Source organism: Fukomys damarensis, unplaced genomic scaffold, assembly GCF_012274545.1.
Source record: "Fukomys damarensis isolate Sample0158 unplaced genomic scaffold, DMR_v1.0_HiC HiC_scaffold_19, whole genome shotgun sequence".
Taxonomy (NCBI): Eukaryota; Metazoa; Chordata; class Mammalia; order Rodentia; family Bathyergidae; genus Fukomys; species Fukomys damarensis.
This window is the reverse complement of record NW_022900931.1, coordinates 37,138,383-37,210,471: the sequence shown is the minus strand read 5'-3', so window position 1 is coordinate 37,210,471 and position 72,089 is coordinate 37,138,383. Positions and strand designations below refer to the sequence as shown.

The 72,089-nt window shown below is 39.6% G+C and overlaps 2 long non-coding RNA genes across 2 annotated transcripts; one reads left to right on the top strand and one right to left on the bottom strand.

Annotated features, from left to right (window-relative positions):
* Positions 1-40,005: 40,005 nt before the first annotated feature.
* LOC104849223 lies at positions 40,006-44,178 on the bottom strand. Its single transcript, XR_776688.1, has 3 exons — positions 44,100-44,178; positions 41,128-41,196; positions 40,006-40,072 (listed from the first exon to the last, which is right to left on the bottom strand). It is a non-coding gene; the product is annotated as an uncharacterized LOC104849223 (long non-coding RNA).
* Positions 44,179-45,032: 854 nt separating this feature from the next.
* Positions 45,033-56,358, top strand: LOC104849224. The gene is made up of 3 exons (XR_776689.1): positions 45,033-45,104; positions 53,722-53,804; positions 54,358-56,358. It is a non-coding gene; the product is annotated as an uncharacterized LOC104849224 (long non-coding RNA).
* Positions 56,359-72,089: the final 15,731 nt, after the last annotated feature.

Here is a 72,089-nt window from a genome sequence, read left to right as displayed (position 1 = left end):
AGCAGCACAGTGCCTGCATGAGAAGTGCAAGGTCCTGAGTTCAATTCCTGGTACCAAAAAAAGAAAAAAAATCCCATTAATTTTAAATTACAATAAAGGAATATTAGAACTGTCTAGAGTGATACTACTATCCCATGACCTGATAGAATTTGAGTTCAGGTGCATACATGTGTCAAAATTTATTAAGTGAAACATTTAAGATCTTCACATTTCAATTTACATAATTTATCCTCAAAAGAAAAAATGATGTGTGAAAAATCACAGAATTCTTAATGACATCTATGTTAATGTATAAGGAGATAAAATGCTCATTTCTGAAAATTATTTATGTCAAAATGCATAAAAGATGTGTTGATTGATAGAAAATCAAACAGTATAGTTAAATTGTTATTGGTTGGACTTAGGAAGTAAATGAACATGTAAAATTATTTAAAATTTTCTACTTAACATTGTTTACAATTTGCATTTAAATTTTTGAATGGCAATTGAAAAAGAATTCCTTATCTATATAGACCTAAAATTTGCTTCACTTTTAGAGACTTGTATACGGTATGCAGTTGCACAGATCAAACTGTTTAGCCTTTTGAGATTATATTTTGTATGACTAAGTGTGATGGCTCATGTTTAGATGGGGGGCCAAAGCCTCATGCAGATGAGGTGGGACTTTTTCAGAAGTAGTTGAATCTGGAATGAGGGGTTAAGGGCGTGTGATTACTAAACCACCACACATGAGAGATTAGTTTGGCACCTCCCTAATCCCAGTAGTCTGAATAAGACAAAGGGGCAGAAAGATGCTGTTAAGAAAGATGGTGCTGCCTTTGCTACCTTGTGTGTGCCACGTAGTTTCTCCTCTATGATCTGTTTGCCGTCCCTTCCTTGGAGCCAGCCGAGACTATGGATTGAAACCTCTAACAACTGTAAGCCAAATAAACCCCTTCCCCTCTAACTTTGGGTGCTGGGTATTGTGTCTTAGCAACAAGAATAAAGTAATTACCAAGCTAGGTATTTTTAAAACATCATCTAAAAAAATCACAATAAACAAAATGAGGGTTTTTGTGTTCCAATCTATACATGCAACTTTCACTAGTTGGATTAAAACCAAGTTGGTTTCTTGTCCTTCCATTGACCTCAATTTTCAAAAGTTTAGAGATTGGCTGCAAATTTGGCTTTGGTGCTGAAACTTGGCACCAAGACTAAAACTCAAGACCAAGTCGTCATTTTCAGTTTATTTTTAAGTTTATTGGCTCGAAGTTACAACATTCATGTCTTTGCCTAAGACTGCAATACCAGAGGCCATCAGAACGCAGTATTCCACCAGTAATGCACCACAAATATCTGCAAACTTTGGCAGTAAAATGATGATGGACAAAAAAGTTGAAGCAGGAAGTCAGAAATAAATGAGAAAATGAGACAAAAGTTTAGTGCTTAGATATGAGCCATTCTTCAATCTTAAATTATCTGTGGATGTACAATAAAAGATTCAAAATGCCAATAATCTCACTACATTTCTTTTCAACATTTTTTAATAGAGTAGAGAGACCTTAATGTTAATGATTTGTCGATCAGGTATAGAAGGCAAGGACATTATTTCTTCCAATTTTTATTTTTGGGGTTTCTTTTCCCCATTTATCTTTCTGTGTACTTTGCTATTTTTTCCATTGATGCTAACACCATTACTTGTTTTAACAAAGTCTAGCTCTCACTTTAAGATAGCTTTTTCACTTTAAGAATTTTTTTGTTTCAAATTCACATCTAATCTCATTTTCACTGGTTTTCCATATTCATTTTATGAATACATTAAATTCATCCACAAATTTTAAATGAAATTTCAGTGAGTTACTCAAAGCTTTGAAAAATCGGGGGTGGGTGAATACAATATTCTCTTTGGTAACAGATATTTATGAAAGATTTGCACCAGTTCTGAATTGTACAGGAAACAAAATATAATCTAGAAGTAGCTCTTAGTACCTAAAACTTTACCAAATACAATAAACCAAAATAAAGACAAAAGCTAGAGAGAAAAATAATAGAAAAGGAGCTTAAAGGGCCCATTCACACAATAAACATCACATTAGCACTTCTGTTCGCCGAGCCCTGCCTGAAGGGCCTCACGTGGAAATACAGAAATAAAGAAGGTACTGTTTCTGCATTACAGGAACCAATAAACTTGCTTTGTAAATTGAATAAACAGGTGCCTGGACTCGGGAACCATTCTCAGAGTGTGCTACACACTTGAAAATGATCATCGAGCAGGCTAAATTTGCAAGTCTTTTTTTCTAATAGGAATTTATAGAATGGTGAGAAGCAAAAGCTGAGAATAAGTCAGAGCCACAAATGGAGCAAGGGGAACGTGAAGAGGAAGGCGGGAGAAGCAGCAGCAAAGAGCGGTGTGGTTAAAGAGTGGCGAGGGTGCATCTGGAGGGCTCGCAGCGCGTCTCCGGTGAAGAACTTTATGGACTTGGGAGGCACCATTTTGTCGGGTCAAATACAGCCTCTTGAGGTAGGCACTGCCGTGCTGTCCATCTTACAGGCAAAATGACAGAAACGCACCGAATTTAAGTAGTTTTCCAGACGTTACACATTGCATAGGGTGTATGGACTTAGAGATAAATATTCTAATGTCAGAACTCAAGCTGACCCGGCGGCCGGCAGCACAGGTGCTACGTGATGCCACTCCTAATGGCCAGAAAAGTGACTATTGAGCTTGACCAGAAGAAAACATACGCCCATGAGTTTCACGGTTTCCATAGCATGAAGGAAGAGCACACAAAGTACTGAAGGGCGAAAGTACAGGGCCAGAGCAAAAGAAAGAACTCCGACATCCTGGTAGTCATCATAAGCCACATACAGGCCTGCTTCTCAAAACAGAGTTGACAAGGACACCCCGTGTCATGAAAATATTCCCCCAAAACTGATGAAATTTTTACGACTCAAGAATATAACTTGTGCTGCTCAAAGTCTCTGAACTATGCTTTCTTCACTGAAATTGATTTACATTCTCTGAAAAATAAAATCACTGTCATCATGTAACACAACTGGTTAATCACGATAATTTAGCAGGTAATAGTGGTCACGTCTCTGTAGAAAGTGTGTGATTCTGTGTACACATTGTTTCATTTGCTTAGCCCAAACATCACCATTTGCTACTTTCCTATCTTTCATCAGACTTGTACGTCATTTGGTATAACTCCACCTGGCATTGTCCAGCATTTAAACCAGGTACGGCAATTCCTATACAGTATTTCCTTATTATTCACAAATGGAATATATTTCTAATTGACAGAAAGAATTATGAGAAATAAAAACACAAAATTATTATTAAAGTTTTTATATTTTCATTATTTTGATACTTAATAGTCAACACTAAGGCATTATTATGAAATAATAAGGCATCAGATGATATAGCTGAATAAGAAATATGGTAAAAGTAGTAGTTAGATCCATAGTATATGGATTTATTTTTTCTAAAATGATGACGTAGCCTCTGTCATATTTGAATTTGAGGCCTAGGCACTACCTCTTAATACTTTCTGAACAGAAAAAAAAATCTTACTTTTCCCATCATATCAACTCTAATCAGAAGTGGTACTAACAATTTTTGCTTTAAACAACTTCTTAATTTAAAACTCTAAAATATATCACAAGTTCATTGGAGTGCTTTCAGTTTGTAATAAAGATTGGAATGGGAGTTCAGGAAGGGTAATAGATGAGAAATGTATAATTCAGATTCTTTTTCATGAACCCACCTAAATTCCTTTAAAATGCCATTTATTCTCAGTTGGGCATACCCTGGACTCTTCCTAGTCTAGGTGGGTTTTGTTTGATTCTTTTCATTAGGTTTTTTTTTTTTAATTCTGAAAACCCAATAAGAAAAGAAAATACTGCAAAAGATCATAAATGTACCAAATTCTCACTTGATATTGAATCAGGGGCTCTTCTGCAGATATGCAAGGCATATTTCTGTTTTAAAAGTTAAGGAACCACAACACTTACAGCATCCAAAAGGATTTCGAGTGTGATGGAACAAAATCTCTGCTTTCTGGATATCTGCTTCCATCAAACTCAGACTGTTGGATAACTCCAAGATGAGGTCATTACAATAGATTTCTGGTTTTGATGTATGACCTGAGTGGCATCTGAAAAGCTATTTTTTAATTTTTTTAAAGAAATGTATACCTCGAGGAATAGAACATGTAGTACCTAATTTGAGTAAATGTTGTCACTTCACACTCACTTGGATTTTCTACAAATCCGTCTGAAGTAAATCTCAAAGAAAAGTCATCTGACATTTTTTCACCGGTGAAGTCTATAGAAGATCAAAGGAATTAATGAAACTTTGTTGTTCTGTTTTAAAGCTGCACATGTTTTGTTGCATTTTAATGAGAAGTAATATCTGCTTCTGTGTAGGGTGCAGTCCTTTACTGGAGTAAGATGAGGCACAAAAGTTTAGTGGCCAAGAAATTGTACAACTGTTGAGATGCGAGCACTGGAAAAAAATTTTTAGAACAGTTCAGTACCTTTCAAGCTATTTACGATAGAATCTTCTGTGTACCTTATACATGACAAAGCAATCCAGGTTTGGCCACTAGAAACTCTTTCAGTTGGCTCCTGTGACCCTGTATCACACAACCTTTGTGGTGGTGTTTTGTTTGTTCTCCTTTTCTCGTACTGTGATATCCTCCTGACTCGTCTTACATATCTTCTGCCCCAGTCCTGGCATCAGCCATTGTCTTATTCATTTGGGCTGCAAAAGCAAATATAAAAATAGACAAGAGAGCTTTCCGAACATTTATTTCTCATAGTTTTGAGGCTGAGAAGTCCAAGATCAAGGTGCTGGAAGATCTGGTGCCTAATGAAGGACTGCCTCCTGGTTTGCATCTTCCAGTGGTAAAGAACAGAGTGTGATAAGTTAATACTCGGTATATTCCCATTACTGAGGGCTCCAGCCTCATGACCTAAGCACAGCCCAAAGGTTCCACTTCCAAGGACCATCACACTGGATATTAGCTATCAATGCACCAATATTTTGGTGGGGTGGGGTGGGGGTCCAGGTATTCAGGGAATGCAGCTATTTTCTATATATTATTTTTATTGGAGAATGGTGATAGAAACAAGGATCAGCAAGACAGGCAATCAGAGGTACCTAGTGCTCCTCCCCCAACACACACACAGAGAAAGGGACAAAACAACAAAAACCACCTTTCAGCCTGAGTGTCTAAAGGAGAGAACTGGCGCACAAAAAGGGAGTTAGAAAACCCTGTGAAGCATAGACTCACAGACTGGCCACACAGAAAAGGGATAGAAGCACTCTGCTTTCACCCCATCTCCCCAGTTGATATCAGTTCAGAACCAGAAAGAGCATCTCCCTTGGGAAAAAAGTAAGCAGCAGGGTCCACACATCCCCTTCACCTCTGTAGATCTCTGCAGCTTTACTGCTAGAGAATTCTTTATTAATCTGGAGCCCAGTTTAGGGAGCTGCCTGGAGTGTACCAGGCTGAATTACCAGAGAGGAATCTACCTGGAGTGCCATCTTGACACTGGATCCACTGCTCCGGTGGCTACTGGCCTCTGTATCTCTCCTTCCCCAAGACTCTCACATCACTATACCACACTCACCCTGTTCTCTCAGGAAATAGCCACAGTGCCCTGCTTCCATTATCCCAGGCAGCCCTCGAGTGTAAAAAGTCAGAGCTGCTGAGATGCATCCCTCCCCCGGGAGTGCAGCCAACCTTGAGTTGTTCCTCATCCTCTGGAAGCCAAACTATAGCTGTGGCCCATCACTCCAGAGCCTTGCAATCAGAACACCTGGTCACAAAGAGCTTGAAGAACTGCTGTATCCCACCCACTCAGGGCTCAGGGTCACCATTACTATCCTCTCTGCTGGTGCCTGAGGTACCATAATCCTCTGAGGGACCCAGAGCTTGAGTTGTAGTAGTGCCGTAGTCATCAGCACCTGAGTCTCTGGAATACCTCTCATCTCCAGATCTATAGCAGTGCTATTCCCTGAGCCCCAGATCAGAATCAGAACGACATCCCCACCCCTGAGCTCCCAGATAGAGACTCACTGGCTTGATGGGAAACTTACATTCACCTGTGTCCAAAGGAGTGAACCTGCACCACAGGACACTGAGCCCAAACCCCAGGTCCACAGCCACTTCAAGCACCTGAACACAACATTTTTATGGCTGCCTGTGGTCCTCGTTAGACCAACCACCAAGAAGGATCCCCTCAGCTAAATCTCCCCACTGTGGAGAAAATAAGAACAGACATAGTCCTAAATCCCTTGCCTCAGAGAATCCCAACAGTCTACCTCATCGGCATCACAAACGCCTGCAGCCTAGGTTACCGAGGCACCCACAGGCATCATCAGCGTTCATCAGAGCTGAATCACCTTCTCAGAGACTACTCTACTGTACCCACCAGAGCCACAGACAATGCACACTGTCTAACCCACACACAAATAAGTCTTCCCCTATATAAGCCATGCCTCAGAAGTGACTGCTCCAACGAATGCAGAGAGGTCAGTGTGGTAACACAGCAGAAACACAAAAGAGTGGGGAAATGTACATAAAGTAAGTCTGTAGTTACTGACCTTAAGGCAAGTGTAAACATTGCCTAACAATGGTGTCAAAATAGCAATCCTAGCGAACCACAATGAGATACAACAAGTGCAGGTAGACGATTCAAAGAAATTATTTTTAAAAAACATTCAAATCAAAAATAGAACTTGTACAGAGTGATAAATAAAACAAAAAAGAACCAGGCAGAAGTCTTGCAGCCAAATAATCCAATGAATGAGATAAATACAATTGAGATCTTCAATGGCAAAATAGATCAAACAGTAGAAAAAAATTATGAACTTAAATACAGGTCTTTTGAAATCATCCAGTCAGAAGGAAAAAAAAAAAAAAGAATGAAAAAGGAGAAAAGCCAGCAAGTTTCATGGGGCAACATTAAACAAACAAATATTTTTAGTATGGGACTTTCACAAGGAAAAGAACTAGAGAATTGTACAGAAAGCTTATTTATCAAAATAATTGCTAAAAACTGTCCAAGTCTTCTGAGAGTTATGGACCTGAAAATCCATGAAGCTCAAAAGTCCCTAAAGGATCAACCTATGCAGATTACTCAATGGTAAGTCATGATCAAACTGTCAAAAGTAGAAGCCAAAGATTCCTGAAGGCAGTGAGAGCATCAAGTCACATACGAGGGTATATCCCTTCGACTATCAGCAGATTTCCCAGCAAAAATCTTGGGAGGGAAGAAAAGAATTGTAGCATATATTCACAGTGTTATAAGAACAAAGCCACCAGCTGTAAAATCCCAGAAAGGAAATTTTCCAATATTTTCACTGGGTGTGGTGGCATAGGCCTGCAGTACCAGCTCTTCAGGAGGCTTGGGCAAGAGGACTGACTATTTCATCTTAGGAGTCAGCCTGGGCAACATAGTGAGATCCTTTCTCAAAAAAGAGAGAGAAAAAAGACAACAGAAACACAGCCTATCAAAACCTACAAGATATGACAAGGTAGTTCAAACAGAGAAATTTATAGCAATAAATTCTTATAGTAAAAAAGAAAGATCCCAAATAAATAGCCTAATATGATGCCTTAAGAAGTTAGAAAAAGAACAAACTAAGCCCAACACTAGCACAAGAAAGAAAATGACAAAAATTAGAATATATTTAAATGCAATCACAGAAAATCTTTAGAAAAAACAATAAAACCAATGGTTGTTTTTTTTAAATAATAAAATTGATGAACTCAAACATCAGGCTACTTAAGAAAAAAAGAGATAAAACTCACATAAAATCATAAATGAAAATAAAGTCATTCAAGATATGCCTAATATATATAACAGGAGGTGAGAGACTTGTATACTAAGAACTATAACACAGTGCTGAAAGAAATTAAAGAAATAAATAAGTGGAGATATGTATTTTCATTGATAGGAAGAATTAATGTTATTAAAATCTTCACACTACTAAAAATAGTATACAAATTTCATTCAATCCCTGCCAAAATTCCAAAGGCACTCTTCACAAATTTAGGCAAAACAATCATAAAATTCACACAAAACCACAGAAAAACTAAATAGACAAAGATATCCTGAGAAAGGAAAGTAAAATTGAAAGCATTGTACTTCCTGATTTCTAACTAAATTCAGGATATGATAATTTTAAAAATATAGTATGCACATGAAATTGGAAACAGGCCAGTGGGAACAGAATAAAGATAAAGCCAAACATATATGGTCATCCAATTTCTGCCAAAACTACCAAGAGGACACAGTGGAGAGTAGCAAGGGAATGGAATTAATATGAGAAAATTAAAAAATGGAAATAGAGTCTTTGTAGATAGGGAGGGGTGGAGGGGTTGAAGGGAGGGCAGGGGAATGGGGAAAAAGTAAGAGCCAAGATGGAGTACATAAAGGTGCAAATTTCCAATGGTGAATGTCATTATATTGTATACCTCAAAAAAAAAATACAAGCAACTGGGATCTCATCTTATTAAAAAGCTTCTGCACTGCAGAAGAAACCATCAACAGAACTAAGAGACAACTTACAATGTGGGGGAAAAAAATTTTACCATATGCTCCTCAGACAAAGGACTATTCTAGAATATATAAAGAACTCAAAAAATCAGCCCCCCAATATAGAGACCCGATTCAAAAATGGGCATCTTAAATGAACAGACATTTCTCAGACAAAGAAGTAAAAGCAGCAAGTAAATACATGAAAAAATGTTCCACATCACTGGTCATTGGAGAGATGCAGATGAAGACAATACTGAGATTCCACCTCACCCACCAAGAATGGATGTTATCAAGAAATCAACCAACAACAAACATTGGCATTGATGTGGGGAGAAAGGAGCCCTTCTGCACTGTTGTTGGGAGTGCAGACTGGTGCAGCCATTATGGAAATCAATATAGAGATACCTCAAAGAACTAGGATTAGAGGTTCCATTTGACCCAGCCATCCCTCTGCTGGCTATCTTTCCAAAAAATTAAAAGAATCATATCACAGAGATATATGCACACCTATGTTTATAGAGGCACAGTTTGTAATAACTTGGAAACAGCCCGTTTTTCCATCAGGTGGAGACTGGATAAAGAAGGTGTGGTTTTTCCTAAAATGGAATACTATTCAGCCAGAAAGAATGAGAATTTAGACTCATTCATAAGAAAATGGATACATATTGAGGTTATATTCTTAAGTGAAATAAATAAGTCACACATGTGTAAATAGCAAATAGTTTCTCTGGTGTGAAAAACTATAATTGTAAATAAGATCCTAATGGTATCATTGACAATGAGTAATAGAAAGAAAAGGGCTAAAGGTGTAGGGGAAGTGGGAAGGGTAGAGGAAAGGAAATAAGGGAAAAGAAAAAATATGAGAAAATGAAAAAATTGAAATAAAATATTTGTAAATAGGGAAGGGAGGAGGGAGCGAAGGGAGGGCAGGGACAAGGGAAAAAAACGAGAACCAAGACCTGGCATGTAAAGGTACAAGATCCCAATAATGAATGTAATTGTACTGTATACCTAGAATGTACGAGAGAAATGAGAAAAAATAATAATAAATAATAATAATTGGTGCTTAGGAAACTGTATTCCACATGTAAAAAGAATGGAACTGTGTCCTTTCTATGCATCCTACACACAAAATAATCAACTCAAGATGGACAAAAGGCTTTCACGGAAGACACGAGACCATAAAACTGCTAGAAGAGGACAAAGGGGTCAAGCTCCTCAACATTGGTATTGATGATTCATTTGAAAAACACACCAAAATCTCAGACCACAAAAGCGAAATATTAAGAAATGAAACTCCATTAGACTAAAAACATCTTCATAGTAAATAAAACGATCACTAAAACAAAAATGCAACCTGTGATCTGGGGAAAATGATCACAGATAAGGGGTTAAAACCCAAAATTTATAAAGAACTGATACAATGCAATAGCAGGAAAAACAACCTAAATTTAAAAAGAACAAAAGACTGGATCATTTTTCCAAAATAGACAATAAAATGACCAACAGGCATATAAAAAGATGGTCAATACCACTACTCATCAAGGAAAATTAAAACCCAAAAAGAAGGCGATCATCAAAAAGATGAAAGATAACAAGTGCTGGAAAGAGAATGGAAAAAGGAAACCCTGGCACACTGCTGATGAGGGTGTACACTGACACAATCATTATAGAAAATAGTGTGGAGTTTGCTAGAGAAATTACAGACAGAACTACCACGCTTTCAGTGTGCACCAAAAGGAGTTGAAAACACTGTCTCTTAAATATGTCTGCTCTCCAATGTTCGTAGGACCATTACTCACAATATTCAAGATGTGGAAAAAACCTAACGCCCATCAGTGGAGGTGTGGATCAAGATGATCTCACACACACACACACACACGCATGTCCACATGTTAGGTAATTACACTCAGACCTAAAAGTACAACCTGCCATTTGCCACAACATGGATGGGATTGGAAGATATGATCCTAAGCGACAGCCAGGAGGAAAGAAAAGTTTAGCAAAATCTCACTTCTGTGAAATATTTTTTAAAAATCTTCGAATACACAGAGGTAGAGAACAAAAGAGCTGTTACCACAGGAGGGGTAGGAAAGAGTCAATGGGGACCCGTAGCTCAAAGGATTAAAAAATGCAGATATGAAGGCTGAGCAAGTATATAGGTCTCAAGTACAACATAAGGGTTATAGTTAATAATAGCATTTTTGACTCAGGATTTTTGCTAATTGAGTACATTATAGTTGTTATTACCACATAAAGGAAATGTGGGTAAGTAAAAATATAAGATAATGGATATGTTAATTTTCTCCCCAATAATAACCATCTTTCCTTGTACACATCTACACAATATTTTATAATCTTAGACATACACAATAAAATTTATTTTTTACAAAAGAGAGAAAGAAACCAAGATCTGTGTACTGTGTTCATTTTTAGAGTTGAAAGGGCCTCTTTCAGACTATATCACTGCTGTCATAATATACAATATGCACTGCCATGTGCACAGCCGAGTCCCCTGATCTCAACTAGCTGGTGGCAGAACCCCACGACGCAGACTGAGTCCCCCGACCTCCTGAAGGGTTGAACTCCACTCAGTTCTACTACAAGTTTCCTCCATCACTTCTTTAAAGATGTTCATATTGAAAGTGCCAGAAAATACTCTTTATGACCACCTCTGCCTCTACAGAGTAGGTCCAAAGACTCGTACAATCAGGAGGTCTAAAAGCATGAGGGGGAAGGTTGGGGGGGTTCAGGGTGCCTGCGCAGCTACCTTTCTGGCGCTGAAGATGGCGAAACACAGCCTGCAGGGGAGGGCGTGGCCGAGAAGCTAGGATTTACTTTTTATTTCATTATATTTTATATACTTTCAAACACTAGTTTAAAAAATACAATCTCTAGTTATGTGTTCTGAGTCTGATTTGTGTAATGTCCAAAAGGTGTGATTGAAACAGAGTAATTGTTATTGGTTAGGCTTCAAAATACTTTTGAACAAGAAAACAATTTTAAAAGTTAATATGATGACATGAAAATATTAACAGAGGTTTTCATTTTGAGGGATTAGAAGGGAAAAGAATGTTAAATTAGGACTTAAAAGGAAAGTGTATAACAGTTTTACTGGAAAAAAATAGGTAAGTGCCTTTATCAATTTTCAGTTGCCAATCTCCTTGATTCTCTGATAATAAAAAATGAAAACATTATTTTACTATCTTAGCTGGTTAACAACCTTTAGATTATAGTCGTTCCATGGTAGAGAGCTATAAAGTGATTGTGATGCCATAGCATTGTTAAAGTGAAAGACACTGACTAAATTACATTGTTCCTTTCAAGAGTTAAATTTATTTTTGTTCCCATCTTATGCATATGTGAAAGAAGGGATTTTTACAATCGCTCTAACACAAATACAGTCAAACTTTGTACTATAACATTGCTCTTTTCTTCTAAATAAATGAAGCCTCAAAACCAGTGAACCATTTCCTGCCACGTGTTATTCTTAGTTTCATTTGCTCCATATCGACTGCCAGTTTGAAAGCTCCTGTGCAAAGCACACTGCCAAGCTAGAAAGTATAATAAACCTTCTGTAATATTCTTGGAAACTATAGACACTGTGAGCTCAGGGAGGCCCACATTTATATGTTTAAGTCAGGTACTGCAGTTCTCCTAATCCCATGTGATACTAAATAACCATGAGCAGAATAAATCTGTTTCTGTGAACAATGAACTTTCACCCAGGTCTGCGGAGGTAAAGTAAAAGTCTTCAGGATGGAAGGTGAACTATGCAGTCACAGAAGAGCAGCAATCCCCAAGTGGGCACTGTGAATGATTGGAGGACAGAATACCCAGGGTGGGACCAGATACTGCAAACTCAAAAGCTTGACCATCCATTTGTAAAAGACCATAATTTTTTTAAGGAACAAATCAATATTTTTGTGTGTCCCTTACTAGCCCTAAAAATGCTGGATACTTTGACAAAATCCTCCAGTTTGGGTACAGGAAACGAAAGAGTCTATAGAAATACATATCCCCCATTATTAGAAGTAGCGAGCATTTATTCCAAATTTTCTGACTATTCTAATTGGCACTCATTGTATTATGGCTGTCAAACATTTCTTCACTATTGAGGCAATTTCAGGTCTGTGACCTTAGACCAGATATAAAGAAAACTGGATCAGGCACCTTCACATTCTTTTCTATCATAAGAAGATGTCTGGGCCTGTGGATAAGTCAAGCTGAAGCTCCTTGAAGCTAGCAGAAGTGAAGACCTTGATGTCTCAGGACCTCTATATCATAGTCTGGCTTTTTTCCTACCACTGTTGAAGCAGTAGTCCAAAAGTCACAAGCCAACAGTGCACAATTCTCGGGAGAAAAAAATCTTAAGAACTTTACAAATCTTAGGCACCATGAGGTCTAAGAAAACTTCATCTCCTACAGCAACACTATGCTCCTACTGTTTCTTGGAGAATGTCAAGTTGGCTTCAGGAGAATAAGAAAACATACACAGTATTCTAATAACAGCATGTCTAACGTACACTGTATTGTTCTGATGATAGGTGTGAGCTTTCCACAGCTGAACCAACTTCTGGTTACTGCTCTGTGTGAAGGGGCAAATGACACGTCCAGGGTTTGGTGGGAGCTTTAGCTGCTGTTCTCACCTGCAACATAGCCTCCTAAGTCATTCGCCATCTTCCAAATCTATCCTCCTTTCTGCGACACGGGTTTCATTTACTTATGTGGTTCCCAAAGCCTAAACAATGATTCTCAACACAACCAGCATCAGTCAAGTGCAAGTCCTCCCACCATCTATATCCAGAGGTCCACATCGAGGCTGAAGTCAGGTGGAGGAGCGGAGTTATAGGGTCTTTTGGAAGGTGGCTACTTTCCCACATCCAGCCACCATTCTTTCTTTCTCCCCTTTCTTCCCCAGCTCAAACAACCTGGCTTCTGCAACGAGAGACAGAGTTGGACCCCGTCTGCTCTCACAAGCAGAGACAGGGCGAGCCGGGTGACTGCCAGACCCTTGATTGATGGCGTGTGGAAACACAGAGCCAGGGCTGCTGGCGGCCAAGTGCTTCTCTGTGGGGATCCCACATAATACACTCTCCAGATTTCTGGGCCTCCATCCAGCTGCACACTCCTGTGCCTGCCACTCTCCCTTCCCAGAAGAGGGGCCGAGGCAAAGGCACAGGCCTGTGCACCACATGCAATCTCTTTTACTGCTATAGTAATTGTGTCCAACATGTTACTGTAAGAGGCAGCAGGGCGAGGAAGGCAAGCCCACTCCCCCTTTCCACAAAACTTCCCTTATCCCCTTCTGGGGTGGATGATTAAAACTGGATGAGGGCCAGTCTAAAAGGTTCTATGTTTTCCAGGGCTGACAGCCACCAAGGTAGGTTATGTGAACTCAGTAAAAAACACTGCTGAAAGAGTCTCCTCCCCCTCCAGCATGCTGCCCTGAGCAATAAGGATTTGATTCCAGACCTTCACTTCAGTGCACCACTGCAGATGGTTAGAAACCCCACACCCTTGCCTCCTGATCTATCTGAGAGTCCAGAGACTCTGTAGCTGGGAAATTACTCTCCCCTGGGCTGCAGAAGGGCTAGATCCTGTCCCTAGGAACTAACCAAGGATCTTACCTCTTCCAAGCTTTCTTGGTAAGGACTAAATCAGGCCACAAAAGAGAAAAAGAAAATTAGAAGTGGCTGGGGATTTAGCTCAGTGGTTCCACCACCTGCTTTGCAAGAGTAAGGTCTGGAGTTTGATCCCTGGTACCAAAAAAAAGAAAAGTGATTGAGTGAATAATACATTAAAAGCTCATTGCATTTTTGCCTGCAGAAGAATTTTAAGGTATCAAAAAAATTAGAAAGACAAAGACATCGTACAATTAAAATCATGTGTAAACAAAGTTCCTTGGTAAACCACAAAGTGGGGACTTTTTCATTCTGGGGTTTTGGCTTAGCATATCATCTTTTCTGTCCCCCCTTCTGAGAACCATTTGTGGAGAGTAAATGAATGGAGAGGTATAAGCCCACAGGAACAAAAGGAACATTAAAGAAGGGATCTTTGTGAAAGGTGGAAAGTGGATAAAAGGATAGAGATGGTTAAACTGGACATTAGATGCAAAATCAGCCATCCAAGGGATAGGCACTAAACACTCTTATCAGTGAGACTCAGAGGCAACAAGAAAGAAGTGTGTGAATACAAGGTCAAACATTAAAGCATGGTTTCATCCCTTTACAACAGAAAGGAAATCACAGGAATCGGACATCACATGCTCTGTCCCTACCTCTGGTACAGGCCAGGAACTCATGCCAAACAGCACTTGGAGACTGGTTTACCTCCTAGGTACTTTTTTCATTGCTGAGACAAAATACCCAACACTCACAAGTTAAAGGAGGAAAAGTTGATTTCTGCTCACAGTTTGTAGACACTTCAGTCCATGGTTGGCTGGCTCCAAGGCAGGTTGGCATGGCAGAGGGGCGTTGCAGAGGAGAAACAGCTCATGGCACAGTAGGAAGAAGGCAGCAGCAGAAGCAGTAAGCAGCAGCTGCAGCAGCAAGCCTGCCTTTTCTCTGTCCCTTTATGGTATATCCCATCTAGGCCATAAGCCTACTGACTAGTGCCACCCATACCATATGTAGATACAAGCCATAGCAGTTTTATAGACAAATGGTTTAGTTTGGAAAGTAAGACACCTAGAGTAAATATTGTCATCCCAGAGTAAAGCACTAATGACTGTGCAATTTCTGAGCACCTGTAGGATAAAAGCCAACTCCTTGCTCTCTCATTTCTTGTCTACCTCCAAGCATGCTATGAATCATCTTAGTTTCTCCCAAAATAAGATAAGAAAGAACAATAAAATCCACTACATATTTAAAGAAAGCCTCACGTATCAAAGATATAACCTAGACAAAATTGATCTCAAAAGAAGGCATGCCATGGAAATGAAAAGAACTTTAAAAAATAAAACCTCTATGTAGTATCAGAAAGTTTCAGTATTATAGAAAGAAAGGTCAACAGCAATAAAACAGGAGAAAACTATAATTTTTTTAAAGTAGAATAGAATCTTAGAAAATTTTGTGACTGAATAAAAACTGTAGAACCCTGGGAAAATAAAACTGAAGATATTTTAAATTCTTCTAGCCAAGAAGTTATAATTCAAGAAATGATATGTTACTACCATATTTTCAAGAAAAACCATTAAAAACAATAAAAGAAAATTATTGAAGGAATAATGGAACATTTTTCCCCAAACTTGGCTAGCATGTGTTTTTCTATTTAAATATCCCTCTAAATGACCTGAGTTTGATCCCTGGTACGAAAATAAATAAATAAATATTCTTCTGAATAACATATAGTAAGGATTTAGAAAATATATACATTGAAAAATATGAATTTTAAAGTACTAACTATATCAAAACAAAGTGTAAAATGTTTGATAGAGAAAAAATAAAATCAAAAGCTTCCCATAAAGAAACAAGAATAAATTTTACCATCTAATTTAAAAGAAATAATATATTTTAAAAGACAGAGGTTAGGATTTCTCTAAAAGATCAAGGGATATATTAAGAAACTAAAATTATTAAGCATGAGTATGGCATTAACATTTTAAAAGTTTCATAAATTTTACCCACCAAGCATGCTCCTTGAAGACAGTTTTGAAGTTGTACTCCAGCAAAAGAAGGGTAGAAACTAAGAAAGAAGACATTAGATGAAAGGAAAGCCGAAACTGCCCAAGAGTTCAGTTTTTAAAAGTCTTACCTGTGCAAGAGGCTTGCCAAAATTAATCTCAAATTTGAATTGGAAGCTAGTTGCTTCCAAGAAATGTTTTCAACATAAAAATAGTATAGTTTATTGAAAAAGGTTATATTTTGTAGGAACTTAGACCATACTAGAATACAGACAGTGTTGTTTCCAGATATCAATAAAAAAAGAAAATCCAAAATTCCAGTAAAACAAAAATATGTCTTTAAAAAATATTCTCTAATTTCGAAACTAAGTAGAACATGTCCTACTTTAAACAATGAGTAGACAAGAAAAACAGAAACATAATTTTCTGTGAGGTTATAAATATCGGACTTTGGCATAGGGCGTGAGAACCGAAGGGAAGGAAAGAATAATAGCACAGCTGATGGTCCCTCGATGAAGAAGATTCACCTGTACATGATTACATGAACTCCATCCATGGTCACATTTTAAAATCAAAGATAACTTAGTTTTAGTTGTAAAATAGAGTGTGAAAGAATTTTGAAAGGAGAAGCTGAGTAGAGGCACTAGGTCTACTCAGAAAGTTAATGTTCCAAATCACAAATGAGGAAGACAAAAGACACTGTGAGACTGCGGAACCAAGCGTTCAAGGCAGATTCGGTAGTTACAGCTGTATCTCTCAAAGGAGCTAAAATCAAGGCTGGATCAATGAATACATAGGAGCAGATGGAGGAGCAAATGGGGGATTACATTCTTTCCTAATGAAACAGACATGATAATCCCAAAAGGCTAATTAGAGATATATTTAAAAATAATTGTCTCTTACAGTCTGTTCTGTGATGGGGGAAAACAAGGAAACATTGTTCTGTTTCATAGCCTTTTTTCACTTTTATACTGTGCTGCATAAATTCTTTTTCTAGAAAATATAAACATAAGCAAGGCAACAGCGTTTATAGATCTGATTAAAAATGTAATCTTAGAATGAACAAATTCATAGACTTTTCTCTCACTCTACACTTTGTAGCACACTTCAGCACACACATAGAGCAATTAAATAAGCAAAGATATAAAATAGAACATTTAGCCATATTAGAACATGTAAATTTTCTCAGCTACTTAATTTATTGTTTGTTCCTGCCAACTTCACAGCTGTCAATCAGCAACAGAAACCTTCCAAAAACTGCAACATCTGCTTTCATATGATTGATTTCATTCCATTTTAATGAGTCCCAGGAAAGCAGTAGATTTTTAAAGTCAAAATTCATTTCAATATTTTGGCCATCTGATTAAGCGCAAAAATACCCTACAAAGCCTGTTCCCTTTCTATCATACCTCCCCGTATTCTGAACATTTTTGTCTCTTGAAAAATATAATAGTGTTTACCTTTTCCTCTGTCTTTCTTAGGAGTATCAGGAAAAATCCAAGTCCACTCCCAGAAAGAAACCAAAGGCCTTGCTGACAGGCTGATGCAACATATATTATTAAGAAGATGATGCTGGGCGTGATGGCGCACACCTATAATCCCAGCACTTGGGAGGCTGAGACAGGAGGATTGTTGTGAGTTTGAGACCAGCCTGGGCTACATAGTGAGCTCCAGGTCAGTCTCAACCACATAGTGAGACCCTGTCTCAAAAAAACCAAAAAAAAAAGAAAGAAAGAAGATGAAATTATTCAATATTATATAACCTTCATATTTTACTAGATAAATTATACATTTATTTCCTGTCAGTTTTTGTTTTAACTACATTATCATTTAGGCTTCTCTTTAAAGTTTCCTTATGCCCTTTGGCTTATGTTAAATTTATATTTCTGGAATGTTGTTCACTTATTTTAAAGTACTATCAATTTTCAAACTTGTTCTTAACATGTCCTCTTGCTGTGGAAAACTGGGGAAAAGCCAATGAAAAGAAAAAGCAGAAAGAAGTGTAGATTTTTAACTTAGTTTTTATTTTAAAGTACTATCAATTTTCAAACTTGTTCTTAACATGTCCTCTTGCTGTGGAAAACTGTCTGGGGAAAAGTCAATGAAAAGAAAAAGTAGAAAGAAGTGTAGATTTTTAACTTAGTCACTGTAGTTAATAGTCTCAAAATTGTAATGCTTTCATCCAAAAGGAAAGTATGATTTTATTTTCTTTCTGTAACTGGCTGTTACATTTATTTGTTTGTTTATTTATTTATTTATTTGCCACCACTGAGTTATATCCCCAGCCCCCAGGCTGGCCTCAAACTTGTGCTCGTCCTGCCTCAGCCTTTTGAGCAGCTGGGATTACAGATGTGTACCTCTGTTCTTGGCTTATTCCCGTACTTTCTAAAATGAGTACTATGTAGAATGAACTAACAGCTCTCATTCGTTTTTCATGTAATTTAAAAGATAACATTTTCTTATTTGGGTGCACAGAGTAGATAATATTGATTGTTAAGTAGAACAAAATTCATCATCATTTTATATTTTAAGTTAATTACTATCACTAGAAAATAAACCTGAGTAAATCTGTTGTTTTCTTTTCTGAAGCTGCTTGTCAAGAGCTGCTTGTTTTTTCTCAGTTCTTTTTCAAAGGGCTAGAATTTCTCTGCAATTGTTTCATTGAAGACATGCTTCATTTTAGATCTTGGGGACAGGCCTTTCCCAGATTTATTTAAAATTAGCATCATGTATAAGTGAAATGAAGAAAGAAGGTGATTTGACGTATGTGGAAGGAAAAGCATGAGAGAAAGGGAGTTCATTTTTGCTCACTTTAAATACCTTGCTTAAATGGGACTCAATTACTGCCCTCTTACTCGCCTATCAGGAATTGACTTCTAACAGTTTTCTGGACTGCCGGTCTCCTTTCAGATGTGGCCCATCCACCTCACACACTGTTGGCAGACCTCTGTAACCCAGAAAAACGATGACATTGCTAAGTAAAACCATAGCTCCCAGTGCCAACGGGGCCAGTTCTAATCACTCTAGCAAAATAAATAAAGTGGTTCTGTTCTCAACCGCCCCTACCTTGTCACTTCGAAGTTAGATCGCTCCAAGTCCAGTTTACGCAGTCTCCATGACACTCACTACTGAGCACAGTGTAATCCTGCCCTCACCCTCATTGCTCTACTGAAATGTCACCCATGTCCACTTTGTTATTCCACAGAATGAACACTTTTCTTTCCTGGAGCTCTTCCTTCTACTTCGACTTTATTGACCCAACTTCTCTCTCCTGTAGGTGCCCCCTCTTCTCCTTTGGGATTAACCAGCTCCAAGCAACTATTAAAATTTAGGAGCTCCCAAAGTTTAGTCCCTAACTTTCTCCTTATCCTATTCTCTTATCCCCTCTTTGGTGACTGCAACCACCTCTACAATACAGAGACCACATGCATGCAGATGCCTTAGAAGTCAGTATTTGCACCAGAGATGATTACATTTAGCACCAGACCCTATGAACCAAACTGCTGGCTTGAATGGCTCAAAAGAACCTCAGAAGGAACTTGTCAACAAACTTAAACTTCCTCTCAAAGCCTGATGGACTCTGTAAATGTTATATCTACTATCCCATTTTAATGAACAAAATGCTCCTATTTATCATCATCCTCTAATCCCTTTTAATGCTTAATTATCTACCCATGGTTTTCCAACATGCAGGTCCCGAGCCATTAGCAAGTTTTAACATTAACTGGAATACAAGTGTCAGAGATAAGGCTGATCTCTCGATTGAAATAGGAGTAGCACACTGTAGTAAGGAAGAGCCCAAGGCAACCTGAACTCAACTTGAATTTGAACAGATGTAGTTGGCTATATTTTAAAGGGATAATTTAAAAAATGAGGAAGATGAGCGGGAATCTGTGAATCAGGAAAGTGGAATGTGACGGGGGTGGAGGGGAGTTTCTTTGTGAAGCCCAGAAAAGTTAGCCATTGCTGCTACACTCCCTCAGAGACTGGTAGACCTGGGCCCTACTTCAGGTGATGGCTGGAAAAAACAAATTATTTTGATAATCTTGAATTTTCTCAGCCCCTCCCTTTACCAAATGTATATCTAACTCACTTGAATTCAAAAAGATATTTGAGTTGGTTCCTATATTTCTAGACATTCAGAAAGACCTGATTTATGCAAGTGCTTATTTCGGTCTAAGTTATTTAGGGGAGAACTCCTTGGAAGAGCTTCATACATTTATTAGATAATTCTATCCAAGCATTATCATGTGGGAAATAATATATCACAGGGAAATAACATGTGTATGTAATACATTCATAGATACATACCTAAGCAGGCAGACAGAAGCACATGAGATGTTAACAGTATTTATTTTAAAAATTTAGGCTGGATAAGATTCCCTAGTCAAAATGAGGAGTGATAAATTTTAATGATACTGGTGAAGAAGACTTTTCAGATTTTCTTTCATCCTGAAGGACACCTATGGACTCTCAGGTAGAAAGAGAGATAAGATGACAGTAATCTGCTATCTGGATGTCTCCAAATCTTCATCTGAGTGGACAAAAGCATCCAAGTTGTTCCCAATTAGCCCTTTTGCACAGAAGCCTAAAGTAATTTCTTTTAGGGCTCCGAGTCCCTTGAGGATCCCTGATGGAGGAGGAGACCTAGAAGTCCAGTCACTATAGAGAGCTAGAGAGATGAAATAGAAAGAGAAACTGGCAAGGCATAGAACGGAGGGATAGAAAAGATAGGAGTTGGGGGCTGTGATAAAGAATTAAACTAAAGGAAAGATGAAAGTAATGAAAAGCAAGGAGAGGCCAAAATGTTGAGAAAGAAGAAGTTTTAGAAAAGCCAAGCTGGATAGAACTTAGGTTTCTCCAAAGAAACCACAGAAGCTCTAAATTAGCCTATGTTATGTTACCAAGAAGAAAGGCAGACAGAGGCTGTGCCTTGACCACTTGTAAGCAGTAAGAGTTAAAGAGGGTTTTTGTTGGATGACAAGTTCCTATAGAAAGAGGAACTCAAATAGGAAACAAAAAGTACTCAGAAGAAGCCATGGGAGAGAATAAAAACCTTTTATCCCAGGAGTCAGGGAATGTACCCCACTCTGGACAAAAAGCCAGGGAGCAAACCTTCCAGCCCAAGGGGTACCTCTCAGAAGTCTGGAAAACTAACCCAGTTTCAGAAGCATAGACAGCATTAGAAGAACAGAACCCTGCCCTAACATGCTTCAAGTTTTGTCTAAAGCCCTGGATCAGTGCTCAAATACCCAAGCATGCAAGATGCCGAGAAATAACAGCAAGCAATCTGAACACCAAGGGGTCTGGGGGTTGTGCTGAGAGCCTCATGGCAAAGCCAGCACTTTTTTTATGTCAAGGAAAATGAACATAATTAAGTAAAACTGGAAAATATTAGTTGTATTACACATAGAATATTTTGAGACATAAAGTCCTAATGTTAATTGTGGATCTTTATATGTGTATGTGTGGTTATCTCTGTTTCCATGCATGTACACACTGGATCAGAAAATAAAAAATATTTTTGAATCTAGGCCATGATCAAAATGTCTTCTGTTTTCCACACCTCTGCCATCATCCTCCTGTCCAAGTTGCTGTTAGAATTCTCTGGGATCAATAATATAACCAGTCTACACTACAATCTCAGCTCAGTGCTTCGGACATGTGATCCACCCAGTTATTGTGAATGAATTATTCTATTTTAGGTTTTGAGTTTTATGCCCTACTGTCCTCCTCTATAAGCTGTAACTTAACATCAAACGTCTTTCAACCCTGTAAATATTTGTGTCACAAAATCTCTAACCGCATAGTGCTTGCCAGTGCTAAGTAAGTGCTTTACCACTGAGCTCCATCTCCAGCCCTGTCTCATGTTTTCTAAATGGAAAGTCAGTTCTCCTTCTCACTGAACTAAAATTTTGAGGGTGGGGTCTGAGCTTGTGTTGTTTATCATCGTACCTGTTGACTCACACAATGTCTCCCAGATAATAAACGCTTCGTGCACAGCTTCTGAGTACATGGATGAAGGAACAAAAACATAAATATTAATGTATTATAGTGTTACAAGATTGATGTCACTGAAGACACTCAAAACTATTTAATAGACAACACAAATAAAAAAACTGGTGGCTTGAAACACCAGTCTATTTTGCTTAAATTCAACTAATTTGCTTCAAAAACAGTTTGTGTGCTTTGCTACATCTACACTAGAAATTTAAAATGCATGCTTACTTTGAAAAACAAGCTGATTTGTCAAATAACTCAGTGGAAAATCTTACGTAGGCACAAATTCCTTGCTCACATGATTTTATTACTGTTTTGTGCCAAATCCTAAATGATTTTTTTACTTTCCAAACACAATGAAATATGTCTTATTTGAAAGCTTTTGATTCTCCATTAAATTATGCTCTCATTATTTCCATTTTACCTACATTCTCCAGAACTTTTGCCTCTCTGTCAAAACCATTACATTAGCCTTCACTTTTTTAATAATCTTAATGGTAAAATTGAGCTACATAATTTGAACACTTGAAGCCCATGATATTGTAGACATTATGATTGTACTACATTAAAAAATTTATTCCAAATAAATTCTACTTTTGGTGGAATTTAAAGCAAGTTTCCTGGATCCCAAAGAGAAAGGATGCAAAGACACTTATTGCCAAGTTTGATGTCACTTAAACTTCATAGATGTAAGAATTTGAACTAAATTCAAATATTCCCATGGTGAAAAATGCTTCTTTTGCTCTTTAAAAACATTACTTAACACTGAAGTCCAACTATTAAGAAGTTGAGAGATATTCCTATGCATTAATCAACTTTAAAAGTTTATAAATTAATTAGATAAATTAAAACTATTATAAATGGCTTTTCCTTGAAGTCTCTATGGATTTAATAATCATTGTTATGTACATTTTACACTGACAGCACTTTTACTATCTTAATAAGTTTAAAAATTCTTAAAGAACAGAGAGATTGACTTGCACCAAACTCTCAGCCTCCAGCAGGTCTTTCTTCTTGTTTCTCACTTGCCTAACTACGACAACTCAGGAACCCCAGGCTCTCTCGAAAGAACATACAAACTCATGATTTCTCTATTATACATACTTCAAGTTAGCGATTTATTCAAATATAAATATTTTCCACCTTTATGCCTGACCATGCTGTTCCCCTGTGTTTACGTTCTGCCCTTGCTCAACTCAATGAAGGCATTGTGCAATGTCGTCGATTTTGTGACTTGTTTGGCATTTTAAAGGAATAACACTATTTTCCACAACAGTCCCATCTAAATTTTTCCCATGGCTCCCTAATGCCTCCATGAATGTGTAGAAATTCCTTCCGTGGTATGTAAATTGGTGGGAAAAAACTAACCGAACAAAAGTGCCTCTCTTGTCTTCTTTATCCAGCATGTGTCGGTACCAGTTTTGGAAAAGCTCTATACCAGGCTGTAAATATGTGAAATGAATCAGCTCTACTCAGAGTAGCAGCAAAGACTAAAAAAAAAAAGACTTATGCAAATACAGCTCTGTCCTATTAATTACTTTGTGATTCAGATCACTTGGGACAGAAAGATGACCAAATTTAAATGACTTAGACACACTCTAGGATTTGGCTTCTTCATTTTCTTTCTTTGCAATGGACTGAAATACAGTAATAATGTTGAATCATACCGTGATTTTTATGCCTGTGCCCTACCACACACACAGATGAGCTAAGGTTTGCAATACTGCCTGTGTACTACCAGCCTTATCACCTGCTTATCAGACATCTCACTTGAATCAACTCATTATATCCCCCAAATGTCCCTATGAGATAGGGACTGTCACAGTTCCCAACTTTAAAGATGAGAAAAGTATGATATGACAAAGCTAAATGGTGTGACAAAAAAGAAAAACGAAGTATCTGCAAAATCAAGGTTCTCTCCTAGGCATTCTGTGTCTAGACAATCTGTTCATCACGGCTTCATGTGGAGTCCACCATTTTTGAGAGTTTCCAGTGTACGAGTTGGTGGTTACAGTGTGTACAGACAAATTATGTCCTCTAAATTCACAACTGTCCTTAAATAAATGGACCCTGCCACACTCACCTCGAGTGCACAACACAGGTGGACAGGCCTAGCCCCACCCATGCCTAGCCTCAGTGGAGACTGTCTTCTAGTGCTCTGCTGGTACAATACCTCCAGGCAAAGAGTTTGCACATCCTACCAAGGGCAGGTTTTCATTCCTCAGCCTTTAATTTATGTCAGTTTATCAGGAGGGACTCTCACTTAGTGACACTCCCACATCACCTGAGAGACAGAAAGACATGATATATAGTACTGAGATTTCCTTTCCCTCTCCCCACGCATTTGTAATATAAGACCAACCAACCAGGAAGAGTTCTTGTTTATTTTCTTTTATACATACAGACTTGTCCTAGCAGTTTGCTTTGAATTCTTCCATCTCACTTCCTTCCCACTCTCCCCGCTAAAAACAAAATATTTGAAAGCTACTACACTCCAGGTAATTTCACATCCTTCATTTGAGTAAACCATAACTTTGGAAGCTCGTTTCTTGCCTGGATCACAAGCTAGGGGCAAAGCCAAGTTGAAATTCAGGCCAAGATAAACACAAAGCCCACTTACTTTCTACAATCTCACTAGAAATTACCTTTTGGGGGTGCAGTTTATTTTTTAAAAGTGAAATATTTATAAGTCATATTTGTGTTTCCATTCAAAATGAAAAAGATCCTGTTGCCCAGTGGGTGAGAAATGAATATTTCTTCAATTCAGATATGTTCTTTGTGTGGGCTAGAATAACATCTGTTAGAGAACTGGCACTGCTTGTTAGCCATTAACATGTTACCGTATGAAAATATTTAGTATTTAACAACACAAAGCTAATTTCTTAATCATTTATTTCTCATCTTTGTATAATAAATTTACAATGTCTTCTGACTTCCTTTTTTGAGGAAAAAATATCTTTTTAAAAGGGATTGGAATAAAAACTGACAGGAGGGAGGGAGAAAAGAAGGAAAGGGGATGAAAAAGGAATTAAGATATGATGCATGAAGGGCAGGGGAAAGGGAATAAGGGAAAGAAAAAATGTGAGAAAATGAAAACATGCAAATGAAGTGTTTGTAAATGGGGAGGGGAGGAGAGAGTGAAGGGAAGGCAGGGACAAGGGGAAAAAATGAGAACCAAGACCTGCCATGTAAAGGTACAAGATCCCAATAATGAATGTAACTGTACTGTATACCTAAAAAGCACCAATAAACTCAATAAAAAGAAAAAAGAGATATGATGCATGCAGGTATCAACTCCACACAAAAATGTAAACATTACATATTGTGAACATGTACTCATAAACATTTTAAAAACATATTCAAGACAAAACCGTTCCTCCCATGCTATAGAGAACACATCTGAAGCAAGAGAACAGAACATGATCACTAAAGTGGGAGCCACAAAACAGTGACTAAGGTCACAGGGGTCCCACCTGCCAAGGCATTGCTATGGGATGGGAACTCCAGCTCACATGGATCTGAGGAGGAAATGAAGACATGGCGCTTGCTTTTTCCTACCATGGTTCTCTTCTCCCTCCTGGATGTAAGATCATCACTCCTTTGGGATTGAAACATGGGTAAGTGTGCAGCCTGGGGCAGTCTCAGCATTGAGACTTTCTCACAATAGCCTGATGTTTCTCCAGTTGTGTCATTTGGCTGAAACTTGTCTACTTGCATTTTCTTCAGGAAGGACCTAGAAGAATAACGCTTCTCTGGTACTTGTAATTCTGTAACAGTTACATCTGAACAATTGGGCCACATATAAAATCAGAAGCACACAATTTTTCTGAGTTTTTAAATGTAAAGAGGATAGATCCTCTTTGTGGTTCAGTGTTGAAAGCAATGGTGACAATATGATTTCTTCTCAGTTTTAAGTAACCTAAATCTTTTGCCTAATTACCAAAGGATTCTATTTTGCTTTCCCTTTAAGATTGAATCATTGTATGTAACATTTCTCCATGTTGCTCCCCCATGAGTCAATTTTCTCAGAAATGCAATGTAGCCTGCTAGCGTGTATCAGCAAGTTGCTTTTCATGTTAGAAAAGTTTTCTTGAACTACAATTTTTAACACTTGTTCTTATTGTTTTCTTCTTTAGGGTCTCCTATTATACATTTATTGGACTTTCTTTTCTGTCTTATATGCATAACACTTATTTTTATTTGTAAAGCATTCTTTCCATGCTTATGTCATTATTTACTTTTTCTCATGTTTTTAGCTCTCATTTCTGAAATTACCTTTTCTTTCTTTCATAGTAATTTTCCTCATTTTGTTACTCCTTTTTAAGGTCTCCTTTTTCTTCAAAAAGGTGAATTTTGCAGCCAGGGTTTTAGCTCAGTGGTTCCACTGCCCAAGGACCCAAGTTCTATCCCTAGTACTACCCCCAGAAAAGGTGAATGTTTTGTATTTGTATTTTTAAATACTTTTTAACTTTGTCATGATTTCTTTGGTATCGATTTAAAAGTTTACAATTTTCAGCACTTTTTAAAACATGCTTTTCTAGTTTGTCTAGAGAAATATTATTTTGCTCCATATTTATTTCTGTTATGTAATAATTTCATATGGAACACAACTAAATCATCTCCTGTAGACTATAGACTCAACGAAATTAGTTCTCTTCTACTTTTGGAAAGTAGAAATGGGCCAAGAGACAATTCCCACCTTTATGTATCTAATACTCCCTCTCTTAATTACTCTTCTATAGAAAAGTGTTAAAATATCTTATAAAACTTTATGACATTTGACACCCACTGTCACAGTTTTATCTGAAACACACATTTTATTTGACTATAGTATTCATAACTTGCTCAATTTTTATTCAACTGTAAGCAGTTTCTACTTACTAAATGCCATATTAGAAAGTACAAGAGTTTGGAGATTTCTAAAATCCATTTTGCTCCGACAGCATCAGTTGTCCCATCCTTGTCCCCTCACGCTAACTTTGAAATGTGGTTTCTACAGAAGCTCCTTCCACATGTACGCTTGGGAATTGGGAATTTGTCTATTATGATTTCCCGTGAATACCAATTAGCTACATTATTTTCTCATGTTTTCAGGGCCATCCGAAGTGCAGATATCTTTTTCCTGTTTTTCACACACACAGATTATAATACCAAGTCATCTTGAGGCTCTTGGTATGTGTAATTTGGCCTTTGAAGAACTCCATGTAATTTTCTCACTTGCAGAGGGTGTCTGTAGTTTTTTAAGTCTATTGTTGTGTGTACTATCCATCAACTTCGCATACTTCTTCATTTAAAAACTCTTTTTTTCTTCATTTGATACTGTGCAACATTTTTACATATCTTACCAGACTGTTTACCAATCTAGAAGCATCAATTTTTAAATATCATGACTACTTTAATATAAGCAATACATAAGACAGCATTATTTTCATAAGGGAAAACATAGTTTTAAAACAACTACTTTATACAGTTTTGGAGTGAACTTACAAATAATAGGCCACTTATTCTTTTAATACAATAAAAAGTTCCAAGAATAATAATAAAAGGAAACCAAGTAGGTACATTATTCTTTGCAGTGATAAACCATTTTTTCAGGGTATCTAATACTTCAAAATAAATTTAGCTAAATGGCCAAAAATTATGCATTTCTGTCAGGAAATGAATATCTATAGTACTTCCAAAGTTATTATTCATTATGTGCCCAATATAGAAACTTGACATTATCATTTCTGCAATGTAAGTTATACTTTCAAAATTCTCATGAAATTTATATAGTTCCTCTGTAAAAACACAGCAAATACAGAGAATCTCAGATCAGAGAATATGAATCCAGATCTCACTGATTCATATTCATTTTTACTCATTGATTTATTTATCCAGACTGAGGTCTAACTTGCGATACTCCTGCTTCAGCCTCCCAGAGCACTGGGATTATAGGCACGGAACACCAGGCCCAGTTTTGCCTTTGTCCTCCTTTCCCTAACTTTATTCCAAGCCCAAAGAGAGGATCAGCGGAAAGTATCCTAGGGCTTCAGGATGGCAACAGCTGTTTGTTTTCCAGGATGCTAATGCATTTTCAAACAATAACAAGAAGTTTTCCAATATTAGAGTGAAAAACACAAAGTTCTTTATATTCAAGCAGGATTTGGGGGCTGTGTTCCTTTTAGATCTCATTGAAATTAATACTGCCTGACAGCTTTAAGACTTGTGTACTGGTTGAGCTGGACACATCATGGGAATAAAAATGGGTTGTTCTTTAAGGGTAACTGGGACCGCGCTGGGTTTTTATTTGGCATTAGGCATCACTTTTTGAATGGGGAGTAAATGGGGTTGGAATATTTAGTCTCCTTGAGAAAAGTACAATATTTTATCCATCTTCTATATTCAGTACCTGATAAAGTGCCTGGCAAAGAGTAAAAGATGAAAACATTTGTTTCATTAAAGAACAAATAAAAAATGAGTGAATAAAAAGCTATCTAGAACTTAACCTTCAAAATTTTTTTGTCTATTCAAATATTGAGCACAGTTCTTAGCACTCTGCTAGCTGACATCCAATATAGGATCAGTTAGAGTGGTCTCTGTGGTAGCAGCATAAGCCTTATGGTTACATTGAGAATGAACAGTCTTTATGGAGACACTGCGTCCCCAGTAAAATGGAAACTAGTCATGTGGGAAAATATTTCTTCCCTGAGAGTTTTCTGTGCCCAGGATTCTATTTTAAAACATGACTGATTACCAATTTTGTTGAAGAACTTTTGAAAGTAGAGAACTTTACAATTAAGTTTATGTCTAAATACCCAAGGCCTTGCTACATGGAAGCCCACCATTTCTTCTTTGTTAGGTGACATACAAGAGAGAAAGAGCATGTTGGATTTCTTTTCTTTCCTTCTGACCTGTAATATTGTGAAATTAGTGAATTACTAAACAAAAATATAATACACAGGAAAAATTTATTCAAGAAAGAATATTAACATGAGGTTTTAGTGTATTTCAGACCATGCTCTGATAGAGATGCCAAACAAATATTCTCCTTTCATTATAAACTTTCCAAATTCAAATAATCAAGAGAGGATATCTACAGAAAATAATTGCACTCACTAAATATCAGAAATTCCATTTTTGACCAAAGGTTCAGATACCGCACAGTTTTCCAAAAGGCTCAAAACATTGTAAAGGAGTTTCTCATTGTGTGTTTACTCACTTTAAGCTAGAAATGCTGACTGGTACCAAAATGTACAGAAAAATAGAGAGAGAGAGAACAACAAAACAAGAGGAATTGCCTTCCCCATAGCAAATGAACTAACTACACGAAGTAGAATTTTATTTTACTGTAGGTAATAGTTTTAACATAAAATTCTAGTGGGAATGAATAATTTTTTCATACTTAAACATTGTCAAGAAAAGTGCAACTTCTGTAGCAACAAGAACCAAGAGAAACCATATAATTTCACATATCTTTGATTTTTAAAGGAAATTATACTTTTGTTAATCATATTGCTTTTTCAGACTTCCACTTTATATATTCAGCTCAGAATTTAAAGCAAAGAATATTTCCTAAAATTATCAGAATATATTAACTAGAAAAAATATCAAATAATATGAACTTCTATTAGTATGCAAAGACATTCTTTCATTTCATGAACAGAATCTACTATTGTGATTCTGAGATACAGGCCACTATGCTTTAAACATTTTACATTGTGGATGTTATAAAATGTTATTTGTGTTTAGAATGCTAGCATCTCAGACAAATCACATTTAATATAGGGCAGTTACCAAAAGTATTCAAAGGCAAATGATTTACATACTCTATTTGTAGTTTTTAACATCATATAGAAAACTACTTAAATAGGAAACTTTTAATTTAAAACTATTCAGCTATGCAAAGCTACTAGCCATAGTGAGAGTGTGGATTTTCTCTATAACCATCAATTTTGATGGCTATCACACTTTTCTTTTGGCCTCTGCATTTTTAATTTATTACTTGTTTATTTGTTAAACACAAGGTCTTGCTATTAGTTTATCAATGAATGAAAAGAAGAACTCTCAAATCAGGCACCTACGATAATTCCAACGTCAGAACTGATTAATTTTCAAGAAATAGCTACGTTTACATAGATGTGTACATTTGCTGCTCTGTATAGAGTGCTTAGAGTTAGAGGAAAATGACTCACCTACTCTTTTCAAACCCCGCAGTTGGCAAGTGAAGCAGCTTTAATATAGACCGCACAACTGGGGACTATGGGAATGCTCTCCTCCACTGGCTGCTGGGCCACTCACTTCTGCTCACTTGAACTTGAGTGATGCCCTAGGGCTAACCCTCAACCCTATCCCAGGACTTACTACAGGGTGATACAGATGAGGGGGAAAGAAAGAGACCTGCCTGGGAATTTCTGAAATTTGGGGGAAAAATCCAAACCAAGACACATGCACAACTACACTTCCCCGCACAACCTACACTAACCTTCCCCCATAACTCTTCAAAAGTTCATGCACATGGACTGCATCTTATACATATAATACATACTACATACTATAATACATATAATAGCAGACTGGCTTATGGGAAAAGACATGCACAACAGATACAGTAGACACAATCCAACACTTGTCAGATGTGCTGTCAATCACCCATGGAGGGCCCCAATAGGAGGCACCTTAAAGCAGGTGAGACATTTAAACTCCTATACCCCATGTCCTCCACACTCATGCCATTTTCCTCTCACAAGTTCGAGCTCACTCACTCTGAGCATACCCTTGCCTTAATAAACATTCTGCTGTCTCCTTACCATTGTGTCCTATGTCCAATTCATTGTTTGTTGCATACAAGAATCCATCCCCAAACCTCTATAACATCAACATAGCCCTCAACATCTTGGCCAGCCCAGCCAGGACATAAGACACCTTTGGCAAAATTTTCTTTTTTTCTCTCTTCTTCTTCCCATTTTTGTGTCCTTGGTCACTCACTGTGTATACAGATCAGACAATTAAGAGCTGCTAGAGTATCTATCATTTGAAGATTCTCAGGATAATCTGGGGATGGAACAGAGCATTTCAGGCCTTGGAAGCCATGAGAAAACTTCCATGTACTACACAGATTTCTGTTTTATGTTTTGTAGCCTTTCTTTTCCAATAAACCTCTGTAGCATAAGGATCCCTGCTTCCCTACATGGAGACTTCTGAACTCCTCCAATATGTCACCCACCTAGAAAGCCTCCAACAGGTACCCCAGGAATATGGAAACAAGATCCATCCATTCTCAGGTACCAACAATTGTCAGTCCGTGGTCTGCCTGGTCACCAAGAATTAATCAAGGCCTGAGAGGAAGGTGGGCCCCAAGACAAGACCAACTCATTCCCAGATGAAAAGGCCCTTACATAGCCACTTAACCACATCATCTGCCATCAAGGCACAGTAGATAGATATTTGGATTCACCTCCCTAGAGTAAAATCCAAACACCTGAGACACCAGAAAACAAAGAGGAGAGATCACAAACCATATACCTACAAAACAGTGGATGGTCTCAGGTTTCTTTCCAGAAAAAAACAAGACAAAACCGAAAACCATCCATCAGCCTACTAAATCACATAAGTAAATTGGCTTTCTCAGTGTAGATGAAAAAAAAAATTAGTCCCATCCTGGAAACAGGGTTTCTCCTTGTATGTCTTGTGTGACTAGTTCTGTCTTGTTTGCCACAGCACTGGAGTCGCTTTTGGAATTCTTGCTCCCAAGTTACAGAATGACTTGTTTTAGTCTGCTCTTGTTCTTCTGGGGCCTGGCATCCTCTTTGATAGCTCAAGGATTGCCTCTAAAGGAGATAATAAACAGCTATTACCTACACAAAACCTTAAATCTAACCCATCTCATATTAAATTATATTAATCCAAACCTTGCCAAGGACTGTTGGCTTTTCTCTTCCCATATTCCAACCAACATCCCATCCCAGCTCAACTTTGGGCTACTGGAGGGATAACCTTCACCCCCAAATACCAAGTGGGGAAATCTTCTTCAGTCACTGTCTTTAGATGGCCTATATGATTTTCAAGTAAACAAAGTGTCCAAGGTAACTTCAACAGAGTTGACAGAGGGGGCTGTTACCCTCCTCGTATCCTATCAGAATAACCTCACTCAGGTTTCTTTCATAAAACCACCCATTTAGGACCTAATACCCATTCACACATTGCTTAAGTTCCACGTGCCTCTCTGTATAATGAAAACTCAAGATCAGGCCCAGGAACAAGATTTGAACACATTAGGGCTGGGGATTTAGCTCGGTGATTCTGCTACCTCCCAAGCACAAGGTCCTGAGTTCAATCCTGGTACAAAACGAAAAAAAAAAAAATAGCACATTAGAAGATTCTCTTTTGGAAAAAAAATCCTAAAAGTAAAGCTTTCGCAGGACCATGCCAGTCTCCAGGTCAAATGAGCCATGTCTTTTAAAAGGCTGCTGTAGTTTTCATGGAAACCATCTCTGCACACATAAGTGTTAGGAAACAAAGGGTTGGGATATGGCCAGGAAAGGTCTTTCAGTTGTACTTCTGCCTTCTCCTGGGAGGACCGCTATCAGTCCACAATGAGTAATTGCTTGCTGGTGTCTTGTTATGAAAATTCAACAGAACAGGTATTAGTAGATACAAAAAATATTTTATACATTGTGAAAACAGAACCACAGGAGCCACTCTAGATACTTCCTGGGGCTGTTCGATCTCTTCCTGAAGCCACATTGGCAGGGACTTATCCATTTACAAAAATGAAAATAATAAGCTTACTCATCTCTTTGCTATTGAAAAAAACTTCTGGTTTGATACATAAGAACTTTTCTTCCTGTGTGGCATGGATTCCTACTTGTGTCTTCCAGCAAACTGAGCAGGAACATGTGTCCTTGTTTATCTGGCTCCAGAGAGCAACATCACACCTCATAACCAATTGCCACCAATCACTTTAGTCACCCAGTCAAGAACCAAATAAAAGGGTGAAGGGGGTGAAAGGAAGGCAGGGGTTTGGGGAAAAAACAAGAACCAAGATATATCATGTAAAGGTACAAGATCCCAATGATAAATGTAACTGTATAGTTTGCTTTAAGTGTACCGATAAATTAATGGAGGGGGAGAAACAAATAAGCCATAAAATTCATTCCTTCCTAATGAGTCTGGGAGTAACAGCTGGAGTAGACACTAAAATAAGGAGACTAGCCACACCATCTCCTGTTACCACAAGTTGTCCAGAGACCTGGCAGATAGGCTGGGAGAAATCACACAGAGCACTGTCATTCTCCAAAAATCAAATATATTCACTAGCAGCAGTGGCTGTCCAAAGCCAGAATGGACAGGAACTTCTGACTACTAAAAAAAGGGGATCACGTTTGTACATAGAAGAAAGGTGTTTTTTTCATTTCAATAGGGTTGAAATAGAGATGCAGCTCAAAAGCTAGCCGAGTGTACTCCACCAGGAATCACCAGATCATGGACAAAGAACTGAAATTAGGAATCCTGGTGACTCCTTTTGGTGGGCCTTTGTTAATACTTCTCATACCCTTGCTATTTGGATAGAGCATACTTAATCTTTGAGTCAAATTTGTTTTTTCTCCTTTAACAGCCATTAAATTACAGATGATGATCCGCACCCAGGACCAAGACTTGCCTTCATATCTAGGATTCATCGGTGCATCCTCAGAGGCAAAGTGTGGTTCCACTCACCCCCTAGATCAATCATGGAAAGAGTGTCATGGTCTCTACGTTGGCTGGATCCAGGGCCCTACTAGGCAGGAAGCAACTGTAGAAGATAGACCTTCCACCCTCAGCATCCCTTAAAGATTTCTGGAGACCAGGTCTCTCAGTAGGAGGATAATACAGAGAGAAAAACTGGAAGTTATCGGGCTTCTGCCTCCACCCGCTGCAGAATGACTCCCTATCCTCTCATCTGAATCTGAGCCACGTCCTTAGGACAACCCTCCACCCTACGCCAAAGCTTACTATAAGGTGACAGACAAAAGGGAAACAAAGACCCCAAGCCAGCTCTGGAATATGCCAAAAATTCCACACCAAAACACATGAGCACTGGACCTCCCTGCATGACCTACAGCAATCTTTCTTCTTCTGTAGCCCATTAAAAGTTCATGCAAATGAACAGCATCTTAGACAACTGTAGGAGAGAATTATGGGAAAAGACATGCACACTAGACACAGCAGAGATGACTCAGAGCTCTGAAAGTTATATCAGTCACACTCTGAAGAACCCCAATGGGAGGCACTTGAGAGCAGGCATGACATTTAAAACCTCGTACCCTCTACCCTTGGTGCTTGTGCCATTTCCCTTCAGCAGTGTAAACTCACTTGCTCCCGGCATACAATCACCTTAATGAACTTTGCTGCCATCTTCTTACCATTGTGTGCTGTGTTCAATTCTCTTCCTTCACACACAAGAATCTGGGAACCTGTCCCCAGACCACACAACACTTAGTAATAGCTTCAGTGTAAATCACCCTCTTTAGACATTTAGCATAATGCAGTTTGAAATTTAATCATATGGGTTTAATATCTTAATGTAAACACTACAATATATGAATCGAAACACATCACCCCATTTCTACGTGCAATTGTATGTATCTGCCAAAAAATAAATTTAAATAAATATCTTAACTTTGTTTAATCAATAATACTTGCATATTTGTTGCAGTAGACCTAAGATACATATAAAATTATTGATGGCTGGAAATGTAAAAATAAAAGCACCATCTGCATCGGTATGTTGAAGAATTAGTATGTTAGTCAAAGAGAAAAGGTTGTACAATAAATCAAAAAGAATAGGTTTGCAAAGATCTGCTATTGAGGTTGCCAAAGTAAAAAATCAGCAAGAATTCCAAGACAGGAGAGTGATTTATTCCAAGCTGACACACAACAGCACCCCCAGGAACAAAAACTAAAGTTAACAGCATGAGCTCCTGAGGGACACACTCCCCAAAGACATGGTTTTCCAAAGGACATGGCTCCTGCTGTGGAGAGACTTCACAAGCCTTTTAAAGTTCCCAAAATAAAGAGGAGGGTCATCAAGGAGGCAAACTAAGTGGAGAAACTGTCCACGAGTTTCAAGTGTAGTTTGCAATGAGACAGGGCAACTTACCATAGGAGTCAGGTACTGTCTCATTCCCAGCCTTCACATTTAAGGGGCCAAAGGGCCACAGAACCTAACATACATTTAGGATTTTATTCAGTAGTCACACAAGTAAGGCAGGCATAGAGCCAAATGATAAATGGCTATAGCAGGAACTTGCCTGACACTCCCTATTTTACAAATCCTCACCTCCCCCAACAAAGTCACACATTCCAATTAATAGAAGTCACACAACCCTGAAGCTTTTTTAATGCAAATGTAGCCTCTCTGGAGAAGCTTCAGTCCTCAGGATGATGCCTGTGTGTGGCCACAGCAAGTCCTGAGGCTGGTAGACATCATGTACCACATGCAAATGTGAAAGGGCTAAGCAATGGTTGGAAAGTTAAATTTTATCTTGAAAACAATGGGGAAAATATTGGGAGACTTTGAATAAGGACCTCAACATGCTAAAGTCTAGTCATTGAGGAAAAACCACGTAGCATTCTAGGGAATTATTATTAAGAAGCAGTAGGTATAAAATGCTCTTTGTTGTTGTTGTTGTTGTTGTTGTTGTTGTTGTTGTTGTTGTGGTCATCAAGGAGGCAAACTAAGTGGAGAAACTGTCCACGAGTTTCAAGTGTAGTTTGCAATGAGACAGGGCAACTTACCATAGGAGTCAGGTACTGTCTCATTCCCAGCCTTCACATTTAAGGGGCCAAAGGGCCACAGAACCTAACATACATTTAGGATTTTATTCAGTAGTCACACAAGTAAGGCAGGCATAGAGCCAAATGATAAATGGCTATAGCAGGAACTTGCCTGACACTCCCTATTTTACAAATGCTCACCTCCCCCAACAAAGTCACACATTCCAATTAATAGAAGTCAGACAACTCTGAAGCTTTTTTAATGCAAATGTAGCCTCTCTGGAGAAGCTTCAATCCACAGGATGATGCCTGTGTGTGGCCACAGCAAGTCCTGAGGCTGGTAGACATCATGTACCACATGCAAATGTGAAAGGGCTAAGCAATGGTTGGAATTAAATTTTATTCTTGAAAACAATGGGGAAAATATTGGGAGACTTTGAATAAGGACCTCAACATGCTAAAGTCTAGTCATTGAGGAAAAACCACGTAGCATTCTAGGGAATTATTATTAAGAAGCAGTAGGTATAAAATGCTCTTTGTTGTTGTTGTTGTTGTTGTTGTTGTTGTTGTTTTTGTACCAGGGATTGAATTTGGGGCCTTGCACTTGAAAGGCAGGCAGCAGAAACTGAGCTAAATCCTCGGCCCCTAAAATACCTTTTGACATAAACAGTATTGCCTATATACTACCTAAAGCAGTGATTAAGAGAATAAAAATGTAATCACTTGTAATAGTAATTAATAGGAACAAACTCATACTTTAACATTTGTTTGAGATACCTATGATTTGCCTAACTTGAGAGGGTCTTTGCCATAAAATTAGAATAGAATATTTTGCTGACATCAAATCTTAGATCACTTCTCTTGAAGCCAATGATAGGTCTTAAATGGTCCGCTTTCCTTTAGGTTTGGTCTGGGACTCAGTTTACTATTTTCAAAGTGGCTTTAGGGAAAATGTCACTTTCTCATAGAAACCTTTTTCTGATCTCTCCTATTTGTGAACCTGGTGTCATACTTCGTATATGAGACTTTTTCATAAAATTTCTATTCGATTGAAAAAACATAACCTCAAGTTTTTTTAGGCAGTAAATGTTTTCACTGTAAGTGATATTTTCTCTGTTCTCCCTAGGATAAGACAAAACAGAAAATAACCCATTTGCAGATGATAGGCCTGCATTTGTGTATGTGTGTATGCAAGTATAAAAGAGAAAGTGCGAACTGGTGCAACCACTGTGGAACTCAGTATGGAGATTCCTCAAAGAACTAGGACGAGATGTTCCATTTGACCCAGCTATTCCCCTGCTGGGTATCTTCCCAAAAGAATTAAAAGAATCATACCACAGTGATATATGCACACCCTTGTTTATAGTGGCACAATTTGTAATAGCTAAAATTTGGAAACAGACCATTTGTCCATCAACTGGAGACTGGATAAAGAAAATGTGTGTGTGTGTGTTTTTTTAATAAATTGGAGTACTACTGGGCCATAAGAATGAGAAACTAGAGACATTTATAGCTAAATGGTACACACTGAGGCCATACTCAAGTGAAATAAACAGGACACATGTATAAATACCAAATGGTTTTTCTGGTTTGAGAAACTAAAAATGTAAATAAGGATCAAAATGTATAACTGATAATGTGAAATAGGAAGAAAAGTTGAAAAGGGGAAGGAAAAGTGGAAGGGGTAAGGAAAAGGAAAGAAAGAAAAGGAAAAATATGAGAAAAGGAAAAAATGGAAACAAAGTCTGTAAATAGGGAGGGGTGGATGGGGTTGAAAGGAGGGCAGGGGGAATAAGGAAAAAATAAGAATCAAGATATATTATGTAAAGGCACAAATTCCCAATGATGAACGTCGTTATATTGTATACCTAAAATGCACCAATAAAATTAATTTTTTTAAAAAGCCCCTCTAGTTACTGAGTAGCACAAGCAAAGTGAAAATCAAATGCATCACAAATTTTAAGAATGAACATTTTTCAGTTAAACAGAACATTATGTATCAAAGAATTATAATGATACCTTTTAGAATTCCCTTTTTTAGTCAAAGAAAAATTCAGCAGGCTAAGAGATTATGAATTTATTTTTTTAATTGTCTGTGCTCCAAATACACATTAATGAGGAGCAGAATACTTTTAATTAAATGACATGGAACCAATAAAACTAAGGCTAATACCCTTTTGGACCAAAAGTGGGACAGAATTAGAGACAGGGGACATTAACTACGGGAAACTAATTAGAAAAGGAGAGAACATCAACAATGTGACTCCTGTCTAGCTAAGAAGTCTATTTGTGTTGGGGAAGGGGGCACCCAGCTCATAAAATAGCAGTCTCCGCTGGATCTTCCAGGCCCTATGCAAAAATATATGTGAGTTCTCCTCTGCAATGTGGGGTTTTTAAAGCAGTGAGAGGAAACAATGAAAGTCCCCGCAAAAGGGGCCAATGAATGGCGACCCCAAGATCTTTTCTCTGGCCTATGGCAGAATCCCAAAAGGACAAGAGGGACCAAATGCAAATCAGGATTTATTAGGTGTGCACCTGACCCAGCTGAACTCAGGTCCAAAGGGCTCGGCGCTGGACAAGGAAATGTGCTGGTTTTTCCATATTTTCTGAATGGGGGGGGCGTCTTTCTAGCAACGTGAAAGTGGGGATGAGGCACACAAGGTTACAGAAGCAGACAAAAGGCAAGTTAGTCGCATCTCACACGGTGACAGTCATGTTCCCTGTGAACTCTGTCTGCAGGACACAGGTGCCAAGCTCATCTGTGTATCAAAGAATTATAATGATACCTTTTAGAATTCCCTTTTTTAGTCAAAGAAAAATTCAGCAGGCTAAGAGATTATGAATTTATTTTTTTAATTCTCTGTGCTCCAAATACACATTAATGAGGAGCAGAATACTTTTAATTAAATGACATGGAACCAATAAAACTAAGGCTAATACCCTTTTGGACCAAAAGTGGGACAGAATTAGAGACAGGGGACATTAACTACGGGAAACTAATTAGAAAAGGAGAGAACATCAACAATGTGACTCCTGTCTAGCTAAGAAGTCTATTTGTGTTGGGGAAGGGGGCACCCAGCTCATAAAATAGCAGTCTCCGCTGGATCTTCCAGGCCCTATGCAAAAATATATGTGAGTTCTCCTCTGCAATGTGGGGTTTTTCAAGCAGTGAGAGGAAACAATGAAAGTCCCCCCAAAAGGGGCCAATGAATGGCGACCCCAAGATCTTTTCTCTGGCCTATGGCAGAATCCCAAAAGGACAAGAGGGACCAAATGCAAATCAGGATTTATTAGGTGTGCACCTGACCCAGCTGAACTCAGGTCCAAAGGGCTCGGCGCTGGACAAGGAAATGTGCTGGTTTTTCCATATTTTCTGAATGGTGGGGGCGTCTTTCTAGCAAAGTGAAAGTGGGGATGGGGACACACAAGGTTACAGAAGCAGACAAAAGGCAAGTTAGTCGCATCTCACACAGTGACAGTCACGTTCCCTGTGAACTCTGTCTGCAGGACACAGGTGCCAAGCTCATCTATGTCTTTTGAGGGTGTACAGTTCCTGACAGGCTGCAAAGACTTCATTTATGGGAATGTACTGTCCACCCTAATAGTACAGCAGGGTAGAAGGGTGTCAGCCTTGAAGGATGACAGGTTTCCGAGTAACCAGGATGTCAGTAGTGACAAGAAAGGGGAGCATAATCTGAGTGAGGAGCTGTTAGGCTGTTTTCGGCTAGGAGAACTGATTTTCTTTTAAATTATGCTTCAGGCCTAATGTGAACTGTGGTTGGCCAGCTGTACAAACCAATAACCTTATTAGGAAATGAAAACGAGGAGAGAAAGAAAGCACTTCTGCACAAGAGCCACAATCTAAAATCCTAAAATGCATGATAGAAATTAATAACATCAGCTACGGCCTAAACATGTCAGGATATACGTTCTTTATATAACAAAATTCTTCAGTAGTCTTTTTTCAAGAAAAGTCTCCAGACCTTCCACTGAGGATTCCTGAGGAAAACACAGAGCAGAATCCAGAATACCTGGCCAGTGGTGTTCCACACCGACAGCCCTGCCGTAGGTGAACACCGCGGCCCCTAAACCGGAAGCTGTGACTAGGAAGCGGCTCCCGTCCAGGCATCCGCGGACAGACAGGCGACTTCTCCCCTCTCCCTGCTAGGAAGTCTGCCACTGTGTAGGGGAAGGGTAATAAGAGAAAAGAAAAAAATGTAAAATAATGAAAAGATGAAAATAAAGTATTTGTAGATGGGGAGAGGAGAGGGTGAAGGGAGGGCAGGGACAAGGGGAAAAAATGAGAACCAAGACCTGTCATGTAAAGGTACAGGATCCCAACAATGAATGTAACTGTACTGTATACCAAAAATGTACCAATAAATTCAATTAAAGCTGAAAAAAAATGTCTGGGAGATCTGAGCTGAGAGCTCCTGCCCCACTGCGGGTCCCAGCACAAAAAAGCCTCTTCTTTCTGGAAAAATCCGGTGTTACAGTACTGCATTAGCTTTTATGTGCCTTGCTCAGGGATAACACCATGAAATTTCTTATTCTGTGAAATTAATTGCACAATCTGAAATTATGTGTACAGACATAAGGAGGCAACCCCCCACCAATAAAGGTGTTTTGATCAATGTGAATATGCAAACATTAAATATTATTGAAAGGTAGTGTACTTACAATCAGTCAATACACACACCATGCTTAAAATCACATATTACACAAATATATGGATTTTTATATATTTCATTTTCCATTCATATTACATAAAATTATATAAAAACTTCAGATATGTATTTATTTATATTTATATTTATATATATACATATATAATCCCAATGAAAAGATCTATATAAGAGTTTTGTCTAACTTGGAAATATTAATGACTAGGCATGTCAATAAAAGTGAACTATTCAATTATAGTATTCATTTAATAAATTTATTTACACATAAATACTTCTACAGTATACTATAAAAATAATTAAAAATTGTGCTCTATTTCTGCGTCATGAAACCTTTCCTACACATTTTGTCATCAATTCTCATTGAGCTACAGCCAATTTTGTCAGGTAATGGTCTTACTTATCTTCAATTTTATCTTTGTTGATCTCTTGATTCTAAAAAGCTAGTTTGAAAGGTTTTTTGTTTTTAAGTTATTTTCATTTGGACTATGTAACAGTCTTAAAGGAAAGAAAACAATTAAACCAGAAATTTAATTTAAAAATTTTACATACCTGAGCTGGTTATGTTCACTGCCATCAAGCCTTTTCTGTTCCTCCTCTGATGACACCCTAAGTCTGGTTCTGTGGACACATGTATGTATTTAGTTTGAATAAACTACTTAGAATAATTAATGGTATAGTCTATGAAAGTAGAAAATAAAAACTAATATTAACAATTTTATTTTTTCTTTCCCAATTAAGAGTTTAAATTAAGCCTACTCTTTAGCTGAATGTTTATTTCTTTAGGTAATGCTTCTAATTATCCAAGACTTCAACAAATAACCTAGAGAGACACTAGGTGTCACCAGGTTCAAGACACACAAAGATCTCAAAGATTCATCTGCAAGTTCATCTACTTAGTGTAGATCAACAACCCCTCTGAAACAAAATTTAAAATTAAATCCACACTGCACACTATTCTGGACCTCACATAGTAACTTTAAACAACCTGCTGAGAGGATTGTTCATCCATAATAATTTTCAAACTTACTGTTACTTTTCACACCTTTATCTGTGAATACCCTGTTCCTTATATGTGAAATGTTTTCACTATTCTAATAAATTTCTATTTTTCTTTTAAGATTTAGTCCACTATGTGAAGTCTTCCTTGATTACGGCTGTCTTTCTTTAGATAAGCAGGGGTCTTTCTCCTCAGGACTTCCTTAATGTTTCATCAACTTTCCTACTGCATCTTTCACTTTTGAACCAGAAAGTATTTCTGTACATTTCTCTTTCCCCTGAACTAGAAGAAACAATCTTTTATCTTTACATAAGTAGTCCTTGCTTGTTTTATTCAATAATCATGGATTTCCTCTAAGTGCTATGCACTGGGCTTTTAAGAGTGTCAATCAAAGGTGTCGGGATGGCTTTTCTAGAAGGACTGCGGGAGCTGAGACTTAAAAGAGTGAGGTCAGCGAGACGGATGGCAGTAAAGAGCAAGGGCATGAAGAACAGCGGCACGAGAGAAAGAGAAGAATGGCCAGCCTACTTGTGCTTAGGATTGCTGAGAAGAACATCACCAGCAGTTTCTGAATGCCAGAGAAAGGGTACAAATAGGAAAGGAGTAAAGATGGAAAGGCAGAGTTCAGATTATTAAAAAAGCTTATTTGTAATCTTACAATGCTTGGATTTCATTGCTTGAAAGAGTGGTCCGTGGTCACATTTGCATTGGAGACAGGTATTTGAGGAAATGTTATGGATGAATGCAAGGGGCAGGAGTAGAAATAGAGGTAGACAAGTTAGGAGAAGGCCACAGTGCAAAGTAAAGATCATGCAGGCCATATCTGTTTCAAGAAGCATTTAGGATATGAAATTATCAGTGCCAGCAGAGAAGGAAGTCTTATTAAATGAATAAAGGTACACACCAGGGTCCCTGGAGGAATAAACTCTGCTCACTGACAGGGGATCAAATGAGATGTGAAATGAAAGACAGAACTGTTTAAGTTTCTTGTATTTATTTTATAGGTTTTCTGTTTTACATTTTCCTATGTCGAGGGAAATCACTTAGGTGTTTTGTTTAAATGTCCTGCTCCTCAGATCAAACAAGTTCATCCAAAAATAAAAGCAGAGCTGAGAGGGTAGCTCAATAGTAGAGCATATGTGTAGCATACAGGGGTCCTGAGTTTAATCCCTAGCAACAACAACAAAAAAAAAAAAGAAAGAAAGAAAGAGTTACTTGTATAGGTAAGTAGTTTGGGATTTACAGCTTGTAGTCACCACTCTAGAAGATAATGAAGTTAACAGGTAAGAAAATGCATAGTCTAATTACCATAGACCTGATCACATGACTGACCCTTAATCATTGAAATAGAATACAGATTAGGTGCAACTAATCTATAGAGAGTGTATACCCATAAAATTAAATTGATTTTTTTTTTTTTTTAACAAACTGGGTCTCAGTATGTTGCTCAACCTAGACTTGAATTCCTGGCCTCTGAAACTGAACCAAAATAAACTCTTCCATCTAATCTGTTTATTTCATGTACCTGGTCAGAGCCATGGAAAGCTGATCAAAATAGAAATGATAGGAGATAATATGTTTGGCTTTGGAAAGTACTTTATGAGGTTACATTGTATATACATTATAACATTGTATATATTAATATACACTATATATACTGAATTCACTTAGAATACTTGTGAATTCAGAGCTCTGAAAGTAAAAAGGTAGGTTGTGTCTGAGAAGGCAATGTTTAGATCTCTGTTTTTCATAATCGCAAAATTCTGAAAAGCATGGCAACCATTCTAAAGTTTATGCTAAATGCTAGTCTGAACAAAACTATTTTCTTCTAATTTTCTTTGTAATTTGTGTGGTTTAGTTACAGGAAGAACATAAACGCCTTGTTAAAAGGTATTCTGAACCAACCATGGTGGTGCACATTTGTAAGCCCAGTGCTCTGGAGGCTGAGGCAAGAAAATCGCCAGGATTTCGAAACCAGCCTGAGGTATACAGCCAGTTCAAGAAATCTTAAAATACATAGTGAGACTCCCCGCCGCCATCTCAAAAAATAACAAGCCAAGTGTGAAGGCACTCCAGAGGCTGAGACAGGAGGATCACCATGAGATTAAGGCTAGCCTCGGCTACATAGTGAGTTCAAGGACAGCCTGGACTATATAGCAAGACCCTGATTACATAAATAAATAAATACCAAGAAAAAATGTTTTCGGTTTGGTTGTACGTTTCTAAAGAAGAATAAAACAGAAAGCTAATTTTTGCCACAAAATGATTTTTGAAAGCCAGAGCCATAGTTTTATAAAGCCATCCAGAGATATTCTGGGGTTGACTTTACTTATTTTCTTTGCTCTGTTTTCTGTTTGTTGTGATTCACACAGGTCATGGAGAGTATAATTCCCTAATAGAAACACGGCTCCAGGAGTCATCTTTTCCATTTATGTCAAGGCCACCTTTCTAAACTCTAGAGAAGAGGACTGAGTTTGGGTCACTGACTGTGATACAAAATGACTTTTACCACCCCGCCTCGCACCCTGGTTTGCGCATGCGCCACTTTCCCCTGCGTCCGTGGAGCGTCCGTCCGTTATGCGTCAGTCCATGGATGTCCGTTGCCGTCCGTTAGCGACGGACCCTACGTTGGTCTCCGACGAGAGACGTCTGAGGTGCAGCGTCGCTGCCAGCTTCCGCTTCCTCTGCCTGTCTGTGCCGTAGAGCAGGAGCCCAGAAGAGGGCCTGTTTCAGGCCTCACCTCGGTGGAAGGCGCCTATGGAGCTGCGGAGCGGCGCAGCAATAGAGAGGAGCAGCCGGACCGGGCTCGGGCAGGGCCCAGGCCGCAGCATGGAAGGCACGGCGCGACCACCCACCCAGGAGCTGGGCATCCGGTACCTCGGGGCGAGGAGCGGGTAGGCGTTTACAGCCCAGGAAGTGAGGCGCAGAGCGATTGAAACCAGCAGGGATGACCCGATACCAGCAGAGCCAGCATTTGAACTCAGGTTTCTGAGTTAAGACTCGTTTCAGGCCCGGGTCTCATCCAGCCTCAGTTGCTGTGGTCAGGACAGACAGGATTGACCTTGACTGTGGTTGGTTCCTCTGGATTAAATCAAGAGTGGGAGTCTTTCTGGTGTTTCTTCTAGTTGAATTTATAGGTTGTGCAGCAGGTTTTCTGCCCAATTAAGCAACAGAAAAACCATTCCTGCTGACCCTGAGGGAAAACGGTTGTGTCAGGAGGCCCAAAGGGAGACCCAGATGGTGAAGAGCTGCAGCCTCCAGCCAGAATTCGACAAGAATCTGGAATCTGGCAGTGCCTGGGTGAATGAGCTTGATCATGAGGGCTCTGCAGTCGGACCGTGGCCACAGCCATGCAATTTGGACAGCAGAACACAAGTCAGTTAAGTCACCTTTCCTTCCTCCTCCATCTTCCAGCTGGATCCAAGTTCTTGAGTTCCACAGCCTTCCTGGGGCTGCACACCCACCTAGCTTCTCTCAGGATGCAGATGCAACCTTTCCCTTCTAGCTCCACTGGACAAAGGGCTGCAAGGTGAGACACTGCGGCTTTATCCACTTGGCAGAGGGACCTGGGATGGGGAAGAATGAAGCGTCCCGGGCCCTTGTAGACTCCAGGTAACTCCAAGCGTCAGAGAAGCCTGTGGCACTTCAGACTCATCTTCTCTGTGCGGGACAAAGGCAACTAGGCCAGGCTGGCCCAGCACACCACCATTCAGCTGTGCTGCTTATGCTCCCTCATAAAGCCTGTTAAGCAGGCCTGGCCAGTCGTTCCTTGCCAGGAAGTCTACACCCATCCATTATTGTGTGGTTTGTTCTGAATCTGTACTGAAAGTACAAGGGAGACATGGGAAATGGACACTTAGAACATACCAGACATTGTTTGGCGGTGGTCTTCCTGTCCATCTGAAACTATTCCCTTTGACCCTCCCTAAAGTTATGACTTGGCAATTGAAAAAATAGTCATCAAGACACAGAAAACACAGGAAGCACCATTGGACAGCCCACCCACCTCCCCCACCCGGCTGGGTTGTCTGGGTCTCTACTCTTCTCTACCTAATTGATGCCACCTTGTTTGGGTGAACCTGGGGGTCTCTTCTAGCTAGCAGGCAGGGGCAGTACAGGGCCAGCAGTCAGGCCGCAGTCGTCTTCACAGCCTTCCACATCTTCTACTGCAGGCAGGAGATGAATTAGTGTAGGAGTGGAGCAGGATGCTTCAGAGCTGGGCAGGCTATGCAGGGACAGGTGTCTTGCACATGGTCAAGGAATGCCAGGAGTGTCGGCCACCCTCCTACCCTAGGGGCTTCATTCTAGGGAGGAAGGGGTCAGTGCAACAGCAGGCTCTCTGGCCCTTCTTTCAAGAGCCAAGAGTGCATGATCTGGGGAGGATGACAGTACCACCTCCTCATTTACAGGCTTTACCCTGAATTTTAAGCTTAACCCCTTGTGGGCCTGGTGTTCAGGAGCAAAAGCTTGGCCCTCTGATGGTCAAACTTTCTGAGCCTCAGGGTTTCTGTGATTCGATGACTTTTAGTAGGTCAGTCGTAGTTATGATGCCAGGATTGGGTTCTTCCTGTGCTTGCCTGGTAAACAACTCAAGAGGAAGATTAGGAGAAGGTATATCCAAAGGGAGCCATGAGTGCCACAAGGTCTGCTTTAGTGTTTTGCCACAAGGTCTGCTTTAGTGTTGGTGGTGTTGAGGGGTTGTGGTTGGGAAGCTTTCAGACTACATTCTGTAGGTCAGATGAGAGGGAGGAGAGGAGTACCTGCCCACCCTGACCTGCTGCACCAATAGAATAAGGGTAGCGTGCCTTGCTGTGCAGCCAAGCAAGGTCACGTTCTGCCTGGGAAGTACTGGGAAACCTCTTCCCCAACTCGAAGTCAGTGATCTTGGTATTACCAAGTAGTGCAGTAAGATGTCATGTTTGATTGCGGTCTCTGTGGACAAAACCCTGGTCATGACAATGTTGCATAGCACCTGCGAAATGGAGAAAGAATCTCTGGGGCACTGCCTCTGTGAGCACCTTGATGGCCGCCTGGACGTTTTGCTTCAGGTCTCCTGCACTCTCAAGTTCTCTTACAAGGTATAGTTTTATGGATTTCAAAGACCTCCAGTAGTTGGATGACTTTGGGGTGCTGTAGCTCCTTTAAGAGCTCTACCTCAGCAGTAATGAAGGCAGGTTCCAGTTTCTCCTTCTGTAACACCTTAAAGGCTACAGATGTTGCAGTGGCATGATGTCTCCTCAGGAACCTTGCCAAAGCCAGCCTCTGCAATAAAGCTTACCACGTGATAGTTTTGATAGTAAGCCTCTTCTTGAAGAAGCTGACTGTGGGGCGCAGCCCTGACGATAGTTTCTTGTGGTCATCATCCAACTGGGTATTTTGTAGCTGACTGACATGTGGCAAAGGAAGCTGTTCCCTTTTCTGCAAGCCAGGAAATGAGACAGGGGCCAGGAGCCTCATATCCCATTCAAGGGCACCCACATGAGCTGTACTTCTACAAGGTTCTCAGTCTCACCTTCATGCCAGGGCTTCTCAAGCCTTTGACACATGGACCTTTATGATACATTTAGGATCCAGACCATAAAACCACCTTAAATAACTTTTCCTTCTCAAGGGTTTCAAGAAGGATTAGGAGGTGATGAGAATCAGATCACTTTTAGCCTGAGCACCTGTCCTGCTCTTGGCCCTACAGAATTTTATACCTGCCAGACCCTGGAAACTGCTGAGGATACACTGTGAGGGGCAGGGACATATCAAGCAGTTACATGTGGGTGACCAGAAGCCACATGAGCTAAGAAAGGCACCAGCTAGGATTTGCCTGTGGATCGCAGGAGGCCATCAAGCAAACCAGAGAGGCACAGAGTGCAAGTGACTGACCCACAGTGCTCGAGTCAGGAGTCACCCACCGGGGTAGAGGGCACTAGAGAAAGTTGGGGACTGTGTGGCAAGCCAGAAAACCGTATTCTTTCCAATGGCTTCTGCTGATTGCTAACCCTTCCAGATGAGCCTAGATTCCCTCTGGTTCTGGAATGCTGATTGAGATATTTGTGTTGGCAACTAAGTCAACATTTTTAACAAAATATATGTCAGAGCTGCTGTGGTGGCACACGTCTGTCGTCCCAGCCCTCAAGAGGCTGAGGCAGGGGTATTACGAATTCGAGGCCAGCCAGCCATGCCAAATGAAGGATCATGCTCTAACTGCTCTGCTTTGTGAGACTGTCCAAAACAAATAGGGGGGTGTGTGCGTTTGTGCACGTGCGGGTGCGTGCACATGTTCCTATATGTGCATATATCTCAATAGGGCAAACGAAAGCCAGCAATCAACTCAATGGAGACCAGGGCTGGGTTTGTGGTGTCTGCATTAGGAATCAACTGTTACATGGCTGCCTAATGACAGCAATAATAAAAGCTGACAACTGAGCCTTGAGCAGTGGTACACACCTGTAATACCTGCTTCCTGGCAGGACCATTAGTTCAAGACTTCTTTGGGAAAGTTAACGTGGCCCTGTCTCAAAAAATAATAAAAGGCTAGGAAAGTAGCTCAGTGGTAGAGCACCCCTGGGTGACATCTCCAGTACCCCCAAAAAACAAAAGGCTGGCATAGGCTTCATGGGCTCAAATCTCTTATATGAAGTGCTTCACATGGGTCATTTTAAGTATCCCAGAAACCCTGTGACAAAGCACTGTACTACTCCTGACAGCATGGAGGAGGATTCAAGCCCTGGGTCAGGGCAATCAAGGCATAGGCCCCTTGCTTTATCATTTTTCACATGTGAAAAGTGCTCCAGGCCCTTGTCGGTCCCTAGAACTGAAGCCCTTTATCTCCCGTCGCATCACCTTTCAAGTTGTGACAATCTTGTCCAAACATGTATGTGATTGTTCTTTTGAGTTTGTGATATGTGGGGAGAGCTGCCTAAACTACGACCTCAAGTGTGCGAGGGTCTTCCGTTTCTCATCATGAGGCACACATTTGTCACACAGAAGGTATTCAATAGGCATTTCGAGTTGGTGGAGTCAGTGACACTTTTTTCTCTCTCCTTTTAGAGGAAGTCAGACATTGGGTTTTATATCAGAGGATTGTCTCAACTGGCCCCTGAGAATGCTCACATTGTAAGACAGGAGTGTAGCAAGGAGTTCCTATTAGGAACCCCTCTTCATCCAAAAACCAGATAAACACTGAAAACACTTGGAAGCAGAGTGGACAATGTTTGCAAGGTCCTGGTAGGGAAAGCAGCTGAGTGCTGCCAAGGTGCAGTACACTTGTACTGAAGTCCTGCGCATATTATCAGTACTTTGGCTGGTGGGCCTCGCTCTGCCAAGGAAGTGCTGCTCTCTGGCTCCTTTGGTTGTTGTTGGCTCTTTTAATTTTTATTTTTTTGTCTGACAAAAACTTAGCTGAGTCAAGAAACTGATAAGTGGTTTTTACTACTCTGCCATACAGAAGGAAGAAGTTGGAGACATTTGTAGAATATGGATTCATTTGAACCATAATGTTAAGTGAAATTAGACACACAAGGTTAAATATTGCATGGTTTCTCTTATATGAGAAACTCAGAAGTATAAACTAAAGATCAAATAAAGGACAGATAATAGAAAACTTGGAGATAGAACTTGTGCAAAATGGAAGTAGACCAAGACATGGGGTGGGGGAGGAAATGAGCAGGGCACTAAAAGAAGATACGGAATGTACATGTATCAACTCCCCGTGGTGAATGGAGCCGTTGTGTACTGCAAACATGTACTAATATAAAAAGTGTTTTTTTAAATGAAAAACAAATGGATATTGTTTTAAATTACTTTTTTCATTGCTCAGATAGATACCTGACACCCAGAGTTAAAGGGGGAAAAGTTCATTTGGCTTATTGTTTGTAGAGGTTTCAGTCCATAATCAGCTGGCTTAAAGACAGAGTGGCACAAGGCACGGGGCATCAAAGAGGTGAAACATTTCATGGCACCGACAGTAGCAAAAGCAACAAGGGAACCTTAACAGATTCTTTCTGTCCCTTTTGTCTTACCCAGAACTACCGGAATTAGGGTGATGCCAATCCAGTCAGTGGATTGATTTACTAATCAAACACCCTTAATCTCAGCATCACACACTCTAGATTTAACAACCTTTGAAAAAGCCCTATGACCACATGAGGCTCTGAGGGGACATCTAGACACAAACTATAACATATTGTGATAGTTAAGTGATTGTCAGTTTGAGTAAGAAACACCCAACTAATCAGCATAGTTCTAGGTGTGGCTAAGGAGACTTACTGAAAACAGAAGGAAGGCCCACCCTGGCTAGGCTTGTCACCTGAGTGGGAAGTGGAGGAGGGAAGCATGCTTCTGTTTTTTCAAAGGAGCCCTAGTCTTCACCTCTAGTCTTTCAGAAGACATTGTCTTCTGCCTTCCAGCACAGACCCTTCAGCCTTCTGTCGTCCACACTTAGGCCTCCTGCTACCGATTTGCACAGAACACAGTAGTGAGCTCCAGGCCTTTAATTGGCTTCTTTGGATCTCCAGCACACGGACAGCCGTTTTGCGCTCTTCCACACTTTATTCTGTGGGCGGCCATTGTAAGCCAGTCTTGTGAATCCTTATATACTTACATATCTTGCATTAAATCTATTTCTCTAATGAGCAAAGATTGATAATAGATATTTATCATCAATTTTCAAATTCTCAGATCTTTGTCAAGCTAATAGAATTCCAATCTGAAAGAAATCTGAAAATAAAATTTTCAATTTTTAGAGTGTAAGCAAAAATGCAAATGCAACTAACTTGTACAAATTGTTTCTTCAGAGAAGTGGTCCCATATCCTCTGCCTCTAAAATATGCTACTTTTTCATTCTGTAGCAAAATATTGCACTAGTGTTTTACATGTATTATCCTTGCCATTCAGTCAGACAAGCTTAATTATCATGTATTTTGATTTTTCTACATTTTCATGTATTACTATTGCTAACTGATTCACTCAGCAATCTTTATTACACATTTTTTTCCAAGAAAGCATTGTTTTAAGATTCGTCAGGGACATGAATTTTTGTATTAACAAAATTAATGTCTAAGTTAAATATAAATATTGTTGACAGAAATGTGTAGTCTCAAGACATGACCTTTAATGAATATATTACTTTAAAAACTATTTTACTTACAATAAGATGGTCTTTCTTCAATACCCTAATATCTTCAAATTCACTTTTTGAGTCCTTGTATAAGCATCAGTTTATAAGAAAAGTGATTCCCTTAAGGCATCTAATTGTTTCATGTAAAAATAGAGTAAGTCTAGGTCCACACTGAATCCACAAAGCATAGAGTTACATGAGATAGAAAATGAACACACAACAAAATATTTTTGCATTACAAAAAGTGTCAGATTTAAATTTTTTGAGGCAAATAAAAGAAAAAAAAAAGTAATGGAGGTGAATGTTAGACCCACTTCCTCCTTAACAGCCCCTTTATCATTTGACATCCTTGAACCTTCTACATGGTTTAAAATAATGTTTCTAAATTGCAATCTAAGACTCGAGTTCAAGATCCATTTGAGGGCTGCAAGCAGCCAAATAATACTAGGTTTTTGCTGGTTTTACTTTCCTTCTTTAAGTGTGTGATGTGTCATAATGCCACAGTTCTAATGATGAATGGGGCATAGCTCTAATTGCTATTAGCATGCATGTGCAGGGTTGTATTTTAAATCTTTCAGGTTTAATTTCTAATATAGTAAATATTAATAAATACAACACACTTTAAAACAAAGTATCTGAGAGGCCAAAATATCTCAGTGAGATTAGCAGCAAAATACAGCCTTTCTGGTGCCTGGAATCAAGAAACCTGGAAAACAATTTGGTTAGTAGAAAAAAGTATCAGGAAGAAAGAAGCTGAGAGAAAAACTAGAAACTGCAGAAACAGCACAACACAGAGAAAAGGATGAAGCTGTCTGGAAAGTTCACTTCAGCTCTCAGGAAGCTAACAGAAGGTAAGTGTAGGGAGCAGGGAAGGGAACATTATCAGAACCTGGGTCCTGATCTGTGAGCCACCACAGCACAAGGTGAATTCAAGAACAGACAGAAATGAGACAGCCTGGAGAAGCTGAGTCTTGGTTCCTAGTCAGTGCTATTGATGGCAACAAAGACAAAGATCCTGTATTTAATGAATACAATTTGGGGAAGGAAGAGGGAGATAGGGTGTGCTTTGAAGTCATCTAGTGAATTACTGCTGGGTACCTGGCATGATGGCACCAGGCAAGGCTATCAGGGAGTAGGCTCTGCTTATCTTGCTAGGATAGGAAGAAACCAGTACTGGGAGGTGCAATTAGCAAACAACCCACAAGGTCAGTGAGAAGCGATAATTCAGGGCAAAGGATTATAATTGGATTCGCACTGACCTCAGCTGCACATAATTCAGCAGAGCCCTGCCACTTCACCGACCAGGACTTAGGCTTCAGTGACAGCCATTAGCAAAGGAGCAATGCTAGCCCAACTCTGCTAGCTGTCTTGCCGGTTTGAGCCACGCAGGGCTTCGGTCTGACTCCTGATAGAAAACAATACAGCCGGATTAGGGAGGCAAGAAGCATGTGCCACTCATAGCCCACTAGTACTGGGCAGGGGCGTCTCCTACACTGAAGTCCAGTTGACCTTCCAGCCCCCATTACTGTGAAGAAAAAGTCTCCCCACAAAGTAATACCGGAGCTAATTACCTTTTGAAAAGGTAAGTTTAACATTTTGAGAATTCTGCTAAATATCAGTATATGCATATACATATGTCTAACCCTAGAAAACTACAGGGTATTATCCGGTATTTTATAAATCAAGAATAATTTTGATATAAAAATTAGGTGTTTCTAAAACATTAACTGGCTACTATACTTTGGATATGGCTGGTGGGCAGTGGTGAAACTTTAAGGAGTAAAACCCTGTATGAGAAGTTTCAGTCTCTGGGGGGCTGTCCTTGAAGGATACTATGAGACCCCAGTCTATTTCTCTTTCTTCCTGTTTTCACATCCCAGACACAGGGTGGAGGGCTTTGCTCCACCACATCTCTGCCATGATGCACCACCTCCTATAAGCCTAAAGCAATGGGGTCAAAGAACCATGGACTGAGGCCTCCAAACCCACGAGGCAACATCAACCTTTCATTTTTATCAGTCGATTATCCAGTATTTTTATAGTGATATAAAAGTAGCACACAGGCTGCTCTTGTTAACAAAAATAGATTCAGAGATTATGAAGAAAATATTAGCAAATTAGTTCTTTATGAGTAGGTGCCTGTCACTAAGCATGTGTGGTTCCCCACTCAGAGTGGTGTGTCAGCCTCACAGGACCAGTTCTGCCTGGTGCCACCCTGGACCGACCGCACTGGAACCTGCACCCCCGCCACCCGGGTCTGGCCCAGGAGCAGGCACTGAAACGGGCCCACCAAGGTAAGACACACAGGTCTCTCAAAACAGCCATGAGGCTATATAAATAAGCCTTGGATTTGGCCTTGACAATGGAAGGAAAAGAAACCATGGCACAACTCAAGACCCTGTTATACAAAAGTATTCATTCCAACTCAGTTCAGAAGAGTAAAGAAGCAAAGCAGCTCTTGGGAGAAGAAAAGATAACATAAATATAAGGAGAAAAAGCGAGAGATCACATGAACTAGGAGTCCAGAAGAGAACTTCAATTTCCTCCAGAGAAGATTTTATCGAATTCTAGTCAAACGAAGAAAAAGAAAACACACTCCTGAAAGCAGTAGTGAGATTCAGGCAGAGAAAGAACACAAGAGCTTTATTTTTATTCCTATTGATCTAGAGACTCGGTGACTATCAAATGCCCGATGGATTTAGTATTATGAAAAAAAGATCAAGTATGCCTGTCATTGCGCACAACAAGCTGAAGATTATTTCAAATTCATGTGTATCCAATGCCACTGCAGATAATTAAAAAGATACAAAGGAGCTATTGCTTCAAAACTCATTGTAAAAAAAAATTCAGTGTTCATTTGAACAAATAAGGCAATCCTAAAGTTGTGGTCTTCAGTCACCTTCATATAGGTCAATCCTTCCTCTAGACTTTATGTTGGCAAGTCCTGCGTGAGGCCCCGACTGTTGGATTCCTTAGCACACAGGAGGGGTAACTAAAAAATGTTCATGATCCCCAGGAAGCACTGTTGTTGTTCCAGATAGCTCTTCGAGACGGCAGTAGCTTGTCAAAGGGGAGATGGTATAGCGGCTTTGGCAGTATCCCGGCGAGAGAAAAAACAAAGTAAGTTTCTAAAATTACAAGCAATAATACCGCTTATGTTGAGATTGGGGAAAGAGCGGAAAGGAGCCTGGTCCTGCATTCTTTGTCCTAGCCTCTCAGCCCCCTGAGCCATGTGCCTCTTTTATGAGACTCTCACCTAGGATAGCCACTGACAGGACCAGGCTCCATGGAGCAAAAGGGCTGGCTGAATGTACCCGATGTGGATACCAATGTTAACAGTGTGCATTTTCACTTCTGATTAGCTATACCTGGCCAGAATAGAAGTCTTTACTTACTATTATTATTTCGTATCAGGGCCCAGCATCTCCCACATCCTGCATACATGCCTGTTAACACATCCCAGGCATCTGGACTGGCCCCAGTGTCTCCTCAATGGGTGGCAAGGAAAAATCTTCCATGTAGGTAGTTACAAGGTAAAAATGAGGTAGAAATGAGGGGTCATCCCCATGCCTCCTCTTGCCTCACATTGAAAATTTGAATTGTGTGATTTATCAGTGGTTTAAGTATTATTATGTCCAAGTCCTGTCCTACCCTTTGTGCTTTTCCTGCAAAGAGGTCAACCCACCAAGATGGAAGATGCACACACTGAAGTTATTTTGCCAGAATTTGCAAGATTGCTGTCTGAAAAGACAAAATGAGATCTCTGAAGATAATGAACAAGGTGAGTGGAAAGGATGACAGAGAAGAACTGAGAAGAAAGGGTAGGAGGAGAAAAGGTGGTTCTCCCTAGTCTACAGATGTGCCTGTGTTCCTACTTTATATGGAGATATGCAAATGAGAGTTTATGCAAATGAATGTGTGTGAATGTATGTGAGGGAGACAGGAAGGGGGCATATGACAAGAAAGCAAAATCGAGACTATTAGAAAAAGGGAAGAGGCTGTAAAAGGACTGGTAATGGGATGGAAGTGCATTAGGCACATCAAAACCCACACAAATGTGAAACTAGGGGCAAGGCGCAGGGCTAAGGAGACAAAGGGGTAAAAGTGATGATTTTTTATGTATATACAAATTGCCAAAATTAATCCATTAACCTGTTTCACCATATGCGTTTGTAAAAGATGTGGGAAAAGCAGGGGGTATTGTGTGGGAGTGAATGTTTTCATGGAATATTCTTGAAAACTGTAAATTTTCCATTTCTTCCTGAGTACCTAGTGCTTGCAGCAGTGCCCAGTGTGGCCCCTCTGGTTTAAGAGCCCATTGATATGGGGCAGATGCTATGTTCCATGCTGCATAACTGCAGCTTCTGAAGGCATGCTGCCCTCCTTTCCTCTGTGACACCAGGACACTGGCTCAGTGGACTTCCTGGGAAAACGCAGCACAATTCATCAATTAACAAGACTGAAGATAATTAAAATTTAGATGTGTGTGTACATGTAGGATGGTTATATGTACTTTCAAGCATTTTTTACTTTCAAATATGGAACAATTGAAGTGTTTACAATGAACTCCTTTAAGACTTTAATCACCAGCAATTAGCAGCAGTAAAAGACAGGAGAAGCAAGAATAACACCTAAAATTCACTCCCAGCTTGCATTTTGCCAGACACTCTTCTAAGTTTTCCTGGTATTAACCCAACTTTCACAATCTCACAATTATCTCATTCTCCAGATGAGAGAAATGAGGGAGTTTTAAGCATAAATGACTTACATGAAAACACACTCTGCAATATTTCTCAAAACAGCTCTTTTTTGTGGGGCGGGGGTTGCAGGGATCGAATTTAGACCCTTGCACTTGTGAGGCAGACTACAAACCCACTGAGCCAAATCCCCGGCACCAAAATATCTCATTTTTAGAAATACCAAACCATGACTTTTTACCTTTGAAGTGTATGTACAAATTTCTTCTCACTGAAGCTTCATCTATTTCCAAAACATTGTGCAGTTCTCACTACAGCTTAGTAACTGTACCAAGGCTTAGTATATGATTCTGTGAAATAAACTGTAACCTGGTAGTGCTCAAACCTGGACTTTTAAGGATGTAGATGTCTCCATGTAGAGAACAGGTGCTACTTCACCCGAACTATGTGAGAAGGTGTGAGACAAGCACTTGCAAGGGTAAACTTGTGATTCCCTTAGCAGACTGTTCAAGCAGAATCCAAGTGTCCCCTCATTTGTCCCTGTGCACCGTGGCAATGTCTGAGCCTATGATCTTCTTGGTTCGGAGTTTCTATAAGTTTACGTGGCTTCTCAGAGGCATTGCTTCTATAGTGCCCAGGGATATCTTCGCCATAGGAGCTGCCGTTGGGTCAAAGAGCGTGCCAAAGGACAATCAGGGCCAGGCTGTCATGGAGTGGTGGTGCTCTAGATAACCCAAATTTCTCCTCTGCTGAGGAAAAACACTAAATTTCAGTACATGGTTAAAGCCTCTTTCTCCAAAGCAATTCCTGGATATTGGACAAGTTTGCTTAATAAAAAAAGATGACTATGAACACAGAAATGCCACATAAGACCTAAAATGAAGGCCAAGGAAAAGGAACGATCTAATTTATTTGCAGAAACATTAATTCCTAAGGGACGAGTAAAGCAATTTTAAGACGTTAAATTTTAGATGGACAGGGTGGTGATTGCTTACTTTCACATAATGTTCCATACAATAATTTTCTGAAGATTAAATATTATATTTTCATTTTATTTTTCAGTGTCAAAAATATTTACGAAGAGTTTAGTAGTGTTATAATGGTCAGAAATCAACTTTGTTTTGTTTTGTTTTATTTTTGGGTACTGGGGATCAAACTCGGCTCAGAAATCAACTTTAATACAAGCAACAAACTGAAAAGGTAAATTCACTGTGCAAACCTGCCTATGTGCTCATAAGAAAATTTAATGGTAATTTGATTTCATTTAGAAAACATATACTGACTCCTACTTTCTACTAGGAGTAAGCAACATATTGTAAAAACTCAAAAGTCTGTCTTTAAAATTAATATTTTTTCCTAAAATCATGAGATGGAGGCTGTATTTGCAGGCCTCCAGAGGACTCGACCCAGCTCTGTATGTGACAGAGAGCCAGATCAGTAAATTGGTTTCCATGGGCAGAGGGAGGCTGGGCAGTCCCACCATGGCCATCTGCAGGCTGAAGAGCCAGAGAAATCAATAGCCGCTCAGTCCCAGAAACTGGAGACCTCACAAAATTAGGGACCAAGGGTGCTGCCCCAGCCCAAGGCCAGAGGCCTGCATGCCCCGTGGAGAGGCTACTCTGAGGAACAGAATCCGGAGTTTGACATCTGCAGGTGATGGTAGCAGCAAAAAGGTAGCTCCTCAAGAGGAACTGAGTCTGCTCATGTGCGACAAACTTCATTTTTCTCACCCATGAAACAAAAAAGTTAAAATTAGAAATAGTGAAGGTACTTCCTCCAAATTCGTATGTTCTTCTGGCTGTGTCTACAATTCAGCTTCTATTGTACTCTAAAAATCTTTAATAGTCAAATATTATAATCGGACATTAGTAGTCACTTCACATGAATGTATGCCGCTTGTATCATACTATGTACAACCTGGTGACTTTAGAAGTTGTTTAGTTGCTAAAGTACAGTTTATATGGAGGACACACAACTTACATTTATCACTGTATTCACTCTACTGTGCTGCTCTGAAAAATACCCCAAAATTCATTAACATTATTATGAGGGAACTTTGCTATGGAGATAATTTCATCTGTACTCCAACTGAGACTTTTACTAACTTAACAGTTTACTTGAACAGCTCAAAGAAGCCCAGACCAATAAATTTTAAAAGTGTTGTCAAATGACTATAAGATTTTTATTTAATCAATGAGTTTAACCACTTTTAGTTTCCCAGATGTGCTAGGTATTTGATCACGTCAGGGAAGAGCTCGAACAAAGCAGACATTGTAAAACTTGGTCTTTATTACTAAAACTGGAAAGTCTGAAGATTGGAAATTTGACCTGATATTTTCTTCAAATGGAAACAGATTCAAACCAGAGCGGGTGCTGGAAGATGTTCATGATGTCATCATGGGCATGTCCAAAGGCTATTGTGAAATAGGGAAAATCACCTTCTGATCTCAGCTCCTCCAGCCTGCGAATGCAATGTCCAAGAAAAGCCCTAGGTTATTCCTTCAGCAGTGCTTTGCATTCCTCCCTCATACTGATTCCAAAGACATTTTTCAAGAATGTGCCTTTATATGCTTCATTGTATCTGCAATGATAAAGGGAAATAATATGATTAAGGGTGAGAGGGAACGGTGTGCGAAACCGTTCTGGGTTACCTGCTATGTGAAACATTCTGATCTTTCCAAGACTTCATTTCCTATTGGTAAAGTAGACATGCATGCTTTAGCAGTTTCTGGCACAAAGCCATGCTCTTGGAAAGAGAGGCCCGTAATCACCTGGGTCCATCTGCAGAATGATTTCAGTGTCACCAGGCCTTGGCCCCAGTAAGGATTTCTATCTTGTGTTACTTGGTTAATACTCTGTACCTATAAACAATGCACTCCTCCTTTTGAAATTCTCCAAGCTGCTGGCTTATTTTTGGGATCAACAGAGGGCATGGCCACTGGAGGTAATTAAAGGTGGTGATTTGATGTCAGCTCCTGTGTTAGAGAAGATGAGTGGAGGTTATATAAGTCATATATGGTCATATAAGACTTATATGGTCATATAAGTCCATCTGCAGTGGAGCTAGTGGGGTGTGTCAACCAGGAATCAAATGCCAAAGGGAAGAAACAAAATTGTATTTTGGAAGTAGAATTTGAGGAGTACATGAGTGAACCACAGAAAATCAATGTGAATATTTATTCTATCTATTTATTTATCTCTATTTTTTAAGAGATGGAAATTTAAAAACACTACGAATTAACTAATCCGGGTGAATTCTGGAAGAACTGAACACAAAACTGGACTATCTTAGAGCCCTTAAAATTTTATATGTGTAGAGCAGGGCACGATGGCACATGCCTCTAATCCCAGCTCTTCGAAAGCAGAGGTGGGAGAACTGTCACAAGTTTGAGGCTAGCCTGTTGTACACAGTGAGACCTTGTCTTAAAGAAGAAATTTTATGTGAGGAAGTGGGTCTTGGACAAGACTGCCACGGAGGTAAACTTCCATTAAACTTCCGGTTTAGAGTGAAAGCTTTCCAGTTGCTCTGGGGTTAGAGATCATTTGAGATGTCATGAATTTCTAGGGTTATTTTTTCTTTTCCTGTGTATAAGTAAATTGTGCATTTCTTAGGATAAAAGTAGATGGTTCAGGAAATGAAAATAAAGCCTAGAAATGCTAGATTGAAAGGTTTGTGCTATATTTTTAAGGTGGTTACCAATAGTGTTAACATCAGCTACTCCAAAGGGTGGATTGATTAGTTATGGGTGAAAGCTGATAGAGCATGCTAGGGAGGAGAGTGAGCGGTCTCAGCTAAAGATCATGGTTAGATTTAGAGTGCACTGGTGTCCACAGAGGAAAGGAAAGTGAATGTTTAATCATTATGAACAGCAGCAGAAATTCTATTTGGAGATTTTTTAAATTTTGCAATACTAGTGATTGAACCCAGAGCCTTTGCCTGAGCTACATCCCCAGACCTTCTTCATATGTTTATCTAGAGACAGGGTCTGGCTAAGAAGCACAGGCTGGGTCCGATCTGGTTATGCTTCTACCTCGGCTTTCCAGAGTGCAAGGATTACAGCTGTGTGCCACCACACCCAGAATAAGTAGTTTGTAATTTAGTAAGAGAATGCTCATAATTGTCTGATGCTGAGGCTCCAGGGTGATTCAGCTACGTAATTAAATTACAATGCTGATAAAACTGTATGGTATTCATACTGGTATTAGGGAAGCCAGAGATGGAGGGAAGGAAGGAAAATGGGATTTTTAAATGGAGAGAATTGTAGGGGAAGATGGAAATGGAGCTTTTGCAAATAGTAAGGGAAACAAGTTGAAGGAAATAGGGTGGGTGGGGAAGGGGACAAAAAGAATTAAGGTATGTTATGCGCGTGCACAAATATCCCATGAAAATATAATCATTATGTACTGTAAACATGTACTAATAAAAGCTTACTACTAAAAAAGGAATGCAAAAGGTAAAACCATGTGTCCCAGGATCCCTTGAAATATTAGCACTATGTTTACTCAGCAATATAATTCCTCGACTCGTAAAATACAGTGCTAGATGTATTGGAGAAAGAAAGGTCTTGTGAGAGCTGGAAAAGAGGTAAATCATTCACATCTTCAGAGTATTTATCACTATATAATATTCACATTTACACATGCATGGCAACACAGAGTAAATCTCTTCTTTTCTATTCCTTGATACTGTTTTGGGCCTCTTCTTATTCTTCCATTGCTTTAGGAAAAACTTAAGAGATTTATAGTAATCTATTTCTTACAGAGCAATACTATTCAACAGAAATATAGTATGAGTCACATATGCCATTTGAAAAATTTTACTAGCAATATTCAAAACAGTAAAAATATGTGGGACTATCAATCTTAATATGTGTAGTTTATACAAAGTATTATGATTGCAATATAGAACAAAGATAAAATTATTAAAGTTTTTTATATTCTTTATTTACTGGATTCTAACATAATTAGTCTCTGAAATCCATTATATGCTCTCTAATTACTGTACATCCAAATCTGAGCTGACCACACATCAAGTGTTCGGTATTCCCATGTAGGAAGTGGCTACTGGGGTAGACAGCCTCCCTGGAGAATTTAAATTCTTCTACAGTGCATCTCACTGCTTTCAGAATCTCCTATGATACCATGAGTGACATTAACCCAAGAGAAAGAATCCTTTTAAAAACAAATCAAATTAAACTTACCTTTAGCTATTTCAGGGGAATCAATCAGTATCTTTAATTATGTAGAGAAGTTCTTGTCTCAAAGAGGATCTCTGAACTAGCCCAAAGCCGTTCCATCCAAGGGCACGTCTAGAACTACGGGAAGACAGAAGGTACGAGCAAAACGTTCCAGAGCCCAAGCACGGGTGCTGAGAAGTGGGTGCACAGCCCCACGGATCCTGCTCACTGCACGGGAGCCATTCCTTCCAGCCTTTCGCTGTACAGCTGGTGTGGAAGGGCACAGGGTTAACCTTGCCTTTCTTTTGCAGTAGTCTCACTCTTGCTTTCCTGCTTTAGGATTCTTAGAATCTGACCTGAGGGTGGGGGGTACTAAGCAACATCCTTTACCCCTAAGCCTTAAGTAATAAGCAGGAAAAAAAAATCAAAAAATGACTTTTACAGGCTGGTTATTTCAGAAGTTCACTCCCAAGCCTTTCCTGATGCTATTTTTTTACTTGGTCTGAGGTCTTTTTCTTTGCTCATCATGAACTTTAGTAAACCCACTCGCAGATCTTCCAATTTATGGATCACCTGTAACTCTGACACCAACCTGAGAGTTTACCAACCAACCATTATTTTGGAAGCTGGTTGAGACCTATGGGGAAAAATGTGCCACTAAATATATTTTGTAAAATTCTCAATATTATTCAGATCTTAGTTTTTTTGAGATGCAGTATTATAAGACTTTAGGGTACAATATTAATACATAATATTCTATCTATGATAGAAATACACAAATAATATAATTTTCCTCACATCCTTGTCAGTAGCTTTAACCAAGCAGAGAAGGTCTTGTCTCAAACACGGGCACCAGTCTCAGCTCAAATCACACAGTCTTTTGATTTTCATCTCATTATTGCTTTCTCCTCATCCCCTTCCAAGGTTACACTGTATTTTTATTTCATTGTTTGAATTCCCGTGCCATTACTAACTGTATGCTTCTGATCTGCACATCTTAAAATCCATCTTCATTCAAAGCTCATTTCATGACATTGATCTCTATTTCTTTATTTGCATTTAAAATACCTTAGAATCACAGAGTGAGAGAGACTTTTGGAATCTTCGAAATTGTCTCGTACAATTTCCTAATTTCATACTTGAAAACACTGGTCTAGAGACACTTAAAAGACATTAAGTTCACAAAGCTCAGGTTCCTGATCAAGACGTGAACTGATTCAATTTTTCACTCCTTACAAAAGCTAACGGGGTGCACGGTGTACACGGTTTGGTGCCCCGTGACCCTGACTTCATGTATACTGCTGCCCTGCTGCTCGGGCACGGGAGCACACAGGCTTCCTGCCACCCCCAAACATCACCAGCACTCCCTGCTTGGGAACCGGACCCTGCTGCTCCCTCAGTTACTTGTACCTTCTTCATGACTGGGCAAGACTAACTCACCACCCAGGTTAAATTTCACCTTCCTGCACAAGTGCACACCTTCTGTGGCGCCAACTGATCCTTTTACATAGCTCGTACTACCTGGGAACATATTATGCATGCTTTTCTCCCTGTTGTTTGTCTCTCTCATTTAGCATGTGAGTTCCGTACGGACAGGGACCTTTACCTATTTTAATTCACTGATGGGGGCCCCTAGTCAGAAGTTTGTTAGAATTTGCTAAATGAAGAATGAGTGGGTTCCAGCCAAGGTTAATTCCATTTTTATGTGAACTTCAAATATTAAAACTATGTCTTTAAAAAGTATCTTATTAGCATGTATTAATTGTACATATTGATGTGGTTCAGTGGGATATGTCAAAGTGTGCATATACTGTGCAGATATCAAATCTGGTGTCCCTGCATCTATCCTCCCCACACACATTTTTCCCCTGCTTCTTTCTCTTGGGAATCACCATTCTGCATTCCGGTTGACATTTTTAACTTCCACGTGTGAGAAAGAACATGCAGTACTTGTCTTTCTGTGTCTGGTTTATTCCATTTGGCACGATGTCCTGCAGTCCCGGCAATCTTGCTGCAGATGACAGAATTTCATTCTTCTTTGACTGAAACATACCCCACTGTGTATGCGTACACCACATTTTCTTCATCCATTCACCCACCGGTACACACACAGGTTGATTCCATATCTTAGCTTTTGTGAGTAGTGAGTGAATTAAACACTCACTACTCGGGGTGTGGGTATCATATGGTTGATCTATGTCTGACTTTCTGAGGAATTTGAATCCTGCTCCCCATGATGGCTGCGCTAATTCACATTCCCACATTTTTCACATCCTTGGCAGTGCTGGTTATTTTGGATTCTTTTTCTATAAAATAGAATACTACTCAGCCATAAGGAATGAGAAATTAGATTCATTCATAGGAAAATGGATTCATATTGAGGGTATACTCCTAAGTGAAATAAATAAGTCACACAAGTGTAAATGCCAAAAAGTTTCTCTGGTATGAAAAACTATAATGGTACATAAGATCCTAATGATATAATTGACTGTGTAAAATAGGAAGAAAAGGGCTAAAGGTGTAGGGGAAGTGGGAAAGGTAGGGGAAAGGAAATAAGGGAAAAGAAAAAAACATGAGAAAATGAAAAAATGGAAATAAAGTGTTTGTAAATAGAGAAGGGAGGAGGGGGTGAAGGGAGGGCAGGGATAAGGGGAAAAGTGAGAACCAAGACCTGTCATGTAAAGGCACAAGATCGCAAAGATGAATGTAACTGTACTGTATACCTAAAATGTACCAATACACTCAATGAGGAAAAAAAATGCCCATTGTAACAGCCAAAATGATTTGCATTTCTCCCATGGCTAATGATAGTGAGCATTTTTCATGTATTTGCAACAGATTGCATTTCTTCTTTTGAGAAGTAACTATTCGAACCATTTACCCATTTTTAATCAGATTATGTGGTTTTTATTGTTAAGTGTTCTGAGTTCCTAATGTGTCCTAGCTATTAATCCTTTGTCAGATGAATAATTAACAAATATTCTCCCCTATCCTGTAAGTTATTTCTAAAATCCTTTCATTTAATAACATTTCACAGTTATTTTAAAATCTCAGGAAATAGGAAAAAGTTCACTGGATGAAATCATTTAGATAGATGTGGTAAACGTAAATGTAAGCAAAAATATGAAAGTTAATTACTTACCCTAGTGAGAACAAACAGAGTTAAAGAACAAAAGTCTGATGTGTAAATTTAATTCAAGGCAGCTGTTCTCAAAGGCCTGTTGTGTCAAAATTCTGATTGCAATAGTTAATAGTTTTGTTCCTCCAGAATGTACAGTGATCGTTTCTTAAGGCTGTGTGATGTGCCTTATCAAAATGTATTGAATTTAGAAACAGATATGAAGGCATAGCTAGATTCTTTTTTTTTTTTTTTTCTTTTTTTGGTACGGGGGATCGAACTCGGGTCCTTGCGCTTGCAAGGCAGGCCACCAAACCGCTGAGCTAAATCCCCGGCCTGCAAGGCATAGCTGGATTCTATGAAGCAAGATACCAAAGCAAGCTTCAAAAAAATAACACCATTCTTAATATATTTTTATAAAAATATTAACTTTTATTATATATTATACTATTGATAGCAACTTCATAGTAAATTTATTTTTAAATAATCCATGCACAAGTATTTAAAATATTTCTCAGTCCTAACTTCTAAAATGTTAACTATAAGGAGATAGGGCCCATGCAAACAAGGGCTCTTCTGGGTCCTCCCATCATTTTGGGGAAGTGTGAAAGTACCCTAAGACCAAAATTTTGAAGAGAGCTGAACAACAGTGACATTGAGCTGAGTTTGCAGCGTTTAATACCAGATCACTGAGACGTTCTGGCCGATGGTTTCAGAAGATGGAGTGTGAGGTACAGAGGTGCATTTCAGAGCCCTTCACTTGAAGAATAAGGGAGTCAGGCAGCCAACTAATGAGAAAGCACAATAATGCTTGAGCCTTTGGACTTTGGCCTTCTGAGTCTGAACCTTGCCTGTGTGTGTATGAGTTTGTGCGTATTTCTCACTTACAACAGTAGCTATGTCACTGAGTTGCAAAAAATAAATAACATTCTATTAAAGGCACCAGCTGGAGTCAGTCATGCTGGCACATGTCTCTCATCCTAGCACTCTAGGAGGCTGAGGCAGGAGAATCATGAGTTCAAACTTAGCCTGGGCAATTTAGCAACATAGCACAACACTGTCTCAAAATAAAAGATGCAAGGGAAGGGAAGGGCAACGAAAAAGGCACTGAGGTGAAGATTAGCTGATGTCTTCAAAGGCAGCTTTGTAGGTAACTGTGGCTAATCCACAATAATTAACTGGGTAGAATGGAAGGAGATCGGGATATACCATGGCCACAACTGATTTTTTTCTATTTTGCATGAGAAAAAAATGTTTAAGTGTTTTCAACTTGACATTCTATCAGTAGACTATAGAAAGAAGAGTGGGGAATGGATTTGGAGATGAATAAATAGGTAAGTAAAGACAGGGAGACTGGTTAAAAGATGATGGTAACTATCTTACATAAAATGTGGTAGTACTTGAATTGGAGCTATAATCCTGGGCTTGGTGAGGTGGCCATATTTTAGCATATATTTTAGAAGTGGAACCAATAAGACACACTGATGGATTATAGAGAGAGTCAAGTGTAAAACCTGAAGGGGTGCCTATAGAGAGTCTAGAAATAGAAGAAATTTTGATAGAAAACTAACACTTCTGATCCTAATGGTTTTGTGACATAATCTCACATAAGCATGTAAATTTATTGGACCTAAAGGAGGGATCCAAGAGACTACACTATTATGGTTGTGTCAAGATGTCCCCCCAAAGCCTCATGCAGTTGTAGGTGGGGCTTTGTCAGAGGTGACTGGATCTAGAGTGTGTGATGCTGGGGTTGATTCATGGTGCAGTGCTAGGATCAAGGGCACTAGGATTAAGGGTGTGAGTGCTGCTAGCCCTAAGTAGCCTGAATAAAAAATAAGGGATTAAAAAACCTGTGGTCCTCCTTCATTGCTTTGCTACCTTCTGCCCACCATGAGCTGTTTCTCCTTTGGGATGCCCCTCTGCCATGCCACTCTCCCTTGGAGCCAACAGATTATGCACTGAAACCTCCTCAAACTGTCATCTAAATAAATCTCTCCTATTTCAACTTTGAGTGTTGGGTATTTCGTCTTGGCAATGAGAAAAATAACTAAGATATACACATTTGAGAGTCATAATGTGCGGATGTCATTTAAGTCGGTGGGTCTGTGGAATCATTTGGAAAGAAGCTGTAACCTAAAGAAGAATGCTGAGGGCAGAGTTCTGAAGAAGTCAGTAGATAAATGTGCAAAGGACCAATTGGCAGGTGATCTAAGAAGGAGTGACCAGTGAGGCATGAGGAGAGGACATCGGGGATTCCAGAACAAGGGCTGACACTAGAGAGAGACTCTAGTTACTGCTGCCAACGGGTCAATTAACACTGGGCCAAGAATGGACCTTGCTTAACTTTGTTAACATTATTTTGAATGGGTTGATAAGGACAGAGCCCCAACCACAGTGTGGTTAGTGGTGACATCAGACGGTAACGAGATGAAAATAGACTTCATACAATTATTTTGAAAATTTTGTAGCAATAAATGGAGAAAGCAGGCATATACAGAAGCCTTTCTGACATGTGGAAATAACAAAAAGGTGATAATAGGCAGTGAAAAGGCCTATTTGAAGTGGTAGTGAAGGGTTCTGGAATGGTTGTGGTGGAACAAATACTCTGAAAGAAAAATGTGAGTGTTAAAATCAACACTCTCTCCTCATACTTGAAGTCAAACTTTCAGAGACAGCGTCACCACTGGTGACTGACAGACCTGGAGAGTGGCCTTGTGAGAGGAGGTGTGGTGGGCAAGCTCACTGAGAACAAGGAGTTCAAGCACCAGCAGCAAGGATGGAGAAGTCAGTGAGTCCTTAAGGTTCAGAGAACCTTAGGCCCAGAAGGGACCGAAGGGACTGGACACGCAGACAAGGAGATTAGGCAATAGGGAAAGTCTGGGAGTAAATACTCCAAAGAAGCTCACACGTCTTTAAAAGAAGAAGAGTCTGGAAGAAAGAAATGCAAGCAAGGGCCAAAAGGGGCCAAAGTGACCCACAAGCCAACCTTCAAGCCAGAAGAGAGAGAAGCGTAAAGTCTTCTATTTCAGAGCAATGGAGGGATAGAAGTTCACAGGAAACAGCCAAGGTTCGCTGCGAAGAGCAAGCTGAAGGAAATGTTTAGAGGAGCAGTTCAGAAGGCGGCAGAATTTGCATGGAACAAACATGAGTGTCAGGCATGAAGAGCAAGGGCTGGGAGTTAAAGCGGAACACAAGGAACTGGAAATCTAAATTCACAGAATAATGGTTCGGCCTATAACAGTCTGGTGTTTTTAGTGATGAATGGAGAGTGGAACATGTGAGAGATGCTGGAATTGATCCTAGGCATCTTGGAGTTCGAAGTAATAAGGTTACCCAGGGAGAAGCTGTCTGAGATCATGTGGGGATGGTTTGTTTACCTTGGTCAGGCGGCTCCTTGACTTGGGAGGTGAAAACATCAAAGCAGCTTGTTCACTGCCAAACAGGCTTATAGCACCTGAAGGAGGAGCGGCTCAGGAAAGCTGACCTGGAACAAGACCTTAACTGAGACATTTTGGGTTTGAGTAATGTACAGTAGTGTTGGTGACTCATGTGGGGGACTTAGAAAGTCACTGTGGTTTTCCAAATATTCAGGTTTAAAAATAAAATCTAGGGGCTGGGGATTTAGCTCAGCGGTTCGGTGACCTGCCTTGCAAGGACCAGAGTTCGATCCCCGGTACCAAAAAATAAAAAAATAAAAATAAAATCCATGGATTTATCTTCTTACTCTATGGACAACGAGACTGCTACTAGACTACTCCAAGAAATTCTATTTCTCTATTCTGGATGAATGTCCAACCACAAAATCCAAAGCTAAGGAGCTCAAATGTGTACATGATAAATCCTTATTCTCGTTGCTTTAATCTCACGACACTACGTTTGTAGTTTGAAAGAAATGTTTTCCCTCCATTTCTCTCAGAGTTCCTAATGTTTGGTTGGAAACCTCCTTCCCTTGCTTCTTTTGGTGTAGAGATCAGCGAGATACTATCAGCCTCTGTCCAGACAGCCTGATACCTCCCAGGCCTCAGGGAGTGGAGAAGTCAGGCAAATGGCAAAAATCCCCAAGTGGCAGCCCCGGGAAGGTCATAGGAGAGGTTCAGCTCTTCTACCCCTGGAATGTTCTGGAACTTGCCTCTGACTGGACACTTCAAACAGGAATCTAGGGTTCTCTAGGTAAGGAAATCACAGGGATTCACACCCATTTTCTGAGGGCAAGGTTTGGAGAGATGAGACAGGAAACCCTGACCCACAATGCAGGCTGAGCAGTTTTGCCACTGCATGTGCAGCCCAGTGGCATCCATACCTCAGTAGAGCCGAGGCGGGATGCCATGTTGGACTGTGGGCATCTCACCATGTTAGTCAGCTTCTGTTTAAGCTCTCACCCCTGTGCTATGAAAGACTTTAAGAGTTTCAGTAATCCTTCTGTTTCCCACAGGGTAACTTGACAAATCTAAAGAAGTTAGCAGCTTTTAGAAATCAACAAGGCCTGCCAGTTTTCTCCTTCTGCCCAAGGCTGTCAGGTGCCCCTGACAAGCGTCAGGAGATGGAAATAAAGCAGATGCCAGGGAATACACGTGGTCTCTGGACTCGGGAAAGTCAGAGAAGCAATTGCTCCTGAGGAGCCTTGCTTCCTCGTTTCCCTTCATTATTTCAGAGGGAAAATAAACTGAATACCCCTGAGGAACACTGAAATACACCTTTTTAAAAAAATACATAGTTGGGCAGTTGCTAATGGAAGAACAGTCACCTGAAAATGTGTTGATTTTTTAAGTCACATTTTCTATTGGAAAGCAAGTGCAAGGGAAATTTACTCTTGCTCATTCCCTTCTTCCCAGTGAAGGAACAAGAAAATACTAGGAGAACACACCTGTGGTATCTATGGAGATTGAGCCTAATCAATAGTTTCGAAGACGCGATGGCTGCTTTGTGTGTCTCACAGCAGCTCAGCAGTAAAGCACGTGCCTTCCGTGTCTGACTCATTTGGTTTAACGTTATCATCCCAAGTGCACCCGTCTTCCTACAAATGACTCAAGTTCATATTTCTCTATGGCAAAGTAATATTCCACTATGTGCAAAGACTGCGCCTTCTTCATCCATTCATCCATTTATAGATAGATAGGTTCCTTCCAACGTTTAGCTCTTTGAAATTACATTGCTATAAACGTGGGCATTCACGTTTCACTGTAATATGATATCTTTAACTCTTTCAGAAGATTCCCAAAATGGGAATCGCTTGGTCAAATAGAATGTCTACTTTTAGTTTTTTAGGAGTTTTCATATTGATTTTTACAGTAGTTGTACAAATCTCTATTCCCACCAACAGTGTAGAAGTGCTCCTTTTTCCCTACCACCTCATCAGAACTCATTACTATGTGATTTCCTGGTGATGGCCATTCTTGCTGGGGTGAGATGGAACTTCAGTGTTGTTTTAATTTGCATTTCTCTAATGGCCAGCAGTGTTGAGCATTTACTCATTTATTGGCCCTTTGTACTTTTTCTTCCGTGAAGTGTGTATTCATTTCACTTGCCTAATTTTCATCGGGTCTTTTATTTTGGGTTGTCTAAATCTTTTGAGTTCTTTATGTATTCTAGATATAAGTCCTCTGTCTGAAGAATAGCTGGCCAAAAATGTTTTCCATTCTGTAGGCTGTCTTTTCATTCTGTTGATTTGTTTTTACTGTGCCAGAACTTTTTAATTTGATGTGATCCCATTTGTTGATTCTCAATACTATTTCTATGCAAGAGTTTTGCCTATTTTATCTTCCAACAGGTTCAGTGTTTCTGTTTTAACATTTAGTTCTTTGATCCGTTTTGATTTTAGTTTAGTACACGGTGAGAGATACTGGTCTAGAGTCCATCTTCTTCATGTACATAGCCAGTTTCCCCAACACGTTTTATCAAAGAGGTTATCCTTCCTCCAGTGCATGTTTTTGACTCCTTTATCAAATTTATAATATCATATAAGTACTAACATAAGCTGGTCTATTTCTTCCAAAATTGTGCTAGGATTTGATTAGATAATAATACTAGCCCCACCCCACCCACCCACACACACCAAAAAAGTTAAGAAATATTCTCTCATTCTCTATTTTTGCAAGAGCTGACATAATAGGACTGGGATTATTGGAATGTTTGCTGGAGCTCACCAGTGCTGTGGTGTGAATGATTGTCCCAGACCAAAACACATGCTGAAGTTTAGGTGCCCGTGCCTATGCCTTCAAGACTTTCACCTACTGAAGGTATTGATGGCATCTGGAGATGGACTTCAACAGGTGATTAGGACATGGGTATAATCTTATGGGTAAGTTTAAGGCTTTTTAAAAGAGAACTTTTAGAAGGGCATTGAGGCCCTTTTGCCTTGTGAGGAAGAGCGCTGCTCCTTCCCAGAGGATGCACATTCATGAGAGCATCCACATTAGAGACAGAGACAGGACTCTTAGTAGACACCAAACTGGCTGCAGTGATTCTGGACTTCCCATTGTACAGAAACAATAAACAAGAGGAAAGACACCTTACAAACTCCTAAGAATATTTTCAAGTGTAATAACCAATGAGCCTAGAAACCTAAATATGCTTTAGCATTTCACATATTTTAAAATTTTGCTTGATGTGAACCTACATGAATTTATGCATAACAGCTGCTATTTGGTAGAAGTAGAAGTGTTCAAGTACATACAGTTATGTTTCCTCCACAGAATATCCCAAGTTGAAATGCTTCTACTCAACTTCAAAAGCTGGTTCCTTGGAACTTTTTCACTTAAAAATCTTCACTAAACCAACATGGTGGCACATGCCTGTGCTGGGGGACTGAGATAGGAGTGTCACAAGTCTGTGTCCCACCTGGGCAACTTAGGAAGAGCCTGTGTCAGTATTAAAAAGGGCTGACGTAGCTCAAAGAAAAAGCTCTGGGTTCAATCCCAAGCGACACCAGAAAAAAACCTTTACTTACATGAATCTGATGAATTTGGCCAGTCCTGGGCACTGAGAAGGGTTTTTCTGTTACACATGAATAAATTAATTGTTTAAGACTTGTGAACAAGAGTCTGTTCAATCATGTACTAAAGACACAAGGGAAAATGCTTATGGGAAGAAAGTAAAAATGTGGGGGACAAGGGCAAAACCAAGATATCCATTTATTTAGCCATTCCATTATTATGCAAAAAATCCATTCTAATAATGAGTATGTCCCTGCAGCATGTGATTTTGCTTATTTGCCCCCAGATTCTGCTCAGTGGAAGCACTTACGCCTTCCCTTTGAGTGGCTCTTTCTCAGGGTGGTACCAGGGCTCTGATAGGCCCAGGTTCTGTGCACTCTAAACCTCCTGTAGGCTGTGCCCCTCAGCCTGTACCCTTTGGCCCTCTGGGGAGCAGCCCTCATCCACCCCACAGGCAGCCGAATAGAAAGAGGGAAAGCAATATTCCCTGGCAGGAACACGAGTGCACTCCCTGCCAAAACATGAGTTCACATCAGTGAAGACTGGCATTTCTTGAAATTCCCCAGACAAAGGACAAAGGAAAAGCCTCACTCTATTTGCACACAGAACTTATTCAGTCCAGATGACACCAATGTTCTTCCAAGTTTCAGGACCTGTGATTCTCACACTTCATCGATTAACTGCTTGTCACACTTCTTTGTCTCAGTGCTGTCTCCTGCTTGTTATGCTGGAAGCAATGGACCATGCTTTGATTTCCCAAGAAGCTGCTCTCCTAGAATCGATGGCTAAACAGAGAGATATTTTGTGGTAAGTTTACACCAGGGAGTGCTCTAAGACCACAATGGAATAGGGCACAAAGTGAAAACCAGGCCTGGGTTACTAGGCTTCCTTACTGCACAAACACTGGCCACCCAAGGATGACTTCATAGGAGACTCTGGGTTTGTTTTTGGTTTTTGTTTTATTGAGCACCAGGGATTGAGCTCAGGACCTTGCACTTGCAAGGCAGGTACAGTGCCGCTAAGCTCAATCCCTGGTGAGATTCTGGGTTTATGTTTCTACCTTGAAGGATTTTTTAGAGATGGGCCCAAGCTAACACGGTACCTGTAAACATGGCCAGGTCCACATGTGCGCCACATGTAAGAACTGAGGCATTCGCTTTCTCTAAAACAAACAATAACAATTCAGCTCCATTCTGACCAAACAGGAAAATATATATTGCTTCCAATTTTACTAAAGTAAGACTTTCAAATTTTTCAAACTAATCTTGCTATGAAGGACAATTAATTAGTAGGATCTGGCAAGTTTGGGATCTCTGTACACAAAGATTCAAAGTCAAGAGGATAAGCACATATTTAAAAAGGGTGGTGTGATTCATAAAGGCTGTTTCAATCTACACTAAGAATGTTCACAGGCAATAATGTATGAGATGATTGTATCCTATGCTGCTATCCTTTGCAAACTAGTAATAGGATAAGGA